This window comes from Alnus glutinosa, chromosome 2 (assembly GCF_958979055.1).
Source record: "Alnus glutinosa chromosome 2, dhAlnGlut1.1, whole genome shotgun sequence".
Lineage (NCBI taxonomy): Eukaryota > Viridiplantae > Streptophyta > Magnoliopsida > Fagales > Betulaceae > Alnus > Alnus glutinosa.
Window position 1 is genome coordinate 38,692,947 of NC_084887.1, and position 60,948 is coordinate 38,753,894.

At 34.4% G+C, this 60,948-nt stretch overlaps 6 protein-coding genes, 1 long non-coding RNA gene and 1 pseudogene across 11 annotated transcripts in view; all 8 read left to right on the top strand.

Annotated features, from left to right (window-relative positions):
- LOC133860064 (glycerophosphodiester phosphodiesterase GDPD1, chloroplastic-like) overlaps positions 1-1,912 on the top strand; it is a 3,869-nt gene extending 1,957 nt beyond the window's left edge. Inside the window, exons 3-7 of the mRNA XM_062295701.1 lie at positions 91-150; positions 335-616; positions 705-800; positions 907-1,103; positions 1,474-1,912. Coding sequence (XP_062151685.1) covers positions 91-150; positions 335-616; positions 705-800; positions 907-1,103; positions 1,474-1,693 — 855 coding nt within the window. The 3' untranslated portion in view covers positions 1,694-1,912. The remainder of the gene's footprint in view (positions 1-90; positions 151-334; positions 617-704; positions 801-906; positions 1,104-1,473) is intronic.
- Positions 1,913-7,755: 5,843 nt separating this feature from the next.
- LOC133860993 (NAC domain-containing protein 83) lies at positions 7,756-9,134 on the top strand. Its single transcript, XM_062296684.1, has 3 exons — positions 7,756-8,134; positions 8,294-8,574; positions 8,700-9,134. Exons 1-3 carry the CDS (start codon positions 7,951-7,953, stop codon positions 8,976-8,978), a joined length of 744 nt encoding a protein of 247 aa, XP_062152668.1. The 5' UTR covers positions 7,756-7,950; the 3' UTR covers positions 8,979-9,134.
- Positions 9,135-12,156: 3,022 nt separating this feature from the next.
- LOC133860619 (uncharacterized) lies at positions 12,157-15,658 on the top strand. The gene is made up of 3 exons (XM_062296192.1): positions 12,157-12,662; positions 14,211-14,242; positions 15,551-15,658. The coding sequence occupies exons 1-3, from the start codon at positions 12,329-12,331 to the stop codon at positions 15,656-15,658; spliced, it is 474 nt and encodes a 157-aa protein (XP_062152176.1). The 5' UTR covers positions 12,157-12,328.
- Positions 15,659-21,514: 5,856 nt separating this feature from the next.
- LOC133860065 (uncharacterized protein At2g33490) lies at positions 21,515-29,179 on the top strand. Of its 5 annotated transcripts, XR_009898853.1 has the most exons (12): positions 21,515-22,178; positions 23,373-23,445; positions 24,175-24,249; positions 24,326-24,387; positions 24,533-24,601; positions 25,245-25,273; positions 25,350-25,557; positions 25,662-25,898; positions 26,290-26,343; positions 26,664-27,678; positions 28,707-28,813; positions 28,967-29,179. XR_009898853.1 is itself a non-coding variant. In XM_062295702.1 (11 exons), the coding sequence occupies exons 1-11, from the start codon at positions 22,068-22,070 to the stop codon at positions 28,724-28,726; spliced, it is 1,953 nt and encodes a 650-aa protein (XP_062151686.1). In that variant the 5' UTR covers positions 21,515-22,067; the 3' UTR covers positions 28,727-29,082. The 5 variants fall into 5 exon arrangements, 4 of the variants coding, with proteins under 4 accessions (XP_062151686.1, XP_062151687.1, XP_062151688.1 ...); XM_062295702.1 differs by having other exon boundaries at positions 28,707-29,082; XM_062295703.1 differs by having other exon boundaries at positions 28,716-29,082.
- Positions 29,180-34,752: 5,573 nt separating this feature from the next.
- LOC133860620 (phytyl ester synthase 2, chloroplastic-like) lies at positions 34,753-46,957 on the top strand (annotated as a pseudogene).
- On the top strand, positions 36,812-39,446 carry LOC133861969 (uncharacterized). Its single transcript, XR_009899102.1, has 2 exons — positions 36,812-37,155; positions 39,120-39,446. It is a non-coding gene; the product is annotated as an uncharacterized LOC133861969 (long non-coding RNA).
- Positions 46,958-49,458: 2,501 nt separating the features above from the next.
- Positions 49,459-56,653, top strand: LOC133861587 (phytyl ester synthase 2, chloroplastic-like). The gene is made up of 14 exons (XM_062297379.1): positions 49,459-49,855; positions 50,719-50,770; positions 51,014-51,069; positions 51,213-51,371; positions 51,452-51,553; positions 51,663-51,769; positions 52,667-52,788; positions 52,920-53,028; positions 53,131-53,261; positions 53,558-53,927; positions 54,305-54,418; positions 55,001-55,086; positions 55,231-55,340; positions 56,463-56,653. Exons 1-14 carry the CDS (start codon positions 49,459-49,461, stop codon positions 56,651-56,653), a joined length of 2,106 nt encoding a protein of 701 aa, XP_062153363.1.
- A 556-nt stretch (positions 56,654-57,209) lies between these two features.
- On the top strand, positions 57,210-60,281 carry LOC133861102 (probable inactive shikimate kinase like 1, chloroplastic). Its single transcript, XM_062296811.1, has 10 exons — positions 57,210-57,557; positions 58,199-58,245; positions 58,476-58,530; positions 58,636-58,708; positions 58,796-58,883; positions 59,347-59,429; positions 59,548-59,674; positions 59,788-59,866; positions 59,951-60,015; positions 60,123-60,281. The coding sequence occupies exons 1-10, from the start codon at positions 57,332-57,334 to the stop codon at positions 60,189-60,191; spliced, it is 912 nt and encodes a 303-aa protein (XP_062152795.1). The 5' UTR covers positions 57,210-57,331; the 3' UTR covers positions 60,192-60,281.
- The last annotated feature ends 667 nt before the right edge of the window (positions 60,282-60,948 follow it).

The following is a 60,948-nucleotide window of genomic DNA, read 5'->3' on the forward strand; positions in this document are numbered from 1 at the left end:
AAAAGAAAAGAAATAGAAGTTATGGAGGTGTGTAAGGCATAAAGGCTAGAGACAGCAAAGTAAAGGAAAAAAATGTGGTGGTTTTTGTAGGTGACAAAAGATGGCTGCCCTGTCATTTTCCACGACGACATTATTCTCTCGCAAGATAATGTAAGTTTCTCTATCCCCTGTCCTATTTTAACAGTTCTCTCTTTAATATACACTTGGAGAAGATAAATAGTATATAAAAGAGTTCATTTTCGGTGTTAAACGTACGGTTTATAATATTTTTTTTTTTGTTAATTTTAGAGTTAATAATAATCTTAGTATTTGGTTTTGGCAATTGGGATTTCAGGGTAGTGTATATGAGAGAAGGGTGACAGAGCTGTCTCTCTCAGAATTCCTTCGCTACGGTCCCCAAAGGGAACCGGGCAAGGAGGGAAATCCTCTGCTTAGGAAAACCAAAGATGGGAAAATTGTGAAGTGGGATGTTGAGGCGGATGATTCTCTCTGTACGCTTCAAGAAGCTTTTCAGCAAGTGGAACCCTCTTTGGGCTTCAATATTGAGTTGAAATTCGACGACCACATCGTCTACCAGCAAGATTATCTCACCCATGTTCTCCAAGCCATCTTGCAGGTACGAAGCAAACTATTTTGGAGAATTTGTTTCATTCCCTTTTGTTGTTGCAGAATGTTAATGGTGTTTTGTGAATCGTATGGGACAGGTGGTGTTTGAGTATGCTAAAGACAGAGCCATTGTGTTCTCATCCTTCCAACCGGACGCGTCACTGCTCCTTAGAAAACTGCAGAATGCCTACCCTGTGAGCACTCTTCATTGCTTATTCCTTGTTTATTTGTGTTTTTCATTGGATCACAAGCAAGTGAAGTTATCTCCTAATAACGATTGCCGTTTCGATGATATACCAGGTCTTCTTTTTGACAAATGGGGGTACTGAGATTTACTATGATGAAAGGAGGAACTCCTTGGAGGAGGCCATAAAGCTGTGCTTGGAGGGTGGTTTGCAAGGAATTGTGTCGGAGGTGAAGGGGGTTTTTGGGAATCCGGGGGCAGTGAACAAGATCAAGGAGGCCAAGCTTTCGCTACTCACATACGGCAAGTTGAAGTAAGTTTTTGGGCCCAAATATCTTCAATTCTTGATGAAAACTCTTGCTCAGAAAATTTGATAGATCCTGGCATCATTTGAATTCTTGCGTGAAAATTCAGCCATTGCGCATCTTAGTCAAATACGGCCTGCCATGTCCATTTTACTCTACTTTGATTTGGTCGTTGCTTTGGTATTACAATTAAGCAGCCTAGTTTGATTCAGAAACTTGGTTCCTTTTACTTTTCACGTGCTTAAGTGCGTTTTAAAAGAGAGTTTTTCATAAATTGCCTTTCAAAATCGCTATTTTTTTAACTGTGCGTTTTGAAACCGCTAATTCAAACAATACTAAATTATTAGACTGACTTAGATATGTTATTGTTTGTTGCAGTAACGTAGCTGAAGCAGTTTATGTGCAACATCTAATGGGAGTCAATGGAGTGATAGTTGATTTGGTTAAAGAGATCACAGAAGGAGTCTCCGATATGATAAAGCCGGCAGATGAAGAGGATAGGGGGGATGGGAAGCTGCAGGGGGAGGCGAAGCCTCAGTTCTCGCAGCTGGAGCTTGCGTTCCTTCTGAAGCTTATTCCACAGTTAATACAGCTCTAATACAAAGGAGGCTATATATGTAAACAGTACGCACCAATGATTTTTGGGGAATTTTTTTCCCCTTTTTATATCTGTAGAATTCAGGCGTGAGGTCACCGCATTACGTTTTCCTTGTATATAAGTTGTTGCTCATTACCAATATTTCTTGAGAATCACCATTTTTGGTCCATTTGTACTTCTAACAAAGTTTATGATAGTTTCTGCAGCTTGTATGCTCAACTTTGTAGTTTGGATTTGAGTTTGGAATTTCAAGAGTTTGGCAATTTTTTATACGATCAACAATTCAACACGAAATTATCGAGTTATAGAGTTTTGTGTAATCGGGTTTAGGTCACATCAAATTAACCAGTTTGATAAATGGGTCAATCATAATTAACTCATAGATAACATGTATAACCCCGTATAAATTAAGTTAGATTTTTTATATTTTTACGATTAAAATACAAAACCCTATAAAGCTAAAATTCACATAAATTCAGTTTTATATAAAAGTCATATACAACGTTGAAATAGATCAAACGTGTCATTTATAGGTCAACTTAGCACGAATTGTATATTAAACGGATTATGCGAGTCGTATTGTGTCATTACTAATTTAAGTGGATTGTGTCAGGGTTGAGGGATATAACTTTTTTAACTAAATAAGTCATTTAAATCAACTCATATCGGCTTGACAGTTGACCCGATATGAATCTGACACTCCAACAGTCCAACACCAAACAGCTTGGTGCATGTATAAGAAGACAAAAAATTGGTCGATCAGAAAAATACTTCAATAATTATCGCGGATGGGAGGGATTTGTAATGTTCACAACTTTCCTAATGGGATTGAAGTACAAGTCTTTCCCTAGCTGGCATCTTGAAGTTTTTCAAGTAATCTGCCTTCGGATTCTTTGTGAGCGAGAGAGAGAGAGAGAGAGAGAGAGAGAGAGAGGAAAATGTAAGAAAATCTCCAGAATACGACGGACGTTTCGTTGGTGAAGTTTAGCGAACGCGCATATCAGCATGTCGAGACGTTTTCTGCAACATGGATGGCACCACATAATCTTGTGACTACAACAATTGACTTTCGGAATGTCAACTTAAAATGTGTCCCGCGATTTCAACATTTTGCTAATTAAATAGGAGAATTATCAACAGAATTTTTTAATGTTATGAGTGACTAGTTTATCACTAATCAAAGAGTTAAGTATAAATAAATAAATAAATTGTCCAACTCTGTTTATTTTGGGCGGCGAGTGTGGAGGGATCGACAAGTCATGGTCCTATTTTGCTATTAAGATTGAGATATGGTGTAATACGTTTTATTTGGATCATTCATTGTTCACTCTATTAGAGTTGTTAATTTTAAATGAACGGTTCAGATGATAACAATAAATTAAAAAAAAAAAAAAGAGAAAGTGATTGTTTGGTGGCTGGTTTGAGTTGGCCAAGGGTGTAGTTCGGCCACCTTGATAGCCGATTTGACAACCCCAAACAACCCCTTGTGTTTTTCTCTTATTTGTTGTTCATTTAAAATGAACAATTTTCCAAATTAAATATCTTATACTCATTGCAATATCCTTGAAGATTGCATTGGATCTCAATCCGTGCTACTATTAGCTTCAATGGTCCATGCGAGTTCCATATGCAACTCTTTTTTATTTTCAAACAAACATACATCCATGTTTCTTGCTAATTTCAATAACGGTCTCATCCACCATATTGGGTTCATCCTTGAATTCACTGATTCCATTGGAGATACAGGGTGCGTTTGGTTAAGATATTTGAGGTGAGTTTTGTTTTTTAATAGTAATAAGAATTAATTGATGTGATATAAAGTTGAAAGATTTTTTATAAAAAAAAATAATAATAATTGTTTTGTAATGAATTTTTTTATTTGAATAGTAATGAAAAATTATTAATGTGATATAAAAAGTGGAAAAAAAAAAGAGAATATTTTGAAGTATTTTTTTTTTTTAGAGAAGTAAAAATAAGAGAAAGGGAGGAAATTGTAGTTACCAAACAGAGCCGTAAAGGTCATACTCATACCATTATTATGCCAACTTGAAGCAATGCTACTGTCCAATTTATTAGAATTACTGTAAGGAATAGATTCTAATTATGCAGATATATAAATCGTTAGCCATATTTACGTTATCATTTTGTAATAGCTTGTAATTGCCTAAAGAAAATGCTAGATATATCTACGTTTCACTTCTCCAAATATGACTTCACGCTTTCTTTGAGTTGTTACAAAGACCGAAACGAGAATTTTGCTTAGTACTTCCTCGTGAGCACAAGAAATTGGACTGCTCTTGTGTAGTACCATCTGAGTGGGACCAAAATGTTGAAGCAAATTGATCATAACCCAACACATATGATTAAAACGTTTCCACATATATGTTGAGGAAAGATGCATCCTTTCATAGCAAGCAAATCTAAGATATGGTATAATTGTTCTTGTAACATATACAAATTAAACCCACTTTAGTCATATCACTAAACCAAGTATGATAATGAAACAGATCGAATAAGTATATGATTCTTCAAAGCTAAAGTTAATTCTTGATTGCGTGGATTCTTATGGCATATTACTTGGCCATATATATATATATATGCTTACAAATGAACAAAGTTGCCCTCCAAGTTCACGGCTTATTAAACCGATATTTGTTCTTTAAAGCATCTCATATATTCTCACAAGATCGTGTTAAAAACGCATGTAAAAAGTACATGTTCTTAAGACAAATATCATGTTAAAAAAGTAGAAAATGAGTTAAACAGTGGGTGCATAGTTATCCAAATTGTGCAATTTACGCAGCAAGGACAATATTATGATTTAGTATAGCTTTGGTATAACGCCTATCGACAAGATTGGGTTTGCACATGCAGTAACTTTAACTGCGTTTTACCTTTTTCTTTTTATTTTAGTCCAATCATGAAATCATGTTTGCAGCATATGCTTCAACCTGATTGCCGTGATGTGAGAAATAACCTCATAATTTGATTTGTTGGGTTTGACAGGACATAATCATACACCAGGCTTGGGTTAAGACCCATCCAGCCCAACCTAATTTCCCTTCCATCAAAATTAAACAGGACCGACTATGGTAATTAATTAGGAACAAGGACCGAATTAAAAAATTTAACTCTAATTAAAGGAGTCAAATTGCATTGACTCAATTTGAAGGAATTTAAGTTGGGTTAGGATTTGTTGCTCCTGAAAATTTCCTTGTTGCTTAAAAAATGTAGGTTAATTTTGGGGAATCTAGCTTAGGGCAATGGCTTTATTATGCTATGTCACCTAAAAGCATATACAGGGAAGGGAGAGAGGGAGCAGAGTAATAAGATTCAAATTACAAAAAGGTGGCACTGTTCTTGTTATTGTCACTATTAATATTAGTTTCCAGAGTGAGAAACAATAAATCTAGCCCGAATCCTTCATTCAAATCTCGAAACATTATTAAATGCTAAAAGATGCTTTTTATTTCATAATTAAGATTTAATATTGTTACATCAAATTACATGATTATTTAAAAATTTTCAATTGGGTATCACCGTACTAAGTTCTAATAATGAAATAACTATTTCTGTTTCACTTAAAATTAATTAAAATTAAGAGGATTTATTCTCATCAAAGTTGGGGGAGGTGATTTTATTTTTTATTATTTTTAATGTCGGTTTATTGTGGTAGGAAGAATTATGGAGAAGAACAGGTTCCAAGGAACCCTAGTGGAATTAGACTGAAACAGGTAGGGGTCCTTGAAGAACAAAATAAATGCTCAAAATTAAAAAGAAAAAGAAAGAAAGAGTAAGATGATAATATAAATAAAGAGAAGAGATAGAGATGATGGGCATCCACGAAAACGAATCTGACACTGACAGCGCATTGTCAATTTTGATGGACATGGTGCATATACTATTCGAGGTGCCGTTTCTTGAGAGACATCAAATTCCATGTGTTCAAGTGTTTGACACACATCTAGAGGCCGGTGTTGTGTTCTTACATTAATTTTTGTCCATCATTATCATGGTTGACCTTCGCCTTTAATTAAGAGAGGTGGGGGTTGTGTGTGTATATGACCAACAAATATATATTTGTTAATTAGAAATTAAAAAAAAAAAAAAAAACAACAACACATATTTATGGTTTTGCTGGTCGTTTTGGGGAAATCAATTACTTAATATTGCACATGTTTCAATAGCGGAATGAAGGTGGTCCAACCTTCCTAATAACCAATAGGAATATTTTAAATTTATTTGGTTAGAGAATTAATAGAATTTTTTTTTTTTAGATTTTTGTTAAATTCAATAAATCAAATCCAATGATAATTTTAAAAGCCATCTAAGGATGTATGAGAATGGGTACAGAGGAGTGAAAGTTTGTATAACATTACTCAAAGTGCTACCCTAGATAATTCCTTTGAGTTTTCCTTAGTTTAGAGGACATTAAGTCTGTTGCAATCGTTTTATTTTTTAATTTTTTTTTATGAGTTTTTCATATATTTAAGGTAGATAATGAAATTTAAGGAGTCGATTGCTAATCCTCTTACAAGAATGGTTCAGCTACCCTTAATAGTTGGGTTGGAGTGATCAAAGCATCTCTACATTCAAAAAGAATGGTTAGACCATCCCCAATGCCCAGGCTAAGAGTGGCCGAATTGCCCCATGGTCAAAGTTAGTTGTTCGGTCACTCATAAATATTAAGTTGGAGTGATTGAACCACTCTAGTGGCCAAAAGAATGATTCGATCACTTCCGATAATTACCTTGATAGTTTGCACACTATCCCTTAAGGTGCGAGTCACCCCTTTTCTCTCCTATATTGTTAAGATCTCAACTCTTCATTATAAATTAATTGCCCATGTTCAAGATACAGCATTGAGTACGATATCCTAAGTATTGCATTAAATCTTCATCTCCGGTTTAGGAAAACTCCTTGGGAGAGAGGAAAAATAATGAACATATGTAGGATAACAACTAGGTTGGGCTCCTCTGAACAACTCTTTTTTTTTAATGTGGCAGTATTAGTATTTTTGTTATTATTAATTTTGTCTTTATTTATTTATTTATTTATTTTTGTTTCAGAGTCGGACTATGAATGAGATCCTTATTTAACAACCCCACTAAATTGATCCCCTATGCACTAGCAGACAACAAGCCGGCCATGTCCTTTCCCCACTTCACCCCCTATTGTAACTCCCAATCTTTACATATTAACCTATCAACCAGCTGTTGGTGATTTACTTTAAGAGACTTTTACTTTTTTACAATTCATGTAAAATTAATTCGGTGGGCAAGACTCTAGCAGATAAAAGTGGGGTCTTCTTCACCTTCAGGTCTTTTGAGACATTATTAATTTAACCAAGCTTTCCAATTCACTTTAATTAGATTTCATATGACTGATCGATTTGTGGAATAGAGCTTCTGTAAGAATTTATAAGTGGATTGACAGATTGTAAAGACATTATAGGGTAATTCATATATATTATATGCATAAAGCACTGTAGATCTTTTATTTTCCATTTTTTTATTGAAAAATAAAGCTTTTGATCGGCACACAACGTGCCACACATGATTTTGCTCACATCTCACAGTACCGAAAACTATTCAAGACAAATTAAGATTGAATGGTCGTTGAGTTAAAATTGACTTATATAATCTTATATTTATGTCTTAATACGATCCACACTAGAATATGAATTATTACTCCTACCTTTTTATGATGAGAAAATATTTGTTTATATAAGTTTTACTATAGCTTTTTTAACAAATTCAGGAGATACTATTTTAATAGCGAAAACAAATTAAACAATAAAATTTGATAAGGAAACGTAATTATTTAGTGCATAGAGTAATAAAAGGATCACATAGACGGTTTGTCACACTTAATTCGTAAGAAACTTGAAATAGACGTTGTAGTATCTAATCAGTACTATTTACGATGTGCCATTACACGTTTGAGGAAACAACGACCGTCAAAGCAACAGTAATTCCACTTTTTTAAAGTCAAGGGAGGAGTTTCGAGTGAGAATAGAGGAGTTGGAATTTCATCCCAGCGTCTATTTATATAAAAGGAAGCTTGTGATCTTTCCCCAACCTAGAACAAGGAAGCCCACCAAGGGCAGCCACACGTCTACGGTCTCTCTCTCTCTCTCTCTCACACACACACACACACATTTGTTGCAGAACATATATTCCAACGTTGGTTGCTTTCCTTCTCGTCTTGCTCAACCTGGTTGAGAGACAATCAGAAGGTGGGAGATATTATTGGACATGGAGAAACCCAGCTCGGCAATCATCAATGGAGGGATCAAGCTGCCTATCGGCTACCGCTTCCATCCCACCGATGAAGAGCTTCTGGTTCACTACTTGAAGCGGAAGGTCTTGGCTATGCCATTGCCCGCTTTAGTCATTCCTGAGTTCGATGTTTTCCAGACCGATCCTTGGGGCTTGCCAGGTAATTAGTGGAAATGGAAGTTGAAAACTGTTTTTGTGTTTGTCTTTTAAAGCTGCTTAGACTAAATTAATTCAAATGACATAACTATATTTTATACAGCCACGTACATTTTATGCTATGAGGGTTTTGAAATGTGACTATTTCTTTCACGGGTTTTAGGTGATTTGAAGGAAAAGAGGTACTTCTTTAGAACTAGAAAGAGGAGAAGTGTGGATAACAGCAAGTGCTGCAAGAGAGCTGCTGGCTCTGGTTACTGGAAGCCTATTGGGAAAGACAAGCAAATATTAGCTTCTGAGAGCAACCAAGCAGTACTTGGGATAAGGAGGAGTCTAGTTTTCTGCGAGAGGAAGCGTTCCAATGGAAGTAAAACAAGATGGGTCATGCACGAATATCGTCTTGTGACTCTTGTGGGCTCTGGAACACACCCCTACTCCACCCAGGTATATTACACATGGATTTGAATTTTGAATGAAATTCAATTCATTCTGGGGATATATAGTATGAAAAGTAAAGTAGCTGCAAATATTAGTTTAATTAATGGTTTTGTTTCTGAATCCATATCCAGGTCTCTGAGATGGAAATGGAAGATTGGGTTGTCTATAGTGTATTTCAGAGAAAGACAGCCCCTGCAAAACAAAGGTTCATTTCTCAGCGCTCTAACACCAAGAAAACTCTGAGATTGGAGGTGATGATTAGTCCAATGGAAAACAGCTCTGATTTAGGTCCTCCTCAACCTTCTTCATCATGTTCGAGTGAAATCACAGAGGTCTCCTCTAATGGGTTAGATCAGGAAGAAACAAGCTCCAATCCTTGGTTTAATTCTTCATATATGAGAGAGCCTTAAAAAAAATTTACTTCTAATCTGATATGCAACTGTTGTGCAACAAAAGAGAATGGCCTAAAAGAAAAGATTTAACTGTTTCAGGGGCTCAAGAGATTGTGTTGTGCAAGCAAATCCTTAATTATCAATTTAATAATATTATTCTTTCCCCCATGGCCACCACCAGCTTCATTGATTTTATGAAATGGCACTGATTGTTGCTCAGAATCTAAGGTTTTATTATCAAAAGGCAAATGATTTTTGGGACAAAAAGATAATCCAAAGTAATAAAGTAATTAAAGGAATACATACAAAGGATAGCATCCAAAGAATTCTGCAAAGATGTACTGTATGATCTAATCATGACTTTGTGAAAAGAAGCACTCCCTGGCCTTGTGGGCAAGCCCACAAAACCCCCAACACTAAGATGGTAGTGCCGTAGAGCATCTACACACATGGGGGCGATTCACATCCATCTTGTCCTCTGTTTTCCTTTTCAAATAAATCAAAGCATCTGATGAATTATTCAATATTCCAAACTTAATATATGGTTTAATTAATTTCTTCTGACGAATCTTGATGACTTTTTTTCACTTAATGAAATAGTTTAAGCAACATAAAAAATGCAGAGAGATTCTCCATCGTTTTCTGCTTCTGTGGAGTTCAAAATGATTGTATATAAACAATGCGTTATCTCCTTAAGAATGGTGTTCGGTTGTGTTGGAGAAGGTAACCAGAAACCAAAAAGTTATTGAAAATATATACTCCCAGCCTTGGACAACGCAACCCCTCGTGGGGTTTGAGAATAAGATTCCTTCTGTCAAAGGATGGAGCCTAGCTATTTTAATTTATTTAATAATCCAGGCTAAGCTAAGCTAAGCGGAGGAACATGAAATAAATATTTGGTAGCTAGCTAAAAATATTATTGTAAAGAAAATGCCATCAGAATATTAGAAGCGTGCAATCTCCTGAAACGCCTCATCTAGTTGTTGGCACGACCCCTTGCAAGTGGGGTGACGAATCCCTCACTTGTATACTGGTGGACAGCATTAAGATCATTTCTAAAAGATGAAAAATGAAAAATTACAATTTTTATTAGTTTATTACAAGCCATTTATAAATTAAAGCGTTAGTCTAGGCGACATTGGTCACATCAGCCCTAGATTCAACCACAACGGATGAAATTGGTGCTCAAACGAGGAGTAGGAGATGAGGTAGTTGGCATCGGTGGAGACTAATAGGAAGAGCCTTCGTACCATGTGGACTGTCACATTAATTTGTAAAGAATATTTAAATAGAATAGTAATTAAAATGCTTTGAAAAAATTGGTAATTAAAATAAAATTTTAAAAAAAGAACGTTATTTTATAACTAAAAAATAAAACTTTTTAAAGCTGAATGTGAAATGCAAGTGGCCATAGCAGAACATGGAAAGAGTTGTTCTTTTTCTTTTTTTCTTTTTTTAAGAAAAAAAAAATAGAAAAGAAAAAAGAAAAAGGTAGAAAGTTGTTGTGGCCGTGTGGTGAGGGGCTGGAGGCAGAAAAATGAGGCGAGAGTGGCCGGTGTTTCTTGAATCTTGTGGCAGGGGTTTAGAATCTTTTTTTACGAATTATCAAAGGTAGTAAAATTGTGTACGTCACGTTTATAAGGCTGAAAGTCAAGCTGGGCAAGAAGAATTGGGTTGTGAGCTTGGGCGTAAATTGCTGACTTTTTTCTGGCTAAGCTTTTTTGCCCATAAAGTGGGCCTCGTATCATTGAGAAAGATCACGACCGTATCTTAATGAGGTACACAGACTTTAAGCAACGCCCCATGTTTGGCCTTACATTAATATGACTAAAGTTGCCTGTCCTTGATTAGTACACATGCTTTACCATCATTGCATTTGGGAAGCTAGGGGTGACAAAGTCATTTTATCTCACAAAATTTAATGCCATTTTTGTATGTATAAATTATGCTACGTGATGAATCTTATCACATGTCTTTTAAAATTTTAATTGACCTAATTATATTATATACACAGTTAGATTAACAAACTAAAATTTTCACTCATGCATGTTTTTTTACCCAACTTACCAAAATAAGACATTGGAACTACTAAGCCAGTTTCCCACCCCCAAAATAAAAATAAAAATAAAAATTGTGCTGCAATGTGCTGTTTAATAGAATAATTAATTCTATTAATTCCATAAGTTGTTTAGTCATACTAGGCAAGCTTTCTTATAAAATGAGGAATGTTATTTGGACTAAGGTGGCTTAATTTGTTTAAATTATTACCTATTTTAAAAGCTACAGTTAATAGGATAAATAATAATTTAACAGGTATTAAATGTTCAAAATTGAAAATGTTTTGTAACGCAAATTAAGATGTATTTTTTTTTTTTTTTTGGGAAGAAGACGGAGACAAGGATATCTTAAATCACTGCAAAAGAGTAATTCCCCTAATAATTTTGTCTGAATTTCAAGGCTACAATTAATGCAACAACTCTTCCATGTAAAAAATGCTACTCTTTTTTCCATATTATGTGACTTTTTTATTTAGATTGGCTTGAGCCCAATTCCAATATGGAATATGTATTCCAATCCCAGCGCCCAACGGGTCAGTTAATTTCTCATTCCCAAGCCTTTAATTTACGTCTATAATCATGTCGTTGTTCTATTTTCTTTTTAGCACTTATCATTTCTAATTAAGGTTATGTACGTTTGTTTGTGTTTCGTTTTGCCTTTTATTTTATGTTCATAATATAAATATATTAACAAACAATTTTTAAAAAATGGATTTTACCTTAATTTCTGTCACATGAAAATACTTTTCAACAATAAGACAAATATTTTATTGACAAACTAGTTAAATTTAATATAGCGTTACATTGACATGTCAAGATTTTTGTGCGACTTTAAAAGGACAAGAGAATGGAGAGCTCAAATTTCATGATTCTTATTAGCTAGATTTCATAACATTTAATATTGGTGCATATATTGCGTATGTTGCCAAATCATTTAAATTTTTTAAATGATGTGACACCATGAAATTAATAGTTTGTTTCCATTTTATTTGAAATGAAGAGAATCATTTCATGGATAACGGGCTGCCAATGGAAGCGGGATTCTCGATGCCTCTAAATATTAAACAAAACCATGCATTGTGAAAATTGAAACCTATATTCTTTTGTGTGGTTATCAATCTAAAACTGGCAACCCTAGCTGATCGTTGAATCCCACGTTTGTTCGTTTCTCGGCCGGAAAAGCTTTCCCAGCCAATTCCTATCATCCGTACCACAAATTAAACCGAGACCCTTTGTCTGATCCACTGGAGATCGATCGATATGATCATATCTATCTGATCGATCATCTGCTCCTTCTTGATCTCTTCTTTCATGGGTTGCGGCATTTCAAATTCTGACGTCGTTGAAGATCAGGCAGGCCCAGCTTGCATGATCAAGCACCTATATAATCAAGACAATTACGTTCAGCCAAGTAATTATGAGGATGCTGATGCTGATGATGGCCGAAAACAGACCCTGAAAAGAATCAAGACGAGGTGCGTTTATTCTGACCAGGACTCGGTGGAGAAACAAAGAGGGTTGGAGGAGAATGAAGATCATGAGGTTTGTGATGAGAGGGAAGATAGCCTCATGATTGCTCCACCATCGCCGAGTTTTAGGGTGTACTGCCTGGACAGTGACTCGGGGAATAGCAGCAAGGAGGAAGGTGAGTTACTTCTTCAATTTTGCCACTTCTTTCATTTTCAAGAAAACGTATATTAAAAATTGGAGTTATAATTGCTTGTACAAAGATTTTCGATTTTCTGCAGAAACATTTCTACAAATTAAGAAACGTGGTGTATCAATTAATCATGCATTTTAACGTATGATAATATATAGCTCATTGGTTGCTCATTTCGCATTTTGCACATGCTCGATCAATATGCATGCAGAGTAAGAAATAGGATGATATACGATCGAGTTTCACAACGCAATTGTCATCCATAGGCTAAGAAGCTAAGCGAGATTGGAATGGCTCTTAAGAAACGGGTGCCTTGAACACTTCTTTTTAATTTCTACGCGCGGTTAAATTTACAAGTATGTATTTTGAATTTTGGGTTTTGAAAAGGGTAAAATTAAGAATTGATTTGGTGGGAGCCATATTTTAGAAAAGTTGAAAATTAATTTGGTAATTTTATTGAAAGAATGTTGTAAAAATAATAATAATAAAAAAACCTTAAAAATATGTAGTGTTTCCAACTTGCCACTACCTTGGTGGTGGTGCTACCACTGTCCTAGTGTGATCTGGCAGCCTTGGTGTTAGCCGCCAAATCTGTCTGGCATCGGCCACCACGGGGTCACAAGACACCGCCATACGGAGTGGCTGTTGAAAAAAAATATGTTATGTTTTATTTGCTTTTTAGAAAAGTTTTCAGCACTGTTTGAGAATTAAAAAGAGTTTTACAAAACCCTACCAAGATTATTTAGGTTCTATATATATACAAGGAGGACGTACCATGAAATGTGGTGTATATGTGGAAAGGAAAACGCAAACGGAGGCAGTTTCTTCTCTGTAGTAGGCAATATTGATGCACATGTACATATGATATAGAATGAGTAGGACTAATTATATATATATGAACAAAGTAAATATTGCATGAGCTTATTATTTTAAAGGCCTTTTTATTGTAGGACAAATTAAAAGACCCACTCTTCTTGAATTTTTTGTTATATATGTTTTGCTAATTTTTTCTTAAGGTATTTTTGTCATGATAAATCTATTAGGATTTAAGAGTCTTTTATTTGTAGTATTTATGAATTAATATTATCTCGTAGTATCATGATGATTCCTTATTTAACTTCATTATAATTTTATAGTACGTCTTTAGGATTTGGAATCATAGGAGAAATGATTCTCCTACATCTTTCATACACTTCTCATGCACACACCTCATTCTATGTGATGTCTTTTTTTTATTATTATTATTATTTTAAATCTATATATTTCATTAAAAGTTGATTGATAAAAAATAATAATGCCACGTAAAATAAAGTTCATGTATAAAACATATAAAGGAATTATTTCTCGGAATTGTAGTCTACATAAAAGGCATGCTTTGGTGTTTGTTTTCATTATCGTTCATTGATGATCAATAAGATTTCTTTTGAGAGTATTTTCTTTATTCCCGATTGATTCCATTTATTTTCTGTGGATTCCAAACGTTTTGAAGTTATCGTGCATAACTCTTATTAATTTATCTATTTGTGCATGCAGGTGATGGAGTAAAAAGTGAAAACAAGTCAAAGGTGTGTTTGGATTCCGACATGGTAAATATAAATATGAGTACTATTATTGCTTTTGGCTTCAATTCCTATTTTTCTGGTAATAGTCAAATATATATACCTAGAACCGACATCAAATTGCATAGAGAAATTTAAGGGCAAAATACACTTCATACCACAAATTACCATGCATTCCGCCTTTCACGCTTAGACCATTAAACTTTAAAAATCAATATTTAACCCCCTTTAACTATCACCCATTACAAATAAGACTCTCCGTTAACAATTAGTGTTAAAATGGATGTAAAGTCCCTCATGTGCATCACATGTGACGACTATGACTAAAATAAAAACTAAACAAAACTAATGAGTGTAAGGAGTAGTCGACCGTGGATTGGTGACTCTTAAAACAGAAAAGGGTCATGAGGTCAAATCACTCCAAAACACAAAAAGAAGCGGCCGACCCATTTTTCCATGAATATTTTGAAAAATTCAATACAAAAAGAGTCACATGTGGCTCACATAGAGTTTTTTGTGCATTATAACACCAATACTAGTGGAGGGTAATAGTTCTAATGAGATTGTAGTGAAGAGGGTCGAGTATCATATTTAAAGTTTTATGGTGTAAGTTGGCCTTTATAATATTTAATTCGGGGATTGGAAATTTATAGCTTGGTTCCTTAATTAGTATGGACTAGAAAGTTGAGACAAAAGAGTAATTCGGCAGTCAAACAAAAAATTCATTATTCAAATAATCAAGATGCTGTTGTCGATAGAAATTCTCCCATGCTTTTGAAGGACTTGATTTACCATTACCCTTCAAATTAAGTTAACATCCATATTGATTCAATGATAGTCTTTTTTTCTTGTAGCAGTTTCACTCATTTAATTACTATTTAATGGCTTAACACTATATATGCCCATATATAATATCATGTCGACATTTTAATCCAGCTTATAGAGCGCTCCCTTTGTGACTTGACCACAAAGTCGTAACCCATTCAATTTCATACTCGACGAACTGTATCCGATCTCACACTCTATATGGTGGTTGAATCTGATACCAAATGATATAAATGTTGAATAGAATTCACCTTTAAAAACTGGCTTGGAAATGGAGAGTGTCCAAAAATTTATATATACATGATATATAGTGTGGGACACTTGGAATGAAAACAGTTTTAGTGGTGATCATGAAGTAAATGTCACAATTGTGCTCTTAAATGTGAGAAGATTATAAAATTAATTCTACGATGTGAATAAATTTTTGTATATATATATATATATGCAATTACCGTCTAATTAACGTTTTATTATTTTCTTTTGTTTTAGTCGCTGCAGGTGTCTACGATCCAAATAGCCAAGAAAGGGAGAAAAGGAAGAGGATTTATGAGTGTTTTAAAAAAGGCCAGGCTAGGAAAGAAAAATTCTTTAAATTAATTTTAACTCATCATGTTACAATTAATAGCTAGCTATATATATATACATCGATCTTTTCGAGAAAATTCCTAGAAACTGGTTGGAAAATCTGGATGATGGTTGCTTAAAGATCGAGAAGGCATCGATCTTCAATTTCATCAAGCTTTTTTTTTTTTTCCTAATTTTTCTTCATTAGAATATTTTCTGTTCTTGAATACTATACGTACGTACCATTTTAAATGCAATGCATAATTGCTTGGATAATCCGTGCACCTTAATTTGCGCTCTGCGTTCCATTGCATCACGCAATTCATCATTTTTTTATTGATTGAAGTTTTTTTGAACAGAGATTATCCCTCAATTAATTCAACTAAATACGTACTTCATGTACTGGGATCCCCTCACGAGCTGGCTCAGTACATGAAGTACGTATTTAGTTGAATTAATTGAGGGATAATCTTCCTCACGTGAGGAAAGTATAAGAAAAATGATTATTTAAGACACAACAATATTATGCTGTGACAGTCGGAGGCCCATTAGAATGTTTAAGTCATTGAGGGTAGGCGATGAAGTAAATTGACAGGGTTTAAGTAAGGGTATATAAATGCGTTGCTGGTGAAAGGTCATCCAGTACTCCTTATATAGGCTCGATGCTCCTACCTCTTTTTGATAAGGCTTTGGGGACTACTCTAGCTTCAAATCCTATTGAAGACATTGGTGATTCCCCTGTGAATATTAGGGGAGGTTTTCTGGTGGTATAGCAAAGCAGTTATCTGAACTGGCCGGCAAGAAGAAAAATTGATTGTGGTGCGTCCTATTGAGGTATATATATATGTATATCTTAGTCGATCTTATAACATATTAATAGGCCCTTGGGCTGAGCCCACGGGCTTCTTCTTGACCATCAGGCTCTAGCGTCCTTGATAAGCCGGCAAGCTCTTCGATAGAATGGCTTTACCGTCCTTAAGTTGGTTGGGTATATCATATGTATTTATCTTGAATGAGATATAATTGTAAAACCTCATATATATATATATATATATATATTCACACAGCTCAACCAGGTGTAAAATGCATGTGGTTACTCTGTATTGAAATCAATATTGGTGGGCGAAGCAGAAAAGATCGATGCTTTTGTTTTCATCCCCTATATATATGACCATTGATCATAAACATTAATTGTGGCAAGCTTTAATTTGCATGCCTCTGCTGTTGTTGATTGAGGAACAATACGATCAAAGACTAAAGGGACAGAAGCGTGAGTTACACCTCAAAAGGCGGCTGCTTTTGAAAATGGCTGCTCTTTCGTGTCGTCATTCACCCATTCTTACTCCATTAAGCATCAAGGAACCAATGCCTTTTTGACCAAAGAAGGTCCTTATTCTGAGAACATTGGCCTAAGAAAAAGACGAACAGATATCGTGTGACCGTGAAAGTAGAATTCTACGTACGTAAGCATGACTCACGTGTATGTATCTCATGAAGCTATTGAAGTTGGGAGCATGGATCATTTCCCATTTAAATTATCTTGAATGAAATTTGTTTTAGAGTAACAGTAATTTAATTAAATAATAATAGTTATAGTTATCCTTTTAAGTTAGAGTCTTTTAGCTATCTTTTAATTACTTGTAGTATTATGGTGCAAAAGTCATTTAGTAGTAGGTTTTTTATTGTTCCTTGTATGAGTTTATCACATAATTAGAGTAGGATCGGAGTTTATCACCGGCCAACGTACTGTTTATGTTCGATTCATTTGGATTCGTGTAGTCCCTTATATATTTAAAGAATGATCAATTAATTAATAAAGATAAAATTATAATAAATCCTAAACTTTGTGTTTGAAAAAAGGTTTTAGGTTCCCCCGATCGGAATTTAAAAGTCTTGGATCCCTTAAAATTTAAGATCTAGGTAAGAAATTATACTTTTGTGTATTTGTGAAATCATTCTTGCAACATATTCTCTGTTGTGTGTTTGACAAAAATACAGAAAATAATTAAGTAAAATAAGATATAATTAACTACTGCTTTTTGTGAAGTCCCTTTCGGACCCAATAATCAATTTGACATAGAGTTCCATCACAACGGAATAGATCAAATTGTAATGAAAACTGAACTCATCGAAATTGAGGCGTGTATGTAAGATCGATATAGAAACAAGAACATGACACAAAGAACACGTATTTCAATTTTAATTCTAGTTTTGTTCAAGTCTAGTTTCAACCGGAACTTAGACCCGAGCCAAATCCATCGAAAGTATATTGTCATCAACAGCAATGCATGGATCCTCTAATTAATTTGGCCAATAATACGGTTCTAATGCATTAGTTGAAGCCTTAAAGACATTAACATCAGATGGGATGGGGTCGATGTCAAGTTGGGCATAACCTTTACGTAATTCCTTTCCACAACGTTTGTGCCAACCGTGTAGATGTTCCTAGCGTATTCTTGTTCCTGCAGGTAAGAGTAGGTCTTATCCGTCTTAATCGTTGGCCATCGAGAATCCACTTATTACTAAATGTGATATGTTATATGCACATCATTTGTATATTTTTTATATGAGAAATGATCCCTACACTTATTTCTCACAACAGCCCTACAACAAGCTGACGTGGCTGGTAATATTTTGTCACTTTTTTACAAAAAGAAAAGAAAACAAAACAAAAAAAATAATAAAATATTACTAGCTACGTCAACTTGTTGTGGGGCTGTTGTGAAAAATGAGTGTAGGGATCATTTCTCTTTTTATACATCACTTTTTTAAATCAATCATTGGATCTGTAGGACCCACAAGGAAGAATCCTTGTGGGTCCTACAAATCCAATAGTTAATTTAAAAAAGTGATGTACAAGTGATGTGCAAAAATCATTTTTCTTACTAAATTCCCCATTTCCTAGTTTGAAACGACACGACTTGGACAGTTGGACCCACGATTTTTAGGAAGATGTTTGAGTTTTATAGTTTTATGAAGAAAAGAAAAAAAAAAAAAAAAGGTATTATTTAAACTATTACGTAGCAAATCATATTTCGACAACTGATGTAATAAATATCATGTGAAAATTTATATCAGTTTATAAACATGTTAAATGCCAGAATGCTACTTGATAATTTATATTTTAGTGACTGAAATAATAAATAATATGTAAATTGTAACATCAGAGTTATTATAATTTCAATGAATAATGTTAAGAACCACACTTTTATTTCATCATTATCGCATTATATTAATAATTTTGTGCCTTAGGGCCTCGCAATGGTACTGCAGCTTCATTTTTATTGTATACTGTTTTTCTCAGTTTATTCTTGTGCGTGTTTCTCATTTGTCTGGATTTTATTTTATTTTTTCAATTTTTTGTCCTTTTAATTTCTTTATTTTAATTGTTTCTCGTAAAGTAAAAAGTACTATAATTATATAAAATAATAATTAGAAGACATTATAATATGCAATCAATTGATTTAAGATCCTATTTGATTGTTTTGGTTTTATCTTTAGTTCTTATGTTTTTGCTGTTTTGGTTCATTAAGTTACATATGATGTATTTTACATTGTGAAGTTATAATTGACTTTAAGACTCTTTGATTTTGGCTCTAATATATATATATAGTGGGAAAAAAAACTGAGAGTAAATTGATACTGTTTCATCAACATAATAAAATATAAATAAAATACAAATTTGGTTTATAGCATTCCTCTAATTCGAAGTTAACTCTCATTATTATTATTATTATTATTTTTTTTTATTTTTTTAACTTTTTGGACTCCAAAAGTAGGGTAAAAAAAGGCATTATGGGCTAACATGATGTATCATAATTGAGGGAAGTGGAGAGGATTAAGGATGCGTTTAAAATCGTGATTTCATAAACAATAAGTGCGATTTTAAACTAAATCGTAAAACATAAATCGTTTGGGAACAGCGTTTTTAAAAATTGCGATTTGAAAAACGCAGAAAATCTACTTTTTCAAATCGCTGGTAAGATGGTGTTTTTTTTAAAACGCAGAATTTTAAAGGCTAATTTGCTATTTTAAATGTTGAACTGCGATTTTGCCAAACACTTAACTGCGTTTTTAAAAATCACTTTTTTCAAATCGCACATTTTAAAATCGTAATTTTAAATCGCATTTTTTAAAATCGCAAACTCAAACAGATTATTTCAAATTATTTGTTTGAATTTGAGAGAATTCGGATAGGTGATTGTGATAGATAATTTATGCGACCTACTTGACCAGATAAATGGTTGAACTGTCTAATTTTTATTTGATCAAGTTAATTTTATTAATTGTCTTTTACAATTTCTTACTCGAATTTTTTTAAATTAAAAAAATAATTTGAGAATAATCTTTATCCTTAGTTCCTCTCAAATTCCGACGCACTAAAATCGGCGGTCAAAGTAAGATACAGTTTTTGTTCCGGAACCGCTTCTTTCCTTTGTCAGCAACCTCTGACTTTTTGACTCTTTCATTGTTACAACTAGCACTAAGATAGGAGGGGGTATCCCATCCTGTCCCTGCCACGTCATATTCCCCTGACTCCTGGCATGGTTTCTCTACGGCTCCTTCCTTACGCTCCACAATGCATCCACCTCTACGATTTCACCATCTCCCACGTACGGAACACCCCACATAAACGACTGATTCTCAACTGCAGATCTGATATGATATATACGAAGGGAAATGCTACAAATACTAAATTTTTTATTAAGAGACAGTACTAAAATGATGTAGATTTTATTTATTGATAATTGTAGTATTTATTTTTATTAATTATTTTGATCATTTCCAGTGAATAAGCATCACATCATCTTGAAACCAATCTCTTTATAAAGAATTTAGTACCTTTAACATTTCTCATATATGAACGCTTAGTAACACCGCTTTAGTTTGAGTGACCCAATAGGCAAAGTTCTTGCATTTATTTTGTTGTGTCCTTTTAATAATGATTTAACTTTTAAAATTATCATTAAGCTTGTGATTGACTACTACTAATTCTTAATTATATTATAATTTTAAAAGTCACATTATTTTTAGAAGGATATAAGAGAGACTTCTAAAATCACTTTAGAGAAATGCTATAAGTTATTCTTGTATCCCTCTAAATATGATGTGACTCTTAAAATGAATATTAAATTTACAATTGATCACTATCGAATTTTAATCGAGCAATAATTTTAAAAGTCAAATAATTTTTAGAACGACACAAAAAAAAAAAATCTAAAAGTACTCTATAAATATATCTCAATTTCAAATCGATGGTTAAATTTAGGTAGATGAACTGAATTGAGACTTTTTCCCATTTGCTAGCAAATTCGGCTAACAAATTATTAGAAATGTAAATTGAGAAATGATCCCTACACTTATTTCTCACAACAGCCCCACAACAAGCTGACGTGGCTGGTAATATTTTATTACTTTTTTACAAAAAGAAAAGAAAACAAAACAAAAAAAATAATAAAATATTACCAGCCACGTCAGCTTGTTGTAGGACTGTTGTGAGAAATGAGTGTAAGGATCATTTCTCATGTAAATTACATAGAAATCAGAGATTTCACGCATCTCCAATTGTTGATGTAATACTTGTAACTTATTTTATGTGCGTACAAAACACAATATGCAAGCCTTACGCGAATTATCATCGCTCATTAGTCCTTATCCTACTTTTCTCTCGTCAACGTCATTATAGAACATCGTATTTATAAATGCCGATAGAATTCTGAAATTGAAGTTCAAACGGTTTGAAAAAAAAATAAATTATATTTCTCTTAAACTATTCCTCAGAACAAAAAAAATATATATATATATATATATATAAATCTGAATTTCCTTATAAATTACCCAATTATTCAGCATTACTCCGCCAATCTCTCTGAAATTAGATATTTCGTTGCTGGAATGTTTGAAATTACTCGCTGGGGGAGTGTACTCAAGTTCCTATACGCGCGCGTAACGGGCATGGTCGTTCAAAGTAAGAGCGGAGATCTCTGACTCGCTAATGTTTGATGTTATGTATGTACCACTATATGTACTGCACAACCAGTATTCCTTAGAAATCGCATACTCGCCGATCCACTCAGAGGCACGCAACTCACTCTCTTCAACGCCTACTTGTCAACCCCTGAGCCGTCAGATAGAGATCGTTGATGCAGCGAGTGCTATTTCGCTTCGGTGAGCGACGTTAGAGTTATCTTGCCTCTCTCTTTGATCTGTTACGAGTCGTTTTGACCGCGAAGTTCTTCTTCTCAATGTCGTTAAAGTTATCGAATAAATAAACCCTAAACACTTTGCCCGTGGATTTAGAGTTCCAAATCTCTGCGTTTAATTCTTGGGATTTGAATTCTGAGGAAAGGGGGAGGATAAGAGGAGTTGATTTGATTTGATTTGATTTTTTTCTGGCGAGTCTTTGGTGGCTCTCAGTTAGGGTTTAGGGTTCCGCAGGGAAATGAAGTCTCTGGGGAAGCTTCGGAGATTCGCACTGCACAAGAGCGACGCCAAGGAGAAGAGAGAGTTTGTTCCTTCGGCACACTTGGATGAGCTCGCTCAGGCTGCTCAGGTACTTCCCCAAACTGTCCTCCTCAAGCTCAAGCTCTCTCTCTCTCTCTCTCTCTCGCTGAAAGTTTTAGCTCCAGTAATTGATTGTGAATTTTGTAAATTTTGTGAAATTGAATGCGTTGAAGTAATTGAAAGCTTCTTTGAAGGTAGTTCCAGATTTGCCTGGGAAGCTGGAAATAGATTTGGCAGTGAATTGATCACCGCGAGATGTTATTGATTTTTTGAGCTGTATAAAATTTTTGGGACAATAATAGAGGGAGATTGTGGTTTAGTGTGAAATAATTTTGCAAATGTTTCATTCAGTGAAAGGGTGAAAATAAGCGTTTCTTTGTGGGTATAGAATGGTCAAGTTTAATTTCAAAACAGTAGTACATTGGTCAAGTTAGCAAAGATTCAAGCACAGCTCCATAATAAGTTTATACTTGGCTTGTTCTCTTCGTGTTTGTTCATTTGTATGTATGTGTTTGAATTAGGTTTCCATTATTCTCTTTAAATTGTTTGTTCTTGCTGCGGAATAATATCTTTGACATTTATAATTTACTATTTTGCTTTACACAAGCCTTTTTCTAGTTTTCCTTTGTTTTTGGACGTTTGTTCTTCTTTTTCTACTTAAAAGGGGGGTTTTCTTGTGTACTTAATGTGTACTAGGGTTACGCTCATCTGCCCTTTGTTAATGATATTGAATTAGTTATAAACAAAATAATTTACTATTATACTCGGTGGATTGTGATTGTTATCGTAAATTGTGTTTCTTTACAAACGTGTCAGTTAAAGTGTGAATTTTATTAAGCATGTCGACAGAAATGCACGGCAATAGATATCGTCAGGAAAAGAAACTTAATGAAGAAGGCTGATTTGCATGCTTAAGAAGTCATTTATGTGGACATTGAATAGATAGTTTTAAAGTAACAAGTACCAATAGATTGAAAGTCATTTTGAGTGAGGTTACGGATTTCAGCAGTGGGAGTAACTATGAAATACAAGTGGGTTCATTTTTTGTTTTCTTGGCTCTTCCTCACATTTAGTTACTGACTGCGGGAACGTTGTATTTTTTTGCTAAATAATGGCAAGTGAGCAATTTTGTTTCTATGTATTCAGGCTTTTATGTTCAGCAATTCATAAAATTCCATCATATGGTATTATGATGAGAAATTGCGAAGATAACATTTATCATGCGTACCTTTGTCTTTTGCAGGATATGCAAGAGATGAAAAATTGCTATGATAGCTTACTTTCTGCAGCTGCTGCTACTGCAAACAGTGCATACGGTAAACTTTTTACCACATTCTATGAAAGTTATCTGTTATGTCATTGTGTAGCATATGGTCATGTATTATGCTTTTTCAGTGATAAAACCCAGTATGTTCTTTGGTGAGATCAATTGGCAACGTATTCTGTGGTATTTTTCTGACCAAATAGCTGTATTTGATGTATAATTTGGAAGTCCTAAGTAGCACTGACCAGTGTGATAGCAGAAATGTCATCATATTGGCCTTGTTTGGTAAGGGAAGGGGAATTGGTAGTGGGAGTTGAAAGTGATAGATGTGATATAAAGTAAAAAGAATTTGTATAGAAAAGTGAAAAAGTTTTGTTTTGTAGTGAATTTTTTTTTATTTAAATAATAATAAAAAATTATTGATGTGATATAAAGTTAGAATGTTTTGAAATTGATTGTTTTTTAAATAAGTGAAGAGGGGAAGGGAAAATTTTATTACCCTTGCCAAACAAGCCCATTGTACCGTAGTTATAGTCCAAATTGAACCCATACCCCTATATTGCCCCACGCTCATTATGGAGCATCTTGACATATTGCACCTTGTCTCGTGAATCTACACTACACTTTCCTTAAGGAGTTACAATATAGCAGTGTGATCATAATATCTAAAATTTATTAGGTTTTTAGTATATGCTTGACACATTCAGACTGTCATGTCATATATCACTTGTTTAACTTAACATCATTGAGGTCTCCCATTTGACTCCATCTGCACTTTCAGAATTCTCTGAGTCACTGCGGGAGATGGGTGCTTGTCTACTGGAGAAGACCGCATTACATGATGATGAAGAAAGTGGTAAGTGTAAAAATGAATTTGAGGTGTTTTAAGTCATGTATGGCTTGCGCTATAATTGGTACACTTTTATCAACAGGTAGAGTTTTGCTAATGTTGGGGAAAGCGCAGTTTGAACTTCAAAAACTTGTTGATCACTATGTAAGTGCTTATTGTTATGTTGTGATCTACTTCTAAAAAAGAAAAAAGAAAAAAATTGTTATGTTGTGATCTATAGCACATCTTTTGATATCTTTTTAGTATAACACCTTTGACCTTGTACGAACCTTTTCTTTCTGTACTTCAGCGTGCTCATATATTCTCAACAATTACAAATCCGTCAGAGTCTCTTCTTAATGAACTTCGGACAGTTGAGGTATGTTAAGATGGATTTCGCACTTTTTATTATCACATGGGAATTTCACACAATTTCCTCACTTGGCGATAAAAGAGTTACAAATTGAAGTCTTTTTAGTTGAAATGAAGATTGTTGTCAATGATGAATTTGTGTGGCATTTTCATGAAGCTATCTTTAAACATTAGTTCCTTGTTGCTAGGCCGGGTTTGGACATCTTAATGTGTTTGTATGCCGTGGCTTTTAACTAGGTTGGGTTCTGCTAATTTGTTTTGACGACTCTGCTTTCTGTTTGGGGTCACCTCTGTACTTTTGTATCTATTTTTTATAGTATAATTAACCCAAATGTTTTTTAAAAAATTGTTATTTACTATAGATATTTGCTCCTTCCATTGCTTGGGCAAGTGCCTTGGGCTTTCTAGAACCTAGTGCCTTGAGGGTGTCTTTTTGCCTTTGACTACATTGGTCATAAACCCTTAGTAGTTTTTGGCTTCCAAATAGAATGTTTTGTATCCAGCCAAATAAATGCTACTGCATCATCACTTACCTTGGAAGGTCCCTATGACCTCGTATTGCCTAGACGTGTTCACTATACTGATTTAGTTTATCTGAGCATTGATTTGTAAATAATGCTCACTGTCCCTTCTTTTGTTTGCTGGTGTAGGAGATGAAGATACAATGCGATGAAAAGAGGTCAGTGTCTTTCTATTATGATCTATTTTGTTAGATTTTAACTAAATTTCTTCTAAGTTTGGTACTTTATCTTCAGAGAAGTATATGAATACATGATGGCACAACAGAGAGAAAAAGGAAGGTCAAAAAGTGGGAAAAGTGAAACTTTTACTGCACAGCAATTGCAAGCAGCTCACGAAGAATATGATGAGGAGGCAACCTTATGTGTTTTTCGGTTGAAATCTCTTAAGCAAGGGCAATCTCGAAGTCTTCTAACACAAGCAGCTCGTCACCATGCAGCTCAGGTTTTCTTTATATCTCAAATTTCCAGATTTCAAAAACTCTGTTCTTCTCATTACTTCAATAATGTTGTATGTCTTTTTCCCCCTTTGTTCTACTTTGAGTTCAGTTGAATTTCTTTCGGAGGGGACTCAAATCACTTGAGGCTGTTGAGCCACATGTTAGACTGGTTACGGAACAGCAACATATTGATTACCAATTCAGTGGACTTGAAGATTATGATGTGGAAGATGAGGATGATACTGAGAATAGCTATAATGCTAATGATGCTGGGGAATTGAGTTTTGACTATAGACCAAATAAGCCGGCGCTTGATGGTGTTTTAACGTCAAGGAATTCGATGGATGTGAGTATCGATTGTAACTAAAAAAATCCATTTTGTTCACAATACTATTAAGAGCCCAACTGAGAGGAAGGTGCTTGACAACTTTTTCTTGTTGGGCCCCCCACCTAAATCCTCTCAAATATCAGTTGTGATTGGTAGGGTTGGTGGTCCGATTTAAGCATATGTCAACCTTGACTGAGGAAAATTTTTGCACGCCTCCCCCCTTTGAGGGGTGGAGGGGTTCTCCATGGTACCCACTGAGGTCCTCCTAGCTTCACCCCTGATTGTACACATTATTGGCATGGTGATCATCATATCATGATCATTTTTTTTTTGGTTTGGACTTAACTATTTGATTTTACTTCTATTATTCCTTTTTTGTGTGCCTATGATTTGGTGGCTTATTTACCAGGTGGATGAAGCGGGCCCTTCATTTCTCCGAACTTCAACAACTGAAAATGCAGAGGTATGGCTCTGCATCTAATTACTAGATATTTCTGGTGAACAATACTATGTCATTTAACTCTGTGCTGCCAAAAGATCCGACAATTTTTATTTATCTCTGATAAAAATGACATGTTTGGTGGAGGGAATAAGTGGAGCAATGGGATCTTAGGGATGGAAGAGGAGTGCAGAAAAAGGAAAGGAAAAGAGGGATAGGATCTCCTTCTGGAATGCTTGTTTGTTTGTCCCTTTGTTTGTGAACTAATAATGTTATTTATTTTGAGTCATCAAATGTAAACTGTTGAGCATCTTGAGTTCACGTCTTAAAATTCCCTTGTGTAGATGAATCTTGACAAAAACCAAGAGGATCTCAGAGTGTCGAGTAGAGAACCTAGGGTGGGCAGCCATTCAGCCCCAATATTTGCAGAAAAGAAGTTTGATCCAGCAGAAAAAGTAAGAAATATGCAACCATCAGCTACACGGAAGCCTCACACATATGTGCTGCCCACACCTGTTGATGTAAAGGGTTCAAGTTCATCAAGAACAAGTAGTCAAGTTCCTCGCTCACGACCAAGTGGACCCACCCACAACTTGTGGCATTCTTCCCCATTGGAAGATAAGAAGCATGAGAAGGATTCTGGTGATGGTAACTCGTCAGGGCCTGTCTCAAAATCACAGTCAGTACTCAAAGAGAGCAACATTAATAACACCTCCACTCCGCTACCCCCGCCTTTGGCTGGGGGAGTTTCGCGTCCTCAGCTTGATACATTTAATGCTTCTGATACTAAAAAAATCAAACGACAAGCTTTTTCTGGTCCATTAGTTAGTAAGCCTGGATCAACAAAGCCTCTTTTATCTGCCAGTGGCCCCATTTCACCTATTGAATTGCCCCATTTAGTTTCTGGAATGCTTTCTCGGTTGCCAAATCCTCAGCCTTCTTCATCTCCAAAAGTATCGCCAAGTGCTTCACCTCCCCTCGTTTCTTCACCCAGGATAAGTGAACTTCATGAGCTTCCTAGACCCCCAGGTAATTTAGCCTCCAAGGCAGCAAAATCTCCTGGTTTATTGGGTCACTCTGCTCCATTGACCTTCAGAAATCAGGAGCTTTCTGCAATGAATAAAATCCCTTTGGAGACATCGAGTGCGGCATCTCCGCTTCCAACTCCACCATTTGTCCCTCGGAGTTTCTCCATACCCTCAAGTAGCCAGAGAGCAATGGCAGTACATGTTGGAAAGCTTTTGGATTCTCCTCTAGCTCCGGACAAGGCTGAAGACGTTGCTTCACCTCCATTGACACCTATTTCCCTCACCAACATTAAGCCTAATGAAATGTCCTCTCAGTCTGGTCAAATCCGAGGTGAGTGAGGTACCATTTTTCTTTAGAAATTAACATTTCAATCCACTTAGCTGCATCACGTTGCTTGTGCTTTTAAATACAATGGACATTGGAAGACTAATGCTACATGTTCCAACCCATTTAATTCCTTATGATTAAATTGGTAGAGTCAGAAAAATATATATACTATAGCTTTTACTATAATTTTTATACAAATTAATGTGATATTGGTGAAATGATTAAAGAGTGTATAGTTGACAAGTTAGCCACTAATTAATTAAATTGGCAAGTTATATTTTTGCTTAATTGTTTCACCAATTTGTAAAGGCTTGTAGTACTCCTAACAACAGTAAAATAAAAATAAAAAGTATTATATGGGTTAATTCCAAAAATCTCTGATGCTCTTAGAGCATTCCTAGTAGCATCATCAAAATAGTTTTTTAGCTATTTTGGTGAGCCAATTTGATGAAAATCTTGAAAAACCACTCCCAGCAGCCTCACCATTTTAACCAAAAAAATTTGTTGACTGAAATTACTAACCAAATTAGATGAGGCATTTTCACTCAACAACTTACTCACCAAATTTTGTTTCACTTTTCTCTCTCACATGATTAGCACACTTTTTTTTCTTTTTTTCTCTCATTTTCTTTTCCCATCTCTCACACGATAATGTCTTTATTTTATGGATATGAATGATTTTTTGTAAAAAGATTATATAAAGAAAAAAATAAAAAAATATAAAAAAATTATTATTTAAATGGAATAATGAATATTGACTAGTTAAAATGGTGAGGCTGCTAGGAAAATTTTAATAAAGTGGCTCACCAGAATAGAAAAAAGTGATTTTTAATTATTTTAGTGAGTAAAATTTGGTGAGACTACTAGGAATGTTCTTATACTTCTAGTTCATGTTTTTTTCATTTTTTTGGAAGTCATGCGTAATAAAAATGTTATTTTGTTCCATTAGTCGGTTTCTTTTTCTTTTTTTGGGAGCTGTTCCATTGGTCAGTTGCCACACTATTATTATTTTTTAATGTGAACATCTTCAGTAAATGCAGGTGGGAGCTGAATTTTTTTTTTTTTTTTTTTTTTTTTTTGGTTGTGGATCGGCCTGGCAGAAGATTGTTTTGGGTCATTATCTTCATGTTGGGTACAGGTCTGTAAATATGATGTTTTATGTATTGTTTAGTTTCTCATCTGCCTTTGTTCATTGTTTGTCTATTGATAATGATGAGGACTAAATTCAACCCCTTTTTTTTCCTCTTCTTTTTTCTACCAACCTTCAAACACCCAATGTGGCGGAGGCAAGACGTGCCGCCGACCAACGTGGTACGCGGAAGGTTGGTGAACTAAATTCTATTCACTCATGGCATTGAAATGTCTCACGTATATCTTCAAATGAAGAATTTTGTTTATTTTTACCAAGGAATTGCAAACAGAGGGACTATTGTGCATTCTTTAAACCATATCAGATTGCTAGATTAATGACCTTAAAAGGTAACCTTTATTTGGGTTGGTGAAAGAGCACTAGCAGCACAGCTTTCCTAATCAAATAAATTTTACAATAGTTTTTCTTATTCTCTTCTTATACCATTTAGATATTCTCTCAAATATATGCCTGAGGAAAGAGATTGAAAGAGAGGCGTTCATATATTTTTTTCAAGAAAATGCTACGGAAATGAGATAAAAGAGAAAACCTTTTTTTATAATAAAATAATGGTGAGGGAAGCAAAAATGTTACTCTAGATATAGGGTAACATTATTGGTTCATTAGGCTTTCTTGGTTTAGGAAAAACTAAGATAGTTTGTTTCATGATTTTTTTTGAGAGTTTCCTACATTTAGGAAAATGAATGGAATGGGAGTTTGGTACTTGTCAACTAAAATAAATAAATAAATGGAATAGGAGTTTGTTACTAGTGGTCTATGGAGCAATCATCAATTCCTGAGATTTAGAGGGGAAAAAAAAAATGGGGCGCTTTTGTCAAATTTACTTCTAATTTGATAATATATTAATTTTAGCTCTAATAAAAAAAGTTTTAGGCCTCGTTTGGTTCGTGGAGTAAACACTTGAAATGGAATGACTATTTAATAGAAATAACTATTCTTTAATTTGGTAGGGGTCTATTCCATGTAATAGCATTGGAATAGCTATTCCCTTACGAAAATGAATATATATTCCTTTAAAAAAAAAAAAACTCATTTTTCAAAAAAAAAAAAAAAAGAACTCTTTTTTTTTTTTTTTTTTTCAAATCTTTTTTTAAAGAAAAAAAAAAAAAAAAAACTAAACCCCAAAGTAGTTGGTTAACCGGCCATTGAGGTGGTCGGCCAACTACTGTGGATGGCCAGGGGTGGTTACACCACCCTCAAAGCAATTGGGGGTGGCTTGTGCCACCCCCGATGGGCTTCAAGGGTGGTCGGCCATCATCGATGGGCTTCAAGGATGGTCGCGGCCACCCCCGGAGGCCACTTGAGAGTGGTTGTAGCCACCTTCGGTTCAACGATGGGTGGCTGGCCACCCCAATGTGTGGTCGGCCACCCACCAGTTTATTTCTTCTTTCTTTTTTTGGTTTTTTTTTTTTTTCTAGTTTTTATATATATATAATGTAGGATTTTTTTAGTAATTTTTTTTTGAATTCTGATTAAAATGTGTGAGTTATTACCAAATTAAAGAATATGAATAGTCATTTCATTCTACCACCTTCTATTTGTAGGAATAGCTATTTATTTTCTTAATGAAATGGTCATTCCGCGAACCAGACGAAGTCTTAGTGAATGATGAAATAAAGACAAGTTATGGGCCAAGCAATTTCGACATGAGCATATTTTTGTTCGTGAGAAATGCTTTATACATTTGTACTAAGTACACTCTTAAGTGTACATTTTCAGATGTAATAATAAAAACCATTAAATTTTGAATGTGTTTTACTTGCACGTTAAGGAGTATCATTTCTCTTTTGTTTGCATGCCATATATAGGAGCGGGCAAAATATCCGACTACCGCCTATTGCTTCTACCGAGTTTTGGTGGTCGGTTAGTCGACATAAAAAATCTATATCGATATCGGTTTGGTTCGGTTAATTAGAATAGTTGTTTTTTCTTTTTGTCGGTTAATCGAACCAAACCGCTACCTAACCGACCGAATCGAACCGAACACTAATCGACCTAGCCAAAACCAAACATTAGAGATGGCGTCGTTTTGTAGTTTTATTGAAAACAAAATGACATTGTTTCATTGCAATTGAATCGAATAGAACATTAATCGACCTAACTGACCGCCTTTTAACAGATTCTATCGATTTATCAAATTTAACCAAAAATATCAAAATTAAATATTATCAAAATAAAGCAAATGAATTAATGGACTTCAACCAACTTTAGCGAAAACCGAATTGAAAGCACTCATAACCGATGTTCACAATAATAATAAAAAAAAAAACAGGACAACAAAAAAAGTAGTCCATGCACATCACGTCTTCTTAAGATTATGATTGCTCGATACAGATTTGGCACAAAAAGTTAAAACACGAATGCATTCGGGTCTTGACCAATAAAAACCCATCTGGTGGTTGGGTCCCACTGTATGAAACAGCCATAAAATATTGCCACATATGATCCATAACATGGAATAGACGTAGACGTGCACATTTTTAAAAACTTAGTTGATCCATAACCATATAAAAACCCATCTGGTGCAATTTTGATGAGGCTCAACATTTTTATATACATTTTTCAAATTAATTGCTTCTACATCTAAACCGTTGGTACGTAATTAATCTAGATAGACATTTAAAAAAAAAAAAAATGGTTCGAATTAGTAAAATAAAGTGGCTTATTCTTCTACGTAGATACGTATGTCGAAGCAAAAGGAGTCTCGATCATAAAGCAATATCTCCAATAGACTCCCTTTAGAATTAGTAATATTTATTTAGGTTTTGTAATATTTATTTATTTATCATTTCCGTATTTTTAGCTTTGTGATCGTATAAATAAGGGTATTGAATTATGAAATAATATGAAGAAAAATTATAATTTAACTCTAGCAGTTGTTTAGGAGTTTTAGGGTTCCTCGAATTATTCTAACTAACATCAGAAGGCCCAAGATTCCTCGAATTATCCTACCCAAATCTATCCAAATTATCATTGTTCATCCCTTGTTACGAAGTCTGATCCGTAACACAATCACATGTTACCTGGCACTTGACTTGGCTGTTTTGATTACAAAAATGTTTTCGGAAAGAAATATATATATATGGACAGAAATTTTCTACAAACCGGTATGTAGGAAATTTTATACAACCCACATATAAGATTGACATGCATCATTTGGCATGTGAGAAGCACATGTTATTTAAATAGCATGTGCTCTACATGCATTTTTAATAGCATTAATAAAAAAAAAAAAAAAAACATGTGTTTTTCACATGTTTAAAGGACACATGTCATTTTTATATATTGGTTGTAAAAAATTTCCTACAAACTAGTTTGTAGAAAATTTCTGTCCTATATATATCTCTCCTTGTGCGAGGTATAGCACCGGCATCCAATGACGTTTGTGAGAGATAAGCGAGGATCCTATCCAGATTTATCAAAATATGGCCCGTATATATATATTCCCCCCGCCCAAAAAAAAAAAAAAAAATTAACAATTTTTGCATACACAATCATAAACATTATATATAGTTAAATCACAAATGTTAATTTACTACTTTTCTAGTTGAAAAATAAAAAATCGGTAGTAGCTGTGGTTTCAAATGTGATAAGAATTTCCAAATCAGTACTTTTCTTTGGATGAGTTAATGACAACACTTTAATTATGATATAATGCATCCCTTTGATTACTACAAATTGATCGCTCGTTCACCTTTCAAAATTTGAATTCAATTGTTGGGTGTTCATCATAATTAAGTGCCCGGCCAATTCACTAGCTATTATGATATAATCCCATTAGAAAACATGAAACATATGTTCTTATAAATCACAAGATCATGCCCTACCCATGTATGAAACAAGATATATGTAAATCTAGATGCTGTGAGCCACATTAATTAGCTGCCGTACGCAGTCGATCTTCTCAACTCCCTTCTTCAAGTCCATTGTGTCCTTCGTAAATCTTAGAACAGTGGTAAATTGTCCATCCACTTGAGCAACAGTCATTGGAAGTTTGAGCTTTTTAGAATATAATTTAAACGATTAAGTCAAATCAACTCTTGCCTATCGGTTTAAGTTTTTGGGATAAATTATGATTTAACAGAATTTTCGATACCTTCTCTTTTCTTTTCTTTTCTTTTTTGCAAAGTAAGTTGTAACTTGATTAATCTTAATCTTTAATTATGTTTTGAAGGGAGGAAGCACGAATTAAGAGACAAGAACAAATCTTATGAATTATATTTAGAAGTCGAAGTGCTTCAAGGCTACGAGATGCATTGCTTATTTGAAAGAAAAAAGAGAATATGATCCCCACAGAAATTTATTGTCTTGGTTAATTTACCAGGCTACACAGGACTTTACATATGAAATTCCTACATTTGAATTTGAATAATTCACTCATTGAAGATGAATACTATTTTTTTTCTTTTATTTTTTTGGAATAAAGTGTATGATATAAATACTGGGTATGGTGGTGGCATGGATTTATAAGGAGTGCTACACATATTCTTAAGTGCTTACTCTCTGACATGGTAATAAAAATCACTATTGAATATTTGGATGAATAATAAATAAAAGTATATATATATTATCCAATAGTAATCTTACTGCAACATCAAAGTTGGCCTTTAAAAATATGTGTAGCTCTTAAAATTATTTTCAATAAGGGTGGTCATTAATTATATGTATATATAAGCAGGCCTGGTGACCAACATACCAATTACCAGGGTGGTTGTTGAAAAAAATGAAAAAATCTGTATTTCTTAAATTTATTGATTTTGGGCCGGAGACCATATACGATGGAATATGACAATGGAAAAACATGGCATTTTTTTTTTTTTTTTTTTTTTTTATCATTTTTCTTGTACGTGGCTTTAAGTGCTAGTTAAAGAGTTAAGTTATGTGATTATTGGTCTGTTCACTATTATTGCCTTTTTTTTTCTTTTTCTTTTTTTTTTTCTTTTTTTAAAGCCATTTCTCTCAAACGGCACTAAACCATAATTTTAATGCCACTTAATTTGAAAGCAACATATATAAAATTTATATCGTTTATTTACGAGCGACACAAATTATAAAATTTGTACCATTTTCATGTAAACGACATAAATTTATGCCTCTATTAGTCAAGAGGAGGTGCCTTCGTTCCATCCAACCTTTTCCATTTGATTCCTTGAAGGTACGCGGTTTAGTGAGATGGAGATCACAATATATAATATATTGAGATATTATTGTAAGTTTAATATTATGAATTTAAATTCAACCCTATTATATTAACTAATCACGTTTATCACGTACATATGAGATTGATTTTTTTTTTTTATTTTTATTTTTTAAATGTTGGTGTATATTCAATAGGACATGATTGATAATATAATATACCACTTATAGAATGAGTGATGCGTGAATATGAATATATATATATATATATGATGGTCCCATTAAATTCTTTACAGTGAGATCACAATATATATATACTTAGATATTAGAAGTTTAAATGTATTATAATTTTATGAAATTTGTAAAAATACTTAATATTTGAATCTTTAAAAAAAAATTATATATTTTTTTTAAAGAAATAAACACGGGTATTTAGAAATTTTGATTGAATTTTATAGAAAATTCTAACAGATGAGCCCTAATTGAGATTTTCTAAAATATAAATATTTTAAATTGACGTTTTGAAATTTGGATATTTTTTTAAAAAAAAAAAAAGAGTAGAAAGTTGGATAGCTTTAAGTGAACTTATTCATTTTTCTTTTTAATAATAAGTAAGCTGATTTCAATATTCCAAAATCCATAGTTAGAGAGAGAGGGATATCATATATCATTATTTGTTATTGTTTATATATTTTTTTTATTCTTTACTTGTCTTGCTGGGGTTTAAATCTCTGCGCTGTGGCAGGCAGAGGCAGCAAGCTTTTAGCTATACCATCCATGGCAGCCACTGGAGCTTATATTTTTCCAGCCAATTTATCGTCGGTTTTCTGCATGGATGCGACGTCGTCATCCGTCAAAAAGTCCAAACCCAAGCAGATTTCGTTCTCGCACTCGCCTCGGTGATCTGCCGTTTCCACGGAACAACCGCTAACGACAGCGACTACGAAGATGAGTAGTTTCTCGGGGAGTAAAAGGCTGGAGAAGCGTGAAGAAGCTGAGCCGGTAACGGCAACAATGTCTAAGAATCCGGCGGTGGAGTGTGGGAGCTTGAGGGATTACTTCGAGCGGTCGAAGGAGTTGCTCAGCAGATCGGACGGCGGTCTGCCTCGGTGGTTCACGGCCTTGGAGTGCGGCCCTCCAATGACTAACTCTCCTCTGCTCCTCTTTTTGCCTGGTTACCCTCATACACCAATCTTTCTTTACCTCATTTCAGTGATAGGCCGGTTTTTCATTTCGGACATCATTCGAAGATTATATTTCTCTCATTTTATAGTGAAAACATTTTCCAGGAAATGATTTTCTTTTGCGGTCAAAAAAAATATATCCATTTTCTCTCCTGTCCTTTTCCTATTTTTGTATTTTTCAAAATGGACAAAAATTTCCTTTCCTACAAACTACCCTATAAATTGACATGCGTATTGCGTACTTAACATGCATGTCCTTAAAATTGACATATGCCCTATAAATTTGAGTTTAAATTGCTGAAATCTTGGGGTTTGGACTTATGTCAATAAATTTTATCTTAAAAATCATGGTGGAATGCTCTCATATCAAATTTCGCAGAAAGTTTGTCGAAAAAATTTACTTTAATACAAAAAAATTTTATCTTAAAAATTGCATTTCGGTTCGGGTCCTAGGGTACCGGCCGCTCCCCACACCCGGCGACCTTTGGGGTGGCGCGCATTCACCACTTTTCTATTTTTATTTTTATTTTTAAAATAAATTTTTAAGTTTTATTTATTTATATTTTTAATAAATTTATATATTTTTATTATGATCGACACCTGTCGTTATATTGTTGGCGTTAACGTGGCGCTTAATGGAATTTGACTCGAATGAGCGATTCGTAAATTAAGCTAACTACAGGAATCTCTGAATTAATTTTGATACTAGAGGAAGCAATTTATAATTTAGACTAATCACAATGATTAATAATGTAATTTTTCCCTTAATTATATTTTTCTTCTATATGAGATAGCACTCGTTAAATGCTATTTTTACTTTGAACTTTACAGGGATTGCTGGCGATGGACTTGGACTTATTAAGCAACATCAGAGACTTGGAAAGTAAATATTCACTCAAATTTCATTTCACTCAACAATGAGTAGTAGTGTCATTTTGTTTTCCTCCCTTTGAGTTGTTGCATATAATTCAAGTCATGGAGAATTTAAAAGCAACTTGTCATCCATTGAATTCTCCACTAGCTATATATATATCATCCAAAAAAAAAAAAAAACTGTTAGCTAATATATAGTGTGTGTATATATAATGTTGGATGATTTATGATTTTCTTTTCTCCCCTTGAATGAAGGATTTTTGAGATGTGGTGCTTTCACATTCCAGTTGTGGATCGAACACCCTTTACAGATCCTCTCTCTCTCTCTCTCTCAGACCTTGCTCGCTATTTACTATACCTTTTGGTTACGTACAACTTACATGCATGCATGCATGCAGGGTGCGGAGGCAGGGGTCGAGAGGGGTCAAATGCCCCCCTCACCTCCTAAAATTTTTTCCTACTCTTAGAATTTTTTATTTTTTATTTTTTTTTCTAGAGTCCTAGTTGCCCACCCTAAAAAACTCATCAAGGGGAAAATATTTTCTAAGGATCGAATTTCATGAATCACACTACTACCTACCATTTTTTCACTGGCTTTTTACCTAAAACCAGTCACTATAGTAGCTGCCAGAGGTTGAAGACGACATTTTCTTATTCTGATAAAACACACCGTTTTGTTCAAAAAAAAAAAACAAAACGTTGGTTTGGACTTTGTAGGACACGTCTATGACTTACAAAAAAAAAAAAAGAGCTATGCCCGGCGAATTATTCTAGCCGTCTAACTAATGTCCAACTTATGTCCAACTCTGCTGACGTGGCACCACGCCACGTCAGCCATCATTTAAAAAAAAAAAAAAAAAAAAAATTTCAAAATCAGCGTGAAAACGATTTCAGTATACCTATACCCATTTCACCATTTTCCCCCAAACCCATTTTCCCCCCAAATCTCTTCCTCCCTCAACCCCATCTACCGCCACCCACGACCACCACCACCGTCGAACACCCACGAGCCCTCCATCAGTACGAACGTACAGCAGCACGTCGGCTCCATCTCCATCTCCGTCTCCATCTCCGGATCCAGCTCCATCTCCATCTCCGGATCTCCGTGAAGCTCCACCGTTTGTTCTCCATCTCCAGGTAACACTCTCATCGTTGGAAAAGATCAGACAATTAGGTTCATTGTAATCGTCATTTTCTGTTTGCTTGACTGGAAAACCCAGGAAAAAGAAAAGAAAAATTTCCTACAAAATAGTTCCTTTCTTTCCCCTGTTTACTAGGCATTTACTGTCTGCAGTTAAAAACAACACATCCAAAAAACCTCTTACCTGGCCCTGGGGATATCAGGATTCCTCTGGGATTCATCCTATAAAAATGGCAGAAAGAGTAACGGATATGATTATGCTCCTTAGAAAAATTACACAAGACATGCTAAGTGAGATATGCTCCATATAAATTGTTCACGGCCCAAAATACCATCATGTAGATAAGCAAACAACAATATCAGTCCTTACCTTTTCAAGTCCTCCACTGTTATTTCATCATTCCGGTAAACTTCAAAGTAACATCCTATCTCTCCCACATACTTCAGAATGAACAAAAAGGTATATATTAGACTAATAGTTTCTTTTTTCTAAATACAATCAATAAAAGATAGTACGAGAATTATATAGCAAATTGTTTACAAAGAAGTAACTTTACACTATAACTGACTTTTCATAATGTAAACTCCCATTCCCATGAAAAGAAAAAGCAGAAAAGCCTCTACAATATTAACAAGTACTTCAACTTGTTCAGAAGAGCGAGAATGGATTAGCTGATTATGCAGATAAGTGAAAGGATATGGGACTAGTTAACTATTTTTTTTATAACTGTACAAAGGAATTTATAACTAATTTCAAGTGAAACAACAAATTAGAGATTGAGGTCTTTTTCTTTTTCTCCTTTACTTTTTCTCTTGCCTGTTATTCGTCCTCTATTATCTTGCCTGTTATTCGTCCTCTTTTTCTCCTTTACTTTTTTTTTTTTTTTTTTGTGTTTTCCAATATATTTTTTTTAAATCGCCATTTATTTGTTCAATTATCTTTTGTTCATCTAAAGTGACATCACAGGGTTTCATCTAGTTTCTGACCAATCAAAGAATGAGAATGATCATGATGGTTTTATTATGAATGAGGTGAATGATGAGGGGTCGAGTTTGTTTTGAAGTTTTGTTGGCTTTGTGTTATGGGTTCTGTTTGTTGGGTATGGTGAGTCCATTTGATTGATGAAACTCTATATTGGGAAGAGGATTTGGTGTATGTGTGGTTGACTCTAAACTGAAGGATTGGTTGTTAAATAGGCAGTAATAAACATATACAATTTATTATTTTCATTTATATACAATTGAAAAAACTTCCAGAAAAATTTGGATCACATTCACAGTACCATGCCATTAAGAGTGCCGTACGAAGTTGTGTGTATGAATCTCAGACATGCGATGAATTTGATGTAAATTGGCAAAGGCTACTTGATTGTTATAATTTGAGGGATAATGCATGGTTGCGTGGGTTATAATGATGTTGATACTGTATATAATGTTTTTATCATATTTTGCAGGGATCTCAAATCCTGCAGAATCATGTTGTGCCTCGTTTTTCCAACGAAAGTTGATTTTCTAGTTCTCACTTTTTATATTAATGTAAGGTTTTGATGTCTTATATCTAACCTATAAACATAAACATTTTGATTCAAAATCATACTCAATAAGAAGCATATAAAGTTGCGTGTAATAGACTGTACTAATGCTTGTAAACAGTATATAGGTAAGAAGTTTCTTTTTTTGGAAACAATGCTTGTGAAAATGGACAGTAACTAATGCTTGTTAACAATATTTAATACAAATATTAAGAAGGGTAAGACGCTTTAACCATGGAATGTGAAAATGGCTAGTGCTTTGTGTGAATAAGGGCAAACTTATCATCCAAGACAGTTTGGAGTTTTGGTTTTAAGATTAGCTTCAGGATTTCAGTTACTGCTATATATAGGATATACTAAAAGTGGTACCATAACTATTATTTTCTATTTGCTTTCTAGGTTGCTAAGTTTTAATTCTAATTTTTCAGATGAAGCTGCTAGAGCTTTGCACCATGCTACAACAGTCTCAGTAATAAGGTGTACCCCAGATTCCTTCGAGGATGCATAGGCTGAGAAATACATGTCAAGCGTACCGAAGAGATTCCAAGATCTGAGATATGATGTTTCATCTTGAGATGTAATTAGGGTACTAGCCTTTAACTGAAGGGTTCAAACACAATTGTTAAGTCAACAAAGGACATCTGTATGTGCATGGATCTCTATTTTGCGAGGATAGGTAGAATGTGTCCTTTATCTTTTTGTGCAATGTGATAAGAAGAGTTAAAAAAAAATCATGCTTTTCAAAATTGGCTTTATTTCTTGGATATTATCTTTCTCTAGGTTGACAATTCGAGGGAGATATAAATCTTTTTGCCTGGTTAATTTACTTAAAATATGCCAAGCATCTTAGCAACAATGAAATGATGCAAATTTATATCGATTTTGGTTTCTACTCTTATGTGAAAATGCTGTTCTGAGTTTCTACCAAAAAATTAAAAAAATCAGTTGATTTGTTATTCTAATGTGTTATCAAAGGGATTAGGTCAAGTTGACCAGATATCGAGTAGTGACAGAAATTTTTTATTCAATTTTAAGCCATAGATTAGGACTTCCACATTTTATTCAAGCCATTTTGGAAAGAAATACTTTAAGAATCTACATGCCCAAAGAGTTGTGCTTCACATGATACACCTAATAAGAGCAAAATCAAAATTTTAAAAGACAGGTATCTCCATGGTCTGTCATTGATCTCAAACAAGACATTTAGCATTCTTTTCTAGTGCCTTCTTTATAAAGTTCAGCATCAACTTAAAAACATTCAATTTTGCAAAAGTAGATAAAAAGTGTGATGACTTAATGGGAGGCCGCAAGGCAACAGCTACAGGCTTAATCCAAAAAGTGAGATGACCATAAAATACTCAAGAATAACATTAGCCGATGTCCTTTATATTTGTATGAATCTCCAGCTACAGGCTTATGCATAGCTCACTCTCTTAACTTTAGAAAATAACACTGCCCCCAAAATCCAAGGCATCTTCCAAATTCTACTTTTCCTGCACAAAGCCATATCAACAAGCCAATTAGGCAATTACTGGACTATCAAATTCAAATTGGAGGACGTAAAATTGGCCTAAAAAAATGATTTCAAATTAACAAATAAAGCATGTGATTCCAAGCTCCCTAGAAAATATAACTACCATTCTCAATATCATAGTTTACAATACATAACGTGAAGCTAAATTTCTAAAACAAATTGACATGACTACACCAACTTCACTCGAGAGAGGTAAACATGTTTTGGTGCAACTTTTCTGGATGGCAAGACAAACTTAATGCTGGTTTAATGGGTAATTAACACATCAAACTTCTTTTCCCTGCTCAAAATAATGTGGTAAAAATGGAAATTAAAATAGTTCAATCCTAAACAATCACTGTGGAAATGCTGGAAGTTGCATTCATCTTCAGTGAGTGCTCAGGGACATAGGCAAGACCTGTTATGCCAGAAAGTAAATTTCCATAAGAACTTCAGCGCTTGTGGTTAGCTTTTTGGATTAACATTTGAGGAGAACTATCATAAAAGTACAGCCGTTTCTAGGTAGCAACAGTAAGAAGTAATAATCAAGTTACAGAAAGTAAGCTTCCATAAGAACTTCAGCGCTTGTGGTTAGTTTTTTGGATTAACATTTGAGGATAACCATCAGAAAAGTACAACCGTTTCAAGGGAGCAACAGGACATAGTAAAATGCTTTGATCACATACAGATAAATGTCCCTACGTGATAATGACCAATTTCAGAATAAATGTCCCTGCGTGTAATTTTGTCAAACAATTGGACTGCCCATCAACAGAGGAAATAAGAGAATGACACAGTGAATAAGAGAAGCAAATGACTGAATGAGCAAGCACCATCAACAAAGGAAATAAGAGAACAAACTTCCATGAATAATCGGGCTAACACAGTGAATGTTCACCGGCCAGCTATATTTGAAATATATTTTTTGAACTAATATCTGCATATGCCCAACAACATTAGAGCCACATAAATCATATCAGCTTTTAGGAAGAAAAATTTAAGATATCAAAGCTGATTTCAATCAGACCCATCGTAACTAGGTGATACATTAAATAAATAGAGAAAAGCCTCATGGAAAATAGGACTAGCAGATTCATACCCAAAAAGGAAAAACCAGAAAACAAGATAAGCAATGCAAACATATGATATCTCACCCAAAAACAACTAAAAAACTGGATCTGGAGAGAAAATCAAAAGGAATAACCGAAAAAAAAAAAACTAAGAAAACCATAAGGTGGATGGGCTCGTCGGCGGTGGTGGTGGTTCGGCTGGGGTTGCTCGTGGCGGTTCGGTGGTTGGGTTGTCGGATCGTCAGAGCCGAACCGGAGATGGAGAACGAACAGTGGAGCTGGCCGGAGATCCGGAGATGGAGATGGAGCTGGACCACTGGTCGAGATGAAGCAAATGGCCGGAGATTGGGAGATGCTGCTGTACGTCCATATCGATGGCGGGCTCGTGGGTGTTCGACGGTGGTGGTGGTCGTGGGTGGCGGTAGATGGGTTGAGGGAGGAGATGAAGAGAGGGAGAGAGGGAGGAAGAGATTTGGGGGGAAAATGATGAAATGGGTATACTGAAATCGTTTTCACGCTTATTTTGAATTTTTTTTATTTTTTTTAAATGATGGATGACGTGGCATGGTGCCACATCGGCAAAGTTGGACATAGGTTGGACATTAGTTAGACGGATAGAATTACTCCTGCCCGGCCGGTCCAAGAGCGTGGCCCTCTAGGCTCTAATTAAAGCATGATCCAGCTTTTATATATATATATATATATATATATATATATATATATTTTTGACAGATAGCTTTCGATACTTTTTGGTCTAAAGTAATGAGACACGTTTGTAAAGTAATAATTTAACCTTTTTTGATAAAAAAAGAAAAAAGAAAGAAAAAAATGGTCTTAGGCGTTTTGCTTAGCCAACTTCTTGTTAAGATAGGTTAGAAAGCAGTCACGATACTTGTATATGTTGATTTTTTTAAAAAAAAACATAAAAAATTAAGACTTAGCTTAGCCGACTTTTCTTAGACAGTCGAATGTGAGATTAATGAATAAATTATTGTTTGGGTATGTATATTGAGAATGATATATTTAAGACTATCAGCAATGAAGAAATTATACAGCGATTTTAAGGTATGAAGACATGTTGAAGACAACTAAATAAATTTAAAAACTATGTATGACAAAATAAATTGTAAGTTACATTTATATATTTATTTATTGTGTTAGTTTTATCTTTTAATATTTTTATTTATTTTTTATTAACTTTAGATGTGTTTTTATAAAAATGAAAAAAGAAAATTATTGACCCCCCTCAATTAAAATCTTGACTCCCCCACTACATCCACGAATCTGATTAATTAATCACTATATATGAACTTTCTTGCACATATGTTTCAGAAATTGTGAAAATAGTTGAAAGAACAGTTAGGTCAGAGAACCATCGTTCACCAAATAGACCCATATATCGATCTTGTTGGAGAATCTTTCGGAGGATGCCTTGCTCTGGCCGTGGCAGCCCTTAATCCAGATATTGATCTTGTGCTAATTTTGGCTAACCCAGGTAATATAATTAACATGTTTGTCGGTCTCTTTTATATTTAGTGTTCAGTTCCACGCCTAATTGGTACCTACTGTTTTGTTTGCAGCTACGTCATTTAGCCGGTCTCATCTGCAACCCCTAATACCATTACTGGATCTTATGCCAGACAAGCTCCCTCACATGTTGAGTTCAATGAATGTCCATTTAGGTTTGCTTTAATTTCCTTGTTCTTGTACGTCGTTTCCAAAAATAGTAAGTGTGTATATATTCTCACTTGACACCAGCAATTTGTACCTACAATGTCCATTTAGGTGATCCTTTGAGGATGATGATAAAGACTGTGGTTAAGGGACTTCCTTTTCAACAAAAAATTGGAGAGCTATCACATGATCTTGCTGCAATTTCATCTTATCTCTCCGTATGGGTTCACATGATCAGTACTCGACAAGCAATATTATTGATGAGGCTCACCATTCTTATATACATTGTTAAAATTAATTGCTTCTAGATCTAAACTGTTCGTACATATAGAGTGCTTATCTTCGAGATTTGTGTAGGAATTTAAAATACGAGAATAAAAGCGGAAGCAAGAAAGCGAAAATAGGGATGAGGATTCAAGTGTGGTTTAGTGTTAGACACTTACGTCCATTATTATGAATAGTTCCTAGGGCTAGATTATGCTCATTAACTTATTTGTCTACAATACAAAGATACATATTTATAGGGTTTAGAATAAATACAAGTATGCTAATCAAATCCTTATGATTTGATTACAATCCCAATATATTTTATTATAATTAACTCGTAAATAGAAAATATTATATATTTTCAATATCAATCAAATAGGGAATATACAGAAAATATTATATATTTTCCGTATATTCTAACACGTATAAACAATATAGATAAACATTTTTTTTTAAAAAAAAAAAATTGGTTTGAATTAGTAAAACAAAATGGGTTGTTCTTTTACGTGTGTCGAAGCAAAACTAGTGCACACCTATTTTTCATACAAAAAAATTCATTTAAATTTTTCTCCTGTATCAGTACAATTTTATAACAATTTAAAAGGTTTTTATACAAAAAATAGCAGTGGACTGAGAAAAAGAAATTCTGCAATTGAATTATTTGAATATGTCAAGGATTCTTGTCTCAGCAATTAAGTTTTATAATGCTTTGCATTTACATGTGCCCCCCATGTGAGTCAGCTCAATTAATTAATGGACTTCTGTTGGGAGTTCATATTCTTTCTCACGTTAATAATTAATTGATTTTTGTTAAAGATGTTGGTAATTGAATTCTCAGATTTTGGCTGATATCTTACCGAGAGAAACACTTCGATGGAAGCTGCAAATGCTTAAATCAGCTTCAGCAGTTTCCAATTCACTCCTCCATAATGTGAAAGCCTTAACATTGATAATTACCAGGTTCTTATTCTTTGCTGTAATCCAACCCATTCGATATACTTAAAAATCCATTCTCCTCATAATATTTAACTTGTTTTGATCTTGTAATTCTTTCAAGAATGAATCAATTAAGTTTACTCTCTTATTTTAGTGGAAAAGATCAGTTGTTACCTAGTCAAGAAGAAGGAAAAAGACTATTTCGTGAAGGGAAATGCTCTAGTTCCCAACTTTTTATCCCAAAAAGTGGTTCCCAAATGATGTGTCATCATCCCATGAGATGATGACACATATCCCAAAATGATAAATCACATGAGATTGTGACACATCATTTGGGAACCAAATTTTGGGAAAAAAATTTGGGATGTGTAGCACTCCTCTTTCGTGAATTGCGAGAATGTGAGATTCGCAAGTTCAATAACAGTGGTCACTTCATCTTTTTGGTAGGATCTCTTTCTCCCCCTCACCGCCCCTTCCCCCTCTCTTTTTGCATTTTGTTTTGTTTTGTTTTGTTTCTGATACGCATGGAAGTTCTACCCATGTATGGCAGGAAGATGGTATTGATTTGGTAACCATCATCAAGGCTGCTGGTTTCTATCGTCGCGGAAAGCACATCGACTATGTCTCAGATTACATGCAACCAACCCCTACTGAGTTCGAAAAAGTATACGATAAAAACAAGTAGGTCATATTTTGTTAGAAACATACAAATACACATATTTTCTGTGATAAAACATGTTTAATTAAGATCCTAAGTACGTATCTGACTAGTACATCCATCTCGTATATGTGCGGTGCATCGGTTTTGTTGTGAGTGCATATGTGTGAGTGTAGCGTCATACATTAAGAAAAAAATAAAAAAAGTGAGTAGTTAATGTCACATTTTAATGTTCAATCTTGTTGTGAGTGCACATGCGTCCTACATTTTGGACATTAATGTCATATTTTGATGTTCCCAGATGGATTAATGTTGTTACTAGCCCTGTGATGATCTCAACTTTAGAGGATGGAAAGATTGTGAGGGGCCTCGCTGGAATACCTTCAGAGGGTCCAGTCTTGCTAGTTGGCAATCACATGTTACTGGGACTTGAATTGATTCCCTTGGTTTCAAAAATGTTTTCGGAAAGAAATATTCTTGTTCGGGGTATAGCACATCCAATCAGGTTTGTGAGAGATAAACAAGGACCCTTTCCAGATTTATCAAAATATGACTCGTACAGACTAATGGGTGCAGTTCCTGTCTCGGCAACCAACTTCTACAAGCTTATGTCTTCAAAGTCTCTTGCCTTGCTGTATCCGGGAGGCGCCCGTGAGGCATTTCATCGGAAGGTTACATTTTAACTTGATCTACTCCACGTATATACTTCATCGCCAGCAAAACTAGATGTTTCTTTTAAATTATACATTTGTAACTAGTTTTGAAGTCCTTGGTTCTTTGTACTTTCTAGGATGAAGAATACAAGTTATTCTGGCCAGAACAGTCTGAGTTTGTCAGAATGGCAGCAAGATTTGGAGCCAAAATCATCCCTTTTGGTGCTGTTGGAGAAGATGATATAAGCAAAGTAAGATAAAATCTCCGAATTGTTACATCTATACATATGTATTTTATAGGTATTTGCTTATATATATTCAGATTCACACTTTTGTCATTGGATTTGACTCTCTAAAGAAGAACCGGTTTCATGTTAATTGATAGGTGGTTTTTGATTATGATGACCAACTGAAGATTCCTTACTTTAAGCGTAAAATAGAAAGAACAACAAATGGGGCTGTAAGGCTAAGGTATCTTAAGTCCGGCTTCTTGTGTTTGTTGGCTTTCTTTATATATCTTTTTGTTTCATTAATGTTTAGTCTCAAATTTATTTTTTGCTTGCATTTGCCTTGCCTGTTCTTGCTTAATTTTTACATTACTCTGATCTTGTATTAATAGGACTGATGCGACTGGCGAGGTGGCAAACCAAGATCTGCACACTCCAGGAATTCTACCTAAATTTCCTGGTCGGTTTTATTGTTACTTCGGGAAACCCATTGAAACAGAGGGTATGGCCATTGGATGATCATTATTTTGGAATGTCTGTGAAGCTAGTATTTAATAATCTTTCTAGTTAGCCCGAAACAAGATATTTCAAAATTGAAGGCTTTTCTTTTTTTTTTTTCTTTAAATTTAAAATAAAAGTGCCCCTTTCGTCCACCCTAGATATCTCCTAGCTAGCTAGATTGGAAAGTTCAAATCCACTGCGTTTCATCCACTTTAGATATTCCTAGATTGGAAGCTTTGAATTCAATTGTCGGATGTTCATCATAATTAGTGGGACCCACCCTCATGTGAGGAATTGTTGTACAGTTGTTGTATTGGTGTTGTAAATTTAACATTTTCCTTATATAAGTACCCAATTCACTAGATCATGATATCATCCCATTGGAAGTTTGAGCTTTTTAGGATATAATTTAAATAATTAAGTCAAATCTAACTATTTTTCACCTGCTTAAGTTTTTGGGATAAATTATATATGATTTAACAGAATTTTCGATACCTTCTCATTCTTTTTTATTTTTTGCAAAGTAAGTTGCATGTTGCTTGATTAATCTTAATCTCTAATTATGTTTTGAAGGGAGGAAGCAGGAATTAAGAGACAAGGACAAATCTCATGAATTATATTTAAAAGTCAAATCCGAGGTTACGAGATGCATTGCTTATTTGAAGGAAAAAAGAGAATATGATCCCCACAGAAATTTATTATCCCGGTTAATTTACCAAGCTACACATGACTTTATATCTGGAGTTCCTACATTTGAATTTGAATAATTCACTCATTGAAGATGAATACTATTTTTTTTTCTTTTATGTTTTTGGAATAAAGTGTATGAAATAAATGCAAGGTATGGTGGTGGCATTGATTTATGAGGAGTGCTACACATATTCCAAAGCGATTTTTTTTTTTTGAACAAAAAAACCGGAGCTACCATGTATTAATTTGAAGAGGCCTGAAGGCAAATATAGTGAATAGAGGCACATCGACACCCTGCACACTAAGCCAGTAAAATCTGACTTGGATGCTGCCTACAAATAGACAAATATTATAAGGACAGGTGTTTGAGCCACTTTTTAACAATAAAGCACCCATAACAAAGAAAATGTCTGATCTAGCTAACAAGCCATAAAAAAGTTCAATAAAATCTGCAAATTTAATAGACAGACTTTCAAAAATTACTCTAAAAAATATAGAAAAATAACTATAGAAAGCACCCAACACAAGCCGACGTTGAAAGAGAAATAGCACGTGTCTTGCAGGAATCGATGAAAAAACATAGATTTGGCCTTAAAAGTAAATGTAGAAAAAAAAAGCTTAGCCAAACTTTCGCCAGCGATACGGACGAAAAGGCCGCGCGCTTCCCTACGAGACGTCTTGTTAGCCTTCCTGTCGGAAGAAACCAAAAATAAGAAAAAATACAAAGCTCCATAGCCCTAGAAGGACTAGAAGAACAAAAGCTCCATAGCCCTATAAAGACTAGGAGAACAAAAGCTCCACTGAATCTAAGCCAGGAGGAAAACAAAAAACCTCAATAGCCCTAAAATGACTAGGAGGGAAGCATCACCACGCCTCCCTCCCCTTCAAACACCTCTCTTCTTTCTTCATTTACTCTCTAAGGTCGGCCGAGAGGGGTTTTGCAATTGTTGTATCATATTCTTAAATGCTTATTCCCCAACATGGTAATAAAAATCACTACCGAATATTTGGATGAAATAATAAATAAAAGTATATATATCATCCAATAGTAATCGATCTTACTGAATACTGCAACATCAAAGTGGGCATTTAAAAATATGTGTAGTTCTTAAAATTATTTTCAATAAGGGTGGTCATTATATAATTTATACTTATAAATAAGCAGGCCTGGTGACCAACATACCAATTACCAGGGTCGTTGTTGAAAAATAAATTTATTGATTTTGGGAGACCATGATGGAATATGATAATGGAAAAACATGGCATTTTTTTTTTTTTATTTATTTTTTTTCATTTTTCTTGTGTCTTTAAGTGCTAGTTAAAGAGTTATGTACGTGATTATTGGTCTGTTGTCAATGTCTCTATCAGTCAAGAGGAGGTGTCTTCGTGATGGACCCGTATTTTTTTTTTTTTTTTTTTTTCTGATTTTTATTTGGGTAATTCAAACTCTCGTTACTTTATGAAATAATAACCTTCTATAATTAATAATCATAAATTATATAATAAATAAAATCTTAATTTATTTAAGTTTACATATAAAAATAACCATATTATTTAATATTACATATATATTTAAATAATAAATTAAAATGATATTACTTTATATGCGGATAACAAATAATAATCACAAGAATGCGAATAATAATCACACGATTCGGATGTGAATAATAAAAAATAATAATCATATTATACGAATGCGAATATTACTGATAATTACGTTGGCATATATATTTTCACCCCTTCCATCCGACCTTCTCCATTTGTTTCTTTGAAGATACGCAGTTTAGTGAGATGAAGATCACATGCAATATATTATATATTGAGATATTATTATAAGTTTAAAATTATGAATTTAAATTCAACCCTATTATATTAACTAATCACGTTTATCACTTCAAAAGAAAAAACTAATCACGTTTATCACATATGAGATTGATTTTTTTTTTTTTTTAAATGTTGGTGTATATTCAATAGGACATGATTGATAATATAATATACCACTTATAGAATGAGTGATGCGTGAATATGATGGTCGCATTAAATTCTTTATAAGTGACATCACAATATATAATATATTGAGATATTAGAAGTTTAAATGTATTAGAATTGAATGGAATTTGTAAAAATACTTATGACTGAATCTTTGAAAAAATTTATAATTTTTTTTTAAAAAAAAATAAATGCAGAGATATTTTAAAATTTTGATAAGATTTAACGAAAACCCTAATTGAGACTTTTTAAAAAATAAATACCCTAAATTAAGACATTTTAAAGTTTAAATACCTTATTTCAAAAAAATGTGAAACTTCAATACCCATAACCGAAATTATTCATTTTTCTTTTTAATAATAACTAAGCTGATTTCAATATTCCAAAATCCATAGTTAGAGATAGAGGGATATCATATAGCATTTTTTTTTTTGGGCGAATGATATCATTTAGCATTATTTTTTATTGTTTATATATATATATATATATTATTCTTTACTTGTCTTGCTGGGATTTAAATCTCGAGGACCGCCAGCTAGTTCTCTATGCTGTGGTAGGTAGAGGCAGCAAGCTTTTAGCTATACCATCCATGGCAGCAACTGGAGCTTCTATTTTTCCCGCCAATTTATCTCTGGTTTTCTGCCTAGATGCGACATCGTCATCCGTCAGAAAGTCCAAACCCAAGCAGATTTCGTTTTCGCAATTGCCTCGGCGATTCGCCATTTCCACAGAACAACCGCCAAATACAGCGACGAAGAAGACGAGTTGTTTCTCGGGGAGTGGAAGGCTAGAGAAGCGTGAAGAAGCTGAGCCGGTAACGGCAACAATGTCTGAGGATCCGGCGATGGAGCGTGGGAGCTGGAGGGATTACTTCGAGCGGTCGAAGGAGTTGCTCAGCAAATTGGATGGCGGTCCGCCTCGGTGGTTCACCCCCTTGGAGTGCGGCCCTCCGATGACGAACTCTCCTCTGCTCCTCTTTTTGCCTGGTTACCCTCATACACCAATCTTTCGTTACCTCATTTCAGTGATAGGCCGGTTTATCATTTCGGACATCATTCGAAGATTAGAACCTGTTTGGTGACAAAGGGCAAATTTTCAATTCCCATTTGGGCCATTTCACTTCTCCCAAAAATATTAAATAAAAAACATTCTAATTTTCTTTTACTTTTTACATCACATCAATAATTTTTTATTACTATTCAAATAAAAAAATTCACTACAAAACAAATTTTTTTTTCATTTTTTTATAACTTCTTACTATTATTCAAATAAATATTACTCTGATCATTTCTGTGATTTTATTTTACCGTGAAACATTTTCCAGGAAATGATTTTCTTTTTCGGTAAAAAAAAAGAAGTCCATTTTCTCCTCTTCTGTCCTTTTCCTATTTTTGTATTTGTGCACCAAGCTTTTCCTTTTGAAAATGGACACCTTTCCTACAAACTAGCCCATAAATTGACATTGTCCTATAAATTTGAGGTTCAATTGCTGAAATCTTGGGGTTTGGACTTATATCAATGAATTTTATCTTAAAAAATCATGGTTGAATTAATGCTCTCATATCATCAAATTTCGTAGAAAGTTTGTCGGAAAAATTGACTCTATTACAGAAATTTCGATTTGACAGAAACTTGTATATAGACACTGTCACTTATTAATGAATTTTGATTACTTTAAGTGGATTAAGATCTTTAATAATTTGTTTTCTAAATTATAAAAAAGTCTACATAAGACCCAAGAGCTCTTCCCATTTAGATATTTCATTAAGCCTTTTTATCATTGTTATTATATTTTTCTTCTATATGAGATAGCACTCATTAAATGTTATTTTTACTTTGAACTTTACAGGGATAACTGGCGATGGACTTGGACTTATTAAGCAACATCAGAGACTTGGAAAGTAAATATTCACTCAAATTTCATTTCTCTCAACAATATTGAGTAGTAGTGTCATTTTGTTTTCCTCCCTTTGAGTTTGTTGCATATAATTCAAGTCATGGACAATTTAAAAGCAACTTGTCATCCATTCAATTCTCCACTAGCTATATATTGTCCAAAAACAATACCTGTTAGCTAGCTAATAGTATATATATATATCTAATGTTGCCTGATTTATGATTTTCTTTTTTCCCCTTGAATGAAGGATTTTTGAGGTGTGGTGCTTGCACATTCCAGTTGTAGATCGAACACCTTTTACAGGTCCTCTCTCTCTCTCTCTCTCTCTCTCTCTCTCTATTTACTACATTTTGGTTACGTACAACTTACATGCATGCATGAATCTGATTAATTAATTAATTACTTAGTATTTATGAACTTTCTTGCATATATGTAATATGTTTCAGAAATGGTGAAAATAGTAGAAAGAACAGTTAGGTCAGAGAACTATCGTTCACCAAATAGACCCATATATCTTGTTGGAGAATCTTTCGGAGGATGCCTTTCTTTGGCCGTGGCAGCCCTTAATCCTGATATTGATCTAGTGCTAATCTTGGCTAACCCAGGTAATTAACAAGTTTGTCGGTCTCTTTTATACTTAGTGTTCAGTTCCGCGCCTAATTGGTACCTACTGTTTTGTTTGCAGCTACGTCTTTTAGCCGGTCTCATCTGCAACCGCTAATACCATTACTGGATATTATGCCAGACAAGCTCCCTCACATGTTGAGCTCGATGAATGTCCATTTAGGTTTGCTTTAATTTCCTTGTTCTTGTACGTCGTTTCCCAAAAATAATTAAGTGTGTATATATATATTCTCACTTGACACCAGCAATTTGTACCTACAATGTCCATTTAGGTGATCCTTTGAGGATGATGATAAAGACTGTGGTTAAGGGACTTCCTTTTCAACAAAAACTTGGAGAGCTATCACAGGATCTTGCTGCAATTTCATCTTATCTCTCCGTATGGCCGGGTTCACATGATCAGTACTCGATCGACAAGCAATATTGATGAGCTAGGCTCACCATTTTTATATACATTGTTCAAATTAATTGCTTATATATAGATCTAAACCGTCCGTACGTATAGACTTATTGTCGAGATTAATTTGTGTAGAGATCAATATAAAATACAAGAATAAAAGCTGAAGTAAGAGAGACGAGAATTTAATGGTGGTTTGATGTTAGACACCTACATTCACCATTGTGAATAACTCATAGGGCTAGATTGTGTTCATTAATTAACTTGTTTGTCTACAATAAGAATATCCATATTTATAGGGTTTAAAGTAAATACAAGTATGGTAATCAAATCATGATTACAATCTCAATATTTTAATATAATTAACTCGAAAAAATAGAATATTTTAATATCAACCAAATAGGAAATATAAGAAAAATATATAATGTTTCCGTATATTCTAACACCTATAAACAATATAGATAAACATTTTTTTAAATTTAATTTGGTTCGAATTAGTAAAACAAAAATGGGTTATTCTTTTACGTATGTTGAAGCAAAAATAGTGCACCTATTTATCATACAAAAAATAATTTCAATTTTTCTCCTGCATGTATCAGTAAAATTTTATAACAATTTAAAAGGTTTTTATACAAAAAAAAAAAATAGCAGTGTGGACGACACTGGACTGAAAAAAAGAATTCTGCAATTGAATTATTTGAATATGTCAAAGATTCTTTTATCAGCAATTAAGTTTTATAATGCTTTGCATTTACATGTGCCCCCATGTGAGTCATCTCAATTAATGCAATGGATCGGACTTCTGTTGGAGTTCATATTCTTTCTCACGTTGATATATAAATTGATTTTTGTTAAAGATGTTGATAATTGAATTCTCAGATTTTGGCTGATATCATACCGAGAGAAACACTTCGATGGAAGCTGCAAATGCTTAAATCAGCTTCAGCAGTTTCCAATTCACTCCTCCATAATGTGAAAGCCTTAACATTGATAATTACCAGGTTCTTATGCTTTGCAAAAAACCCAACCCATTCAATATACTTAAAAATCCAATCTCCTCATAATATTTAACTTGTTTTGATCTTGTAATTCTTTCAAGAATGAATCAATTAAGTTTACTCTCTTATTTTAGTGGAAAAGATCAGTTGCTACCTAGTCAAGAAGAAGGAAAAAGACTATTTTTTGAACTGTCAGAATGTGAGATTCGCAAGTTCAATAACAGTGGTCACTTCATCTTTTTGGTAGGATCTCTTTCTCCCCCTCACCGCCCCTTCCCCCTTTCTGTTTGCATTTTGTTTTGTTTTGTTTCTGATACGTATGGAAGTTCTACCCATGTATGGCAGGAAGATGGTATTGATTTGGTAACTATCATCAAGGCTGCTGGTTTCTATCGTCGCGGAAAGCACATCGACTATGTCTCAGATTACATGCAACCAACTCCTACTGAGTTCGAAAAAGTATACGATGAAAACAAGTAGGTCATATTTTGTTAGAAACATACAACTACATACTTTCTTTGATAAAACATGTTTAAGATCCTAGCCTCCTAGGTACGTACCTGACCGGTACATCCATCTCTTATATATGGTACGTATGCGGTGCGTCGGTTTTCTTGTCGGTACGTGCATGTGTGAATGTTGCATCCTACATTAAGAAAAAAAATAAAGAAAGTGAGTAATTAATGTCACAATTTGATGTTCAATCTTGTGCGTTGTGAGTGTACGTGCGTCCTACATTTTGGGCATTAATGTCACATTTTGATGTTCCCAGATGGATTAATGTTGTTAGTGGCCCTGTGATGATCTCAACTTTAGAGGATGGAAAGATTGTGAGGGGCCTTGCTGGAATACCTTCAGAGGGTCCAGTCTTGCTAGTTGGCAATCACATGTTACTGGGACTTAAATTGATTCCCTTGGTTACAAAAATCTTTTTGGAAAGAAATATCCTTGTGCGGGGGATGGCACATCCATCAATGTTTGTGAGAGATAAACAAGGAGCCTATCCAGATTTATCAAAATATGACTCGTACAGACTAATGGGTGCACTTCCTGTCTCAGCAACCAACTTCTACAAGCTTATGTCTTCAAACTCTCATGCCTTGCTGTATCCAGGAGGCATCCGTGAGGCACTTCATCGGAAGGTTACATTTTAACTTGATCTACTCCATGTATATATATGACCTCCCCCGCCCAACAAAATAAATAAATAAAAAATAACAATTTTTGCATCCACAATCACAAACATATATCTTATAGTTAAATCACAAAAATGTTTACTACAAATTAATTAATCCCTCTCTCACCTTTAAAATTTTTCCTTTAAGGTGAACTGCTAGATGATCTCATAATAATGCATAATGTCGTCATTTATGCGTTTATTTGCTTTGAAGTGTATAGACACGGTTTCTTTGTATGCAGTATTCGTACGTACGTTTGCTTGTGTGTGTATTTCGTGGCCACAAAAACTATTATACATTTGTAAGTAGTTTTGAAGTCCTTGGCTCCTCGTACTTTCTAGGGTGAAGAATACAAGTTATTCTGGCCAGAACAAGCTGAATTTGTCAGAATGGCAGCAAGATTCGGAGCCAAAATCATCCCTTTTGGTGCTGTTGGAGAAGATGATATGGGCGAAGTAAGCCAAAATCTCTGAATTGTACCAGCTCTTTTTCTTTTTGTCAATTATTAGTTACATCGATCTATACATATATGAATATATGTATCCAGCCCAGAAGTGTGGTTTATAGTCTGCTAGTTGAATGCATCTTGCATAAAGCTGTCATCACCTGGAACCTTCATCCTTCCAACTTGTCCAAAATTTAAACATTGAACCGTACCTGGATCTATATTCATATGCTTGTTACTTTACCATAATTTCCATATGTAGACTTATCCTAGTTTTATGATTTTAGTTTGTGTTATGTGCATGACTAGCGCTAGAACCATAAGTGGAACTGCTGTAACAAAAGGGCTCCTTGCCATAACTTGTAATATAATTTAAGGTGAACATTTTCATGTGTCTGAACTGGTGTTGGACTTTAGCAGACTGGAATGTTGTTTTGAGAATTGAAGGGTAGGACGTGCTAGTTGCTTTGAAGAATAGTTTAAACTGGACATATATATGTACTTTACTGGTATTTGCTTTTTTTCAGATTCACACTTTTGTCATTGGATTTGACTCTCTAATGAATAACTGGTTTCATGTTAAAATTGATAGGTGGTTTTTGATTATGATGACCTAATGAAGATTCCTTACTTTAAGGGTGAAATAGAAAGAACAACAAACGGGGCTGTAAAGCTAAGGTATCTTAAGTCGGCCTCTTGTGTTTGTTGGCTTCCATTAATATATCTTTTTGTTTCATTAATCTGTATTCTCAATTTTTTTTTTTTGCTTGCAATTGCCTTGCCTGTTCTCTCTTTTAATATTACCATGATCTTGTATTATAGGACTGATGCGAATGGGGAGGTGGCAAACCAAGATCTACACCTTCCAGGAATTCTACCAAAATTTCCTGGTCGGTTTTATTTTTACTTCGGGAAACCCATTGAAACAGAAGGTATGGCCATTGGATGATCAATATCTTTGAATGTCTGTGAAGCTAGTATTTAGTAATCTTTCCTGTTAGCCTAGAACAAGATATTTCAAAATTGAAGGGTTCTTTTTTTTTTTTTTTTTTTCTTTTCTTTAAATTTAAAATACGATTGCCCCTCTCATCCGATACACTCTAGATATCTCCTAGATTGGAAAATTTGAATTCAAATATTGTTGGATGTTCATCATAAGTGCCCAATTCACCAAGGTGGCTAGAAGCAGCCTAAAAAGAATAATTTCTAATAACAATCATCGAGTTCTTTCTTCATGAAGGTGTGTCATCTAGGTGGGGGCCGGAGAGGGAAGGCTCAAGTTTGTTAGCGTTGAACGCTTCGTGTGGGTTTTGGGTGTTTCGTGGATTTTTGTTGCTTTGTGGGTTTTTCTTTTTGTTAGGTGCTTTCTTTTGTTTATTGTCGATGTACATAGAGACGCTCAGACGCCTTAGTTTTTTTATATAAGTGTTCCTTTATTTATATTAAAAAAAAAAAAAAAATCATTGATTTCTTTCTCTTCTCTACCCGTGGAATGTTGGTCGAACTTGCACTAATATGATATCATCCCATTGGAAAACTTGAAACATATGTTCTTATAAATCACTAGACCATGTCCCTAGTATAAAACGAGATATATTATATATTAGATAGGGGCGGAGCTAGCATTTGGAATTTAAGGGGTAAAATTGAAAGAAAAAAAATTGGGAGGGGAGGGGAGGGGAGGGGGGGAACTAAAAAAATAAATAATTTAAGAGTAAAATTTTGATTTTTTAAATTATTTTTAGGAAATATATGATGGCTTGGGGGACCAAGCCCCAATGTAACACCACCATTGATAGTAGAGGCTATAAGCCACATTAGTTGCTGTAGGTACTCTTCTTAACCCCCTTCTTCGAGTCCATTAATTGTGTCCTTTTTTACTCTTAGAACAATGGTAAACTATCCTTCCACTTGAGCAACAATCATCGGATGTTTGAGCTTTTTAGAATATAATTTAAATAAGTCAACTATTTTTTATTGGCTTAAATTTTTAGGATAATTTTTGTAAGTCCGTCCTAACTTGATTAATCTTAATCTTTAATTCTGTTTTGAAGAGAGGATGCAGGAATTAAGAGACAGGGACAAATCTCATGAATTATATTTAGAAGTCAAGTCTGAGATTACGAGATGCATTGCTTATTTGATGGAAAAGAGAGAAAACGATCCTTATAGGAATTTATTGTCTCGATTAATTTATCAGGCTACACATGACTTTACATCTAAAGTTCCTACATTTGAACCTTGAATAATTGGCTCATTAAAGATGAATTCCACTTTCTTTTCTTTTTTTATTACCATTGAATGCCAAGTCATGAAGTAGTATTTCACTTGATTTATTCTCAATAAGGGTATGTGGAAAGTTTAGGAAAATTTGTTTTTGATTATATATGGTCATTAATGTATAAACAGGCCTTGTGACCAGGGACATTATTGAAAAAGGTAGGAAATATCCGTCTCTCTTTAATTAAGTTTATTGATTTTGGGAGACTAGCTATGATGGAATATGATAATGGAAAAACATGGCATTTTTATTTTTATTTTTTTCATTTTTCTTGTGGCTTTAAGTGGTAGTTAAAGAGTTGAGTTATGTGAGTGAAGAATATTGGTCTGTTGTGAATGTCTCTATCAGTATTCAGTCAAGAGGAGGTGTCTTCGTGATGGACCATGCATTTGTTGGATAAAGTATATGCCATAATGATCAACCATCGCACCTCTATTAATTCTCTGGACACAATTTCATCAAATTTAATGATATAATTTTGTTTCTAATCAAAGTGAATTTTGATTTGTTTGTACAGAAAAGAAGGCAAGGGAAAAAAATAAAATAAGTTATAACAGTTTATACAGTTAAAGCACTCGTGTCTAACATAAAACCGAGTCAATTGGGTAAATACCAACAGAGAGCAACTACGTACAACCCTCCATGGAGCTCACGACCTTCCACTCGTCCTGCAATGGCCTCCGATTTTGCAGCCCGTCGCTCCCTTTTCAAGCGGTTCCTTGGAGTTCCATCAGCCTCGCCCAGTTCCCACACTCGTTATCCACTTGCAATAGACACAAACTCGTCTCTACAGCGACCTCAGTGTCTCACAATCCCTCCCCAAAGCCTCTCTCCGCGACTTGCTCCGTGGCCAATGATAGCTTTCTCAGTGAGTCGTTTGCAGAACCCCCGTTCTTATTTCTGAATCTTTTCTCTCTTTTTGGATAATATTGTAATTGTTTCGTTGAATTGAGGATGTCAATTTATGTTTCCTGTTTCTTCCCGTATTGGGTTGTTTCAGTTTTTTCAACCTTTGTGTTTTCAGTTATCAAATATCTTGAATTGTTTTAAGTTTTTCTTAGCTTGATTGGATATTATTTTATTTTATTTTTGATATTTGTAAGTATACGTGCTGGATATTCGTATCATTCTGAAATGCACGTCAATTGTTTGATATTGGGTTTCACATTGCTGAGCCATGTATGTTGTGGTTCTAATGTGTGCCAATTTCCTCATAAGTAATCATAAGTGCATTATTCAATTATGGGTATCCATTTCCATACTTCACATGATTGATGATTCAATTATGCTCCCAGCAAAGGGATTTAGCGACTTGATTCATCAAAGAGGTAGCAATTTGATGAAGTTTTAATCATGAGTAGCCATTTCTATATAATTGAATTGGGTGGTGAGGTTTTAATCTTCTGTTTTATTTTCAATGTAAAAGGGTTGTCAAGTAGCAAACTCGCAAGTTCTAACTACTTTGTTATGTTTACTTTTTTCTTTTTCTTCTTTTTATCCAATTTAAAGATTCAACGACGAAGGATGCTGTGGTTGATCCCTTTCTTGCAGTGAAGGTGAGATGTAATTCCCTTCTACCCCAATCTTTTATGCATTTCGTTCTCTTAGAACAAAATGAGTCGAAGAGAAGAAAGTGCTTCTGAAGTAAGGAAGCCAAAACTGCGACTTTTCTTTTCTATATTAATTTCCTTTTTTCTATGACGACCATGGGGGTGAGAAGATATATTACTCCAATTAATTTCTTGTGGTTTGAAGTCCTCATTTTAACTGTTCAGTTTTAATCCAGAAGAAAGCAATGGATATGTCCCCTGAATTGAAAGGAACTTCCATATTTCTTGTGGGTATGAATCACTCAATACTTAGCGATGATTTTGCAGTCTTTAATCTTATGGTGATTATGGTATATGTACTTATATGTGTGGTGTGATGATTGCTTTGGTGTTAAGGGATGAAAAGCTCTATAAAGACCAGTTTGGGGAAACTTCTAGCAGATGCATTACGGTATTATTACTTCGACAGGTATCCATGTGGTGTAAATTGAAAAATCACTGGAAGATCAAGTAAATTCTATCGCTAAACTTGTGTTTTCGGTTGTTCTACATCCAGTGATAGTTTGGTCGAGGAAGCTGCCGGAGGTGAATCTGCTGCCAAATCTTTTAAGGAGAGTGATGAAAAGGGATTTCGTGAGTCTGAGGTGTTTGCTTGAAAGTTTAACCTATTTTAAGTTGTTTTCTGTTACTTTATGTTGAAGCTCTGTTGCAAATTAGGACTGGTAACATCAGTTGTGTTCTAGGACCATTCCACTTAGAACACAGTTCAACAAATGAAAGAACCGCAACGATCAATCTGCTGCCAAATCTTTTAAGGAGAGTGATGAAAAGGGATTTCGTGAGTCTGAGGTGTTTGCTTGAAAGTTTAACCTATTTTAAGTTGTTTTCTGTTACTTTATGTTGAAGCTCTGTTGCAAATTAGGACTGGTAACATCAGTTGTGTTCTAGGACCATTCCACTTAGAACACAGTTCAACAAATGAAAGACCCGCAACGATCAATCTACTTCTAAAGGCCGACCAGTTTATACTTGGAAGTATTCAATTTGCATTGGTTGATAATACTCATAATAGACCAGCTTATACTTAGAAGTGCCATGCTGCTGCAGACTGAAGTATTGAAGCAGTTATCATCTATGGGTCGCTTGGTGGTTTGTGCTGGAGATGGGGCGGTTCAGAGTTCTACTAATCTGTAGGAATACTTCTTCTTCCACTAGTTTCTGAATTCACTACGTGTAACCTTTGCACGTGTAATCTATCATCGGTAACATTAGTTTCCTACTTATTTGACTTGCTTTTGACATATATAGGGCGTTTTTAAGACATGGAATCTCAATATGGATTGATGTACCCTTGGACATGATATCAAGGGGGGTGATCGAAGACCAGTCTGGATTATGTGATTCAGAAATTTTCACTTCTGAAGCTTACTCAAAGGTTTTGGCTTCCTGCTCATTCTCTCAAACTTTTCAGCAGTTAAAATTAACCCAGTAGTTTTTGGTGATCGTGAGCCCTCTTCATTATTAACAGCTCTGGGAAATGATAACCAGGTTTTGACGCAGTTAACTTCTCTTTATGAAGAAATGAGAGGTGGATATGCGATAGCTGATGCAACTGTTTCACTACAAAGTATATCCCCATGATTTTTATTCATGTTATCATGTAATCAAAAATATTTTCTTTTTGGTTGTAACAGCTTCCGATTCTTTGCAGAGGTAGCTTCCCAATTAGGTTGTGATGATCTGGATGCAGTTACCACGGAAAACATGACTTTAGAGGTGAAGAAATATAGTTACAATGAGAACATGCTTCAGTTTGTAAACAAGATAATGAGACTGACCGTGCCTTTCTCCCCCTCCCTCTCTTTTATTTGCAAAAACTTCAGGTTCTCAAGGAGATAGAAAAACTGACAAGAGCTAAGAAGTTGATGGAAGCAGCAGCAAGACCTTTTTAAGCCGGCCATGGATTTGCTCTCATCACTTGTACTGACTGCAAACACTATACAGAATTTTGGGATCTCTCTACACTCGAGAGCTTTTCTGCCTGTCTTGGTGGGCATTTCAGTCTTCTCTTCTCTAGTTGTTTTGATTGAAAACTTGGAATAAAAATGTAATAATAATCTGCAAAGAAAAACAAAGGCTCTGTTTGTTAAATTTTTTGAAATGCCTAAAAACACAAAAGCAAATTTCACCTTTAACGTCACATTAAAACATTTTTTTCAAACAAAAAACAAAAATTACACCCCCCCCCTCCCTCCCAAAAAAAAAAATGTATCCAGTGATACATTTATTTCTCTCTTTGTAAGGCTGTCCGGCATGCTAAATAGGCATTATGTTGTCCATTCTGAACCTAATTTTCAAACCCTTTTGGTCTCCCTAGCCCCATCAGCATCTATGAGTGCCGCTTGAAATTCAATTTAACCTTCTTTGTCAAGTTTAAATTGAGTAATGCAGTAGTTTTGTCTTTATGGGTTGTCAATAATGATATTGAGAGTACAAGTCAGCTTGTTGAATTCGAGTGAACTTAATCTATTTATCAACGTAGAAAATGTCACTAATACATCAAAAACCGTATATTGTGGTCTTAAATTATTTATCTCCAACTATTATAATATGTAGGGGCGGAAATTCATAGGTAACCTTATATATCAGAGAGAGAGATGAATATTGATTTTCAGCAATCTCATAGGTAACCTATGTGAGATTCACTTC

Excerpts from the sequence above, each read along its gene's own strand:
- LOC133860993 (XM_062296684.1), top strand. The coding sequence starts at position 7,951 with ATGGAGAAACCCAGCTCGGCAATCATCAATGGAGGGATCAAGCTGCCT. Across the intron at positions 8,135-8,293 it reads CGATCCTTGGGGCTTGCCAG|GTGATTTGAAGGAAAAGAGG; the intron begins GTAATTAGTGGA and ends CACGGGTTTTAG. Across the intron at positions 8,575-8,699 it reads CACACCCCTACTCCACCCAG|GTCTCTGAGATGGAAATGGA; the intron begins GTATATTACACA and ends ATCCATATCCAG.
- LOC133860619 (XM_062296192.1), top strand. The coding sequence starts at position 12,329 with ATGGGTTGCGGCATTTCAAATTCTGACGTCGTTGAAGATCAGGCAGGC. Across the intron at positions 12,663-14,210 it reads GAATAGCAGCAAGGAGGAAG|GTGATGGAGTAAAAAGTGAA; the intron begins GTGAGTTACTTC and ends TTGTGCATGCAG. Across the intron at positions 14,243-15,550 it reads AAAGTGAAAACAAGTCAAAG|TCGCTGCAGGTGTCTACGAT; the intron begins GTGTGTTTGGAT and ends CTTTTGTTTTAG.
- LOC133860065 (XM_062295702.1), top strand. The coding sequence starts at position 22,068 with ATGAAGTCTCTGGGGAAGCTTCGGAGATTCGCACTGCACAAGAGCGAC. Across the intron at positions 24,250-24,325 it reads ACATGATGATGAAGAAAGTG|GTAGAGTTTTGCTAATGTTG; the intron begins GTAAGTGTAAAA and ends TTTTATCAACAG. Across the intron at positions 24,602-25,244 it reads ATGAACTTCGGACAGTTGAG|GAGATGAAGATACAATGCGA; the intron begins GTATGTTAAGAT and ends TTGCTGGTGTAG.
- LOC133861587 (XM_062297379.1), top strand. The coding sequence starts at position 49,459 with ATGGCAGCAACTGGAGCTTCTATTTTTCCCGCCAATTTATCTCTGGTT. Across the intron at positions 51,770-52,666 it reads CAATTTCATCTTATCTCTCC|ATTTTGGCTGATATCATACC; the intron begins GTATGGCCGGGT and ends TTGAATTCTCAG. Across the intron at positions 54,419-55,000 it reads GAGAAGATGATATGGGCGAA|GTGGTTTTTGATTATGATGA; the intron begins GTAAGCCAAAAT and ends TAAAATTGATAG.
- LOC133861102 (XM_062296811.1), top strand. The coding sequence starts at position 57,332 with ATGGAGCTCACGACCTTCCACTCGTCCTGCAATGGCCTCCGATTTTGC. Across the intron at positions 58,531-58,635 it reads AACTTCCATATTTCTTGTGG|GGATGAAAAGCTCTATAAAG; the intron begins GTATGAATCACT and ends TTTGGTGTTAAG. Across the intron at positions 59,867-59,950 it reads TGCAACTGTTTCACTACAAA|AGGTAGCTTCCCAATTAGGT; the intron begins GTATATCCCCAT and ends GATTCTTTGCAG.